Genomic DNA, 72,089 nt, shown 5'->3' with positions numbered 1-72,089 from the left:
CTGAAATGACATTAATGACATAGAGAATGTGAAGGAATTCTGAGTGGTGTACATTCTTATATGAATAAAATGCTTTTTTATAATTATTTTTATTTGATAACTGGTGAATCATTGTTCATAATTTGAATCCAGTCTTATTTGACCCAAATAAAATAAGTTCTCCCATTTTATGGATGAGGTAGACTGAGGTAGAGGAGTCAAGCAGTTCGCTAAAGTTCCCTGCTAGTCTGACTTTTGACACTGCACTCCATAGCACTCAATACAACAACATGAGGCATATCACAAACCTTCCAGGGCCTTGTAGATGTCAGGAGGTTCTCCTCCTACCCCTGTCTGTGAATCACTAAACCAGCCTGAGTTCTAAAACTAAGATGCCTATCTTACCTGCCTATCTCTTATCTACTTCCACTGCACGTACATATACAAGGGTTCACTTTCAAGGCAGTGTTCTTCTTAGCAAAGTGACTTGTCTACTGTCACTTTGGACCTGAACTACTCAACGACCAGCGACAGTGATTTTATTAGCTACAGACTAAATCTCCGGTGTTCACTTTCTCATTCTGGTAGTGGCAGAACACTGCTATAATCTGTCAATTTGTTTTTGATAGGGTATAGTTATGAAGGGTCAAAGTGGAACAAAGGAAAACACACTCTCTCATCATTCACACTGTCTTGTACAAGTCAGTCTCTCTGGAACTAATTTCCCTTCCCAAAGATAGAGAGGCTGATCAAATTGTGGGAGTTAAGTGCTTAAACTGTCCTGAGTCACAGACCCTTTGAAGGGCCATTCTGGGAAAAGTTATCTTGAGGAATTATCCAGAGACTGTGCAAACATACCCACACAGGCCCATGTACCTCAGAGGCTGTGTATTGTGGTAGACCAAATGTTGGCCTTCTGAACATGATCACATCCTAAGCCCTGGAATTTGTGAATCTTACTTGATACTTTGCATGGCAAAAGAGACACCACAGATGTCTTCAAGTTAAGGATCTTGAGACAGGGATATTGTACTGGAATATCCCGGTGGACTCACTGTAATCACAGGGGTTCTTGTAAGAGGAGGAACCAAAGTCAGAGAAAAGACCAAGTGGCAGTGAAACAGGAGTGTCGTGAGCACCAGAGTCATGTCTGAGAAATCAGCCACAGTTGGGTTAATTTAAAGATGACGGGGACCCTGAGCCAAGGGTGCAGGCAGCTTTTAGAAGCTGGGAAGGCTGGGAAATGGATTCTTCCCAGAACCCCTAGAAGGAACACAGTCCTGCTGATACCTTGACTGGAGCCCATTGAGACCTGTGTCTGACCTGTGTTTGACAGTAAGAAATATATACCGTTCTCACAGTTCTCATATTTGCATTGTTTTAAGCCACTAAGTTTGTGGTAATTGGCTACAGTGGAGATAGGAAACAAACACACATATCAATACATTTCAGGAGTTTATGACCCCACAAGCCTGTCATGAGTGACATGCTTTGGATAAGGCCTCTTCAAGGTACTTAATAGCATAAGTATTTATGCATTAATACTCTGCCCTAGAGAACCGCTGCTCTAGGAAAACAAATATATTTATAATATAAAAATATAAAATATTCTAAAGGTGTTCTAAAGTGCTGAAAGAACAGCTGAATATGCATTTTGTTTCTACAGATGTTTCAATCCAAACAAATAAAAATATTTAAATTACATTTGTCTTGTGTCTTTGCCAGTTAATGACATCGACAGAACCATATGTTATACTCTATGACACATTGTGGATATAATCCAGCATTTGAAATGTAGGAAAACAAATGCCAAAGGGAAAAAAACTAATCCTGATCCATGGGGTGTTTTATTTATTATTTAAATTTCATAAATTAAGAATAGTTGGCTAGTAAGTTCAAGCTTGCCATTCTTTCCCTTGGAGATAACTTGAATTTGAGAAAGCTGCTTTTGAGAAAGAGTATTACAGTTCTGATGATGTCAAGCATCTTTACTCCATTAATGATTTAATGGATCCTAAGAGTACTGTGAGAAAGGCCTTTATTTTTCAGGGAAGATAAAGCGAAAAGCAAAAACCATCCAAGTTATTACGGGCAGAGTTAGAATAATAAAACGGAGTAAGTAGGCAGTTCTGTGCTGCCTGTGGTCAGCAAGCTCTGCGTTTGAGCTCATTCTTGGAGATTTTCTGGGGCCCTACCGCTTGGTCTGGTTTCTTGATTTCTGTGCGCTCCCCGACCCTCTTCCCAGAGCTTGGGGTGCCGGGGGTATTTCGACCAGAGATGCCAGCTTCCGGCTACAGCGTCCGAGTTGGCCGTGAGGGCGGCCCCTCTGTTCGTGCGCAGCACCGCGGACGCTCAGGGTGGACTGCGTGCCGGCTGCCCGCCTCTGACCAGGCAGTGGGTGAGAGTGGGCGCGTGGTTGGGTGAGGGTGGGCGCCTGGGTCGATGGGTGGGGGCGGCTGCAACAAGTACTCAGACGCCCTTCCAATCGCTGTCCTCTCTGGCTGCTGACGGGGTGATGACGCTGTGCTCTGCTGGGTGGGTCAACTCCTTCCTTGCATGCAAAAGGGACCCTCGTTCTGGCTCCGCTGCAGTTTCTGGTCTGGTCCTCCCAGCTGGTGGCGATGTGTGGAAGACGGGGTGCATCCGACTCCAAAACAGATCCCAGGCTAGGAATGCAGTGATTATGGCCCAAAGAAATCAAGACATTTCTGGAAGATGGTAAATGTAACGTGACTAGAAAACAAATGGTCATTCACATTTTCCTGCATATCCTGAGTAAGAATTGTATTTGTGGATATCATCTAAAGGTACATTCTTCAAGAAAATCTTCGGAAGCCAGTGTTCAGGAGCAGCACCATGATGATGGAGTTAATGAGTAATGATGTCACCAGTGAAATGGTAATTGAATACTGCAGAGGCAAGAACGGTATTGTTTTGATAGAAATTACAAAGAGCCACGGTATTGACTATAGTAACAGCACTGCTATGTTTTAGAAAGTCATGTAGGAGATATAGAAATTAGATGGAACCAGTTTATCTGACAATAAAGAACAGGAAGAAATGGGTGTTCAACCTGAGCAGGAAGGGATGGTGCTTGGACACTGATTAAACAGTAAACTAATGCGTAGGTGTCTCTCTTTATTATTCTACATCAGTTAACCACTGGATCTTACATGAGCCCATGAATTTTTAAAATACATCTTTTAATATCATTACTTATTGTATCACCAAGGACCCCACAGAAATGTTTGCCCAGGACTTTGCGCAAACTTAGGGGCATCCCTGGCCCAACCTTCACTATATTTTCTTTCAGGAAGCCAAAAACATAATCTGACTTAAATTTTAGCTTCCCACTTTAACCTCCAAGTTTGTTTTCCCTCCATACATTTAAAAAATCATATTGCATCTCACTAACCCTATCTTCTTCCACACCCCCTTTGCTCCTTTATTTTCTCTCTTCCTTCTCCACTCAGTCCCTTTCAAATCCAGAGCAAAGTGCATGTACCCGTGAGTGCATATGTGCGTGTGGGCCAGAGAGAGAGAAGAGGGAGGAAGGGTAAGGGAAGGCGGAAAAAAGAGAACAAGTGATTGAAAGGGTCCTTACGAGGTGGAGAAAAGGAACATGTACAGATGCTGCTTCTTGGAAACAGCATACGTCATCCTTATGTGCAAGGTAATGTTGGAAGTGCAGCCCACTTAAAACTCACATTGTCCCCACTTTGTTGTTCTCCAGAATGGAGGCCCCCATCTTGTTATTTGGTTCAAGAATATTAGTGTCAAGGGTGTCAGGAGTGTAACAACTCCACCCACAGATACCACTCTTGCGGCCATGACACCTTGGGTCAGAGATGTTAAGCACTAACTTTGAAGTCTGATTTCACACAATTATCTTCAGTATATACATGACCTTGAGGAACCATAGATTCTTACACATAGAAAGCATCACAAAGATAATTTTTGGCCAACAGCCCCATTTCACAGATGGGGAAGCTGAGACCCAGAGAAGGATGGGTCTTATCCAAACACATATAGTAATTCAACTGTAAAGAAGGGCTATAGTTTTATAACTCCTTGGTCCAGTGCTTTTAGAACCATACCATGTTATCATTGCATAGGATTCACTCCTTCAGAGACTATATATGTTTTTTGAGTGCCTATTGTGTGTCAGGCACTACCCTATATCATAAAGTACAACAGTATCTAAAATCACTGACCCTAAGGAATTTACATTCTAATAGAGAGAATAAACATAATACATAGTGTAATTTTAAAGTGTCATGAGAAAAATAAAATAGGATAAAGGGAATCAATAGTGGCTGTAATTTTAAGTACACTGGTTGAGGCAGCCTCATTGAAAAGTTATATGTGAAGAAGATTCCAAGGAGATGAGGCAGTAGACCACGCGGGCATGGGAGGAAGAGCACTGCAGACAGAGCGAACAGCAGTCCCTCTGCAGGAGGACAGCCTGTCTCGCATATTTGAGGAACAGCAAGGAGGCTAGTGAGGCTGAAGCACAGAATGGGTGACAGAGTAATAGGAGGTAAGGTCAGAGAAATTGCGAGGTGCAGGTGATGGTCAGGGAGCCGCTTGTACTGTCAACACCCGGGCCTTTAATCTGAGATGGGGAGGGAGCAGTCAGGAGCAAAGAGTAACATGACCTGATTTACACTGTAACAGATCACTCTGGTCCCTTTATGTTAAGTCAGTCAGGAAGATTAATTAGGCTGGAAGTGATTCAGAGATTCACTACCATTCAGAGGAACTCTCAGAATCAGAATTTCATATGGTGTTTGCACTTATGAGGGTATCGAGTCTGAAACACCAGACTAAATGAAACATTAGCCACATGAACTGTTTGAGAATTAAGATTAACCTTTAAATAGGGAATTCTCAATTCTGCACCTCTGAGAAAAGGGAGATGGCCTAAAAAACTCATAAGCACAGAAAAGCAAAAATAAACTTCAAAACACATTTTGAAGACTGCTAATATTGGGAAGTAGCAACTGTGACTTTGCATTATTTGCAGAAAAAAACACAAATGATACAATGAATCTCTCACGGACATTTTTCTTTAGCAATAAAGATTAATAGAGAAGAGAAAAAACAGAACTGCTTCAGAGGAATATATACATATTTCTATATATTTCTAATTACTAATGCTGATAACCTATGTGAAAATTTGCAGTGTGCTTTCACATACACTGTTTCGTGTTATTCGAATGATCTTAAAAAGTTTATATAACCTGTAAAGATTAGTGCTAAGGCTGGGATTCCCACTTCTGGCTTCAGATCCCGTGATGCTTGGTTCCACTATATCGTTTACCTGTCTGCAGAGCTTGAAACACACTTATCCTGTAACATCTTTAACTACAAATTAAAAATGAGACACTGAAAGAAAGCCAGTTTGTCTCATAAAAATCACCCACTTTTAGGTGGGTGTTTTGTGAAGTGTCTGTGTCAAAAGGAAATTAGAAATCAACCAAAAATGCTTAATGATGCCCAAATAGGTGACACAAAGATTTGGAAGTGAGTTCTCTTGCTTACATTAGCATTGGAAGTTATCTTTAGTACTAAAAATTAAAGAATCACTCTTGAGCATCCTGAAATATGAAGGTTTTACAGTAAATATACAATAGATTTGAAAATGATGTTTTACCAAAAATTCTGTTAATGAAAAAGTAAAGGAGATGAAGGGGCGCTTCATTTACAAGATTAAAACTTGTAACCAACCTTCTTTTCCTAATATAAAGCTTAAATTGGTTGCTTCACTGCATCTATTTTGATAACCTGTGTTTTGATTATCATTTAGGAAATTAAAAAATTTTTTACTTGGTGTTTTTCTTTGATCCATGGATTAAAGCTGCTATCAACTTCCTTGCCAAACTCATTCTGTCTTCCTCATTTGTCATTTTGGTCAAAAGAACTTCATCTTTCCAGTTGTTCTTGCCAAATATCACCCCTTACTCATCATTTTCTTACAATCCATATCAAATCCTGATACCTTCAAAATATATCCAGAATCTGTTTGGTCCTATAGCTTTCGTCCAAATCATCATCTTTGTTTAGATTATTGCCATGGCCTAACTTGTCTTGCCTGGAAAATCCCATGGATGGAGGAGCCTGGTAGGCTGCAGTCCATGGGGTCGCTGAGAGTTGGACACGACTCAGTGACTTCACTTTCACTTTTCACTTTCATGCATTGGAGAAGGAAATGGCAACCCACTCCAGTGTTCTTGCTTGGAGAATCCCAGGAACAGTGGAGCCTGGTGGGCTGCCATCTATGGGGTCGCACAGAGTCATTCGCGACTGAAGCAACTTAGCAGCAGCAACTGGTCTCCACACTTTCAGACTTTGTCCCTCTTCCACCTAAATCCTCCAATGATCCTATGGGACCTGCAAACTCCCACACCAGTTCACCATGCACCAGCCACACTGGCTTCCAAAATAACAAGCAGGCTCTCACCTTAGGATCTTAGCACTGGCTCTCCCCTTTGCACAGAACCTTCTTCTCCAGTAACAAATCCCTGATTTCCCTAAACCGAGGATATCCAGAAGCACCCTGTATTTGCAAAGTTACTTCATGTATTTCATGTGATTCTTACCATCCTCAGAAAAGTTTCCATTTTTTTTCTTGAAAATTTAAAACAATGCCCTGCTGCAGGCTGCTAAGTCGCTTCAGTCGGGTCCGACCCTGTGTGACCCCATAGACAGCAGCCCACCAGGCTCCCGGGTCCCTGGGATTCTCCCCTAATAACTCTTAATACCGAAGACATGGAATCAGTACCAAAGTGAATATGTTCGTTTTCACATATCCTTCTGCTAAGTAAGCAGTGCGTATCTGTCGCTCAGTCATGTCCGACTCTTTCCTATCCCATGGACTCTTGTCCGCCAGGCTTCTCGGTCCATGGAATTCTCCAGGCAAGAATACTGGAGTGGGTTGCCAAGGAGGCAATAAGTCCCAACAGAATATCAAGATACCTTCTGGTCCATGGGACATCATCCTTTTAGCAAGAGAAAACTTCAGAGCCTTTATCTCTAAGCTTTAATACAAAAACAAAAAGAAAAATACAGACGAATATGAAAAATCTTTTAATGTTCTTATATTTTTCTGCATTAAAAAACTAAAAATCTTCCTTTATTATACACATAAATAGATCTTTAGCTTTCATTTCATAAAAGTACCATGTTTGGCCATTTTTTTAGTTTGTGCCATTACAGTTTTTTTTTCTTTTTTTTTTTTTAAACTCTCTTTGTAACTGCTGTGATGAACTGGAAGATAAGAGACGTATATGTATTAAGTACTATTACTTCTTCAGTTTCATCCTTCCAAATCAAAGGTTGTGAGTGTTCTTCGGAGGCAATACTTACCGAAACTGTTACCGAAACTTACCCCCCTTTCATCAGTTCAGAAATACGCGATCTCAGAATATTTAGATCTACATCTTGCCGCGTTCATTTTACAAATTCAGATGATCTCAGGACTTTCACTTGCTTTCTCCCCCAGATCCGCTCTGACTCGTTACTCGGAGGTTGGGCCGAGCTTTCTGGACCCGTCTGATGCACTACGAGAGCTGTTCCTCTGCCCACTGGATTCTACAGTCTTGTGGGATGCCGAGAACTTCGAGGTTCCAGAAACGTAGACATCTCCTGGGACACGCCACTAGTCAGCACTAGGACGTGGGCACCCGCCCTCTGGACGCTGCCACGGGGTCGCGACCCGGAGACCCGAAGCGATCAAGTGCAGGGACGCCCGCAGCGTCCCGCCTCCAGCTAGACAGTCCCTCCCGGGTACCCGAGGCTGGCCTTAAGACCAGACTAGTAGAGCGAGGATGCGGCGCTGAGGGCCTTCTCATGTTCTGGCTGGGCAAAACCCGGTAACCAATCCTTAGGTGTCTGTGGCAAATGCCAGACCAGGTGTTTTCCCCATCCCAGCAAGTCCCGAGCGGGCGTGGGACAGTCAGCCCAACGACCAGGCCCGACGAGTCGAACGTGGAACTAGGGAGCGGACGGAGGCCGGCGCGGGGCTGTTGATCAGCAGGCCCGCCTGGCTGTGGGCCCCAGGCCTTTCTGCCTGGGACTCTGCGCCTGCGCCCGCCCGGCCGCTGCCTGCTCTCCCGGCGCGGCCGAGGTCCAGGCTGCAGCACGCCGCCTGGGTCTCTGGGCGATCCATGGGCTGCAGCGAGGGCCGCGATGACAGATTACGGCGAGGAGCAGCGCAACGAGCTGGAGGCTCTGGAGTCCATCTACCCTGACTCCTTCACAGGTGACTTCCGCGGCCACGGGCCCGCAGCTCCCCGAGGTGGAGTGGGACGGGCCGCCGCCTCCACGGCCCTCGACATCCCCGGCCAGGATGGAGAAGGGAACAGCCAGGCCGCGTGGCCACCTCGCTCGCCACTCTCTCCTCTAGCTCTTCTCTTGCAGTGATCGGGCATTTACTAGTAACTCTACGGCTGTTCTCTCTTCTCCGCTAATTCCTTGAAATCTGAAAGTCCGGGCGAGGTCCCTGGAGTGGCAGGCCTGGAATTCAGTCGGGTGCACTTTGGTTCTGTGTCGCGGCAGTCCATGGGGTGGCAAAGAGTCGGACACGACTGAGCGACTGAAGGGACCTGAACTAACAGGAGCGCGAGGTTTAGTGAAATACACGAATGAAGGTGCTCCAAGTGGGAGTAGTCTTTCCAGAGCCGCAGAACTGTCAGTTTTCACATTTTCACCATTATTCAGGCGGTTTTTTCTCATATTTGGTGTTTTAAAATTTGTGGGATTCAGAATTCTCAAAATTACCCAGGATCAGTTTTGAGAGTAGTCTTGTCCCTGAAGTTTGTCGTTTTTCTTCTCTCTCTCTCTCTTTTTTTTTTTATGTTCTGACATTCTGCAGATTGCCCAATGAATGAGTTGGCTCAAATTTCAGGTCCACTGTAAGATCACAGGTAGTTAGACTTGTAGTAGGATATTAGACGTCATCTAGGAGAAGGAAATGGCAACCCACTCCAGTGTTCTTGCCTGGAGAATCCCAGGGACCGAGGAGCCTAGTGGGCTGCCATCTATGGGGTCGCACAGAGTCGGACACGGCTGAAGCGACTTAGCAGCAGCAGCAGCCTGGCTTCCTCTTGCTAGAAGCAAGGTAGTGGAAGCTCAAGAAAGGCAAGCGGTTGGCTCTGGGTTGGCCAGCAAGTTAGTAGCAGGACTGGTAATAAGAGTTCGGTTCCACTCCAGCTGGTATCACTGGGAGCAGAAGGTTACTTGGTAAGTTGGGCTAATGTAAAATGGTAATAAGTTCATTAGGTATATTTTCAAGGAAGAGAATTCTTCTGTAGTAAACCATCCTTCTGATGATTCTGAAAATGCTGCAAGATAAGCATATCAGTATGGCTTCTCTCACTTGACACTCAGGTTTTGAGAGGTGATCTAATAAAGCCAATATGAGCGAGTATAGCCTAGGTTTGTGGGACTTACCTTCTTTACCCCGTCCTTTGAGTGTCGTCCATCACTGACTGTCAGAATTCAGAGTGTAAGGTAATGTTATTTTAACTCATGAACCCCAACCCCTCTCCCTTGTCCTTGTTTAGCTTAGTTTTCTTAGCTCTACCCTTTGATCACTGCTTGCAATGGTAGCAAATTTTGTTCTGCTTTGCCAACAGGCTTATGTCTCTCAGCTATCCCTGTATAGTTCCAGTCCTGTTCATGTTCTCTCTCACCAGCAGTTCAGCTGTGCTGTGAGGATGTTAAGGGGATGAGTGAAGAGGGGTTTGAGAGTGTCATTAACTGGGTGAGTGTGTATGGAGTCTGGCTCCCTTCTCTATCCTTGCTTATGTATCAATGTCTAAATAAAACAGAATATAGGGTCAGTTGCTGGATATACTCTTAATCATGACATTTGGTCATTTCTGATACATTGGAAATGGGACAGGCATGAGCACAACATAGGCAGACTTAAGAAAGCACAAGATGTGCTCTTCTCATTTCTTTGAACATTAAGATTTACTCATTAAATATTGTGCTTATAAACATTTGTAAAAGTGATACATTTTAACCCTAAAATAATTGGATGGTTCTTTCAAATTGTACTAGGGTCTGATATAGTTGGGTATGTGAAATTCTTGTCAGATGCAAAAGTGCTTGAGAATTCTGAGCCAAGTTAATAAAAGAAAAATTTGTGGATCTTGGACGCCTCAAGTATTCTGCAGTATCAGCTGAGCCCTTCTGTCTCTTAATTCCTATCAGCACCCCTACAGTTGCATTAAATAAGTTAAAATGAGCTGTCCTGATTTATAGTTATTTAGGAACTTTGGTCAGCTTCTGTAAGAAATCTCAAGGCAAAGGCAAGCAGACTTTGGAGTCATTTATTTCTGTGTTTGGTCTTTTGGAATCTTTTGAGGATTTGCAAGGTGTACTATTTTTTATAGCTTTCTTATGTGTTGATGATTTCATACTTTAGTATTTTCATACCTGGTTTAAGAAAGAGAGCTTGTTTGTATTAGTTTGCCAAGGAACAATAATTGGTAGTTTTCAAATCTCATTTTGAATTTCATTGAATATTAGACTTGGTAAGTGCTCAATGCTGTTGATGAAGTAAGTGTGTACATATATATATAATTTTTAAAATAAACGATAGAGGGCTGACAGAGAAGCCTTTGTTAAGTACATCATGGCCCCCTTGTGGATGCTGAAGAGGCACTGTTCATCTAGCTGTAGACCTAGGCACATAGACCTAACCTGACTTGAGAACTGATTTCCTGGCTATTTGCAGAGAACTTTTGGCCCAGTGTTGCATTTGTGGTGAATTCTAACAGATCATAATACAGTTTCTTCTTTGTGTCCATTCTGTAACTTGATTGCACACTAACCCAATCCTCCTAACAACTAGTCTTCTAAAATATACAGGGAGGCTCCTGATGCCACATTCTCCTTCAGCAGTGCTTCACTTGATAAGATCCTGCTAAGATAGTTGAATTTGGTTATTTCCATTTCTGTATCAAAGTCCCTGGCTATATATGGTAAGTGTGGATCAAATTGGTTAGCTTCAGGCTAGCCAAAAGTCAGGTTCCCTTGATTCTGTTCGACCTTACAAAGAGGTGTACGTAATCCTGTATTTGCTTGTGTTAGTACCTCTGAGTTAACAGCCATGAGCTTAACAGTTAGACACGGGGCAGAAGTCATCTTGTGAAAGCAGTTTTTCTAGGACAGTTGCTCTCTAAGACCCACAGGGACTTCCTTTAATGTGGGCTGATCTGGTTTTTTGTCATTTGTGTGTCCCTGTGGTGTCCCTTTCAGCTACTGTCATTTGTGTGTCATTTGTGTGTCCCTGTGGTGTCCCTTTCAGCTACTACCTCCATTTTCTCTGCTTTTGACAAAATTCTTAGTTTTGTCTGGTTTACCATCATCTGCCCCTCTATCACCTAACACTTCTCCTGCCCCTCCACTGGTTCCTTGAACAGCGCCCAACAACTTTATTCTTTTTTTCAAAAGGGTTTTGATCCACTCGCAGTGGTGGATACCTGGTCTCTTTGTTGTTGTTTTTCAGTCGCTAAGTCATGTCTGACTCTTTGTGACTCTGGCTCTTTGTGGCCAGGCCTCCCTGTCCCTTGATGTCTCCCGGAGTTTGCCCAAGTTCAAGTCCATTGCATCGGTGATACCATTCAGCCTTCTCATCCTCTGTCACCCTCTTCTCCTCCTGCCGTCAATCTTTCCCAGCATCAAGGTCTTTTCCAATGAGTCAGCTCTTCACATCAGGTGGCCACAGTATTGGAACTTCAGCTTCCACATCAGTCCTTCCAATGAATATTTGGGGTTGATTTCCTTTAGGATTGACTGGTCTCTTTAGTGAAAGCTAATCTTTCCTCAGCTTGCCTCAGCTCACAGTATGGTAGTGATGCATTGGAATAGGATTATCACTTCATGAGAACTCAGGAATAATTCATCTTTGCAAGTCCAATCAAGTAAGTTTCCCTATTTTAGTAGCCTCCAAGCTTTGGAATATTATCCCTTTCCATTTTCTGTTTTTTTTTTAATTAGGTTTAGCTATGACAGAAAACCCCAAATAGCTGGTTTTAGAAAGGTAAAAATTTATTACTCTTGCACATAAATGAGACTTGTGTAGCTCTAGTTCAAGATCTCTTCAGGGACCCAGTCTTCTTCCTAGTTCTCTGTCATCCCTAAGATGTAGTCTCACCCTCATGGTGAGGATGGCAGCATTCCTTTTCCAGGCAGTAGGATAGATAAAGGAATGAGGGGAGGGGGGAAAAAGAAGTAAAAGACAGCAGTTCCTTAAGGAAATTTCCTCAAAAACTATCAAAGGACTTACTTCCTTCTATCCTATTGGCTCTAACTCAGTCATTTGGTGAGACCCAACTGGAGGGAGGCTGGCAATGCCAGTTTTTATTCTGGATGGGCAGTACACTCAGTTAAAAATGGTGTAACTGAAAGAAGGGGAGATTGGCTATTGCAGAAATTAGCATTGTTCTCCAAAATCTTTGTTCCTGATTCACCATTTTTTCTCTGTGGCAGTTTGGTGCAGTGGGTATCAGCTCTCTGTCCTTGGACAAATCATATAACCTCTCTAAGCCTTTGCTTCCTTATCTATTTAATAAGGAATAATGTAAGTGTGAAAGAGTTAGTCGCTCAGTTGTGTCCGTCTCTTTGCAACCCCATGGACTGTATCCCACCAGGCTCCTCTGTCTGTGGAATTCTCCAGGCAAAAATACTGGAGTGCGTAGCTCTTCTCTCCTCCAGGGGAGCTTCCACCAGGGGGCTTCCCAGATGGTGCAGTGGTAAAGAATCCATCTGCCAGTGTAGGAGATGAAGGAGACTCGGGTTTGCTCCCTGGATCGGAAAGATCCCTTGGAGGAGGAAATGTCAACCCACTCTAGTATTCTCGCAAGGAGAATCCCATAGACAGAGGAGCCTGGTGGGCTACAGTCCACTGGGTCGAAAAGCATTGGACACAACTGAACATGAACACTTGTACTAGTGTGGATACTTCATAACTGTTAAACAAATATAAGATACTGTTTCCTGGAAATTTGCCATCTTAGTTGCTGCTGCTTCTGATACTTTTGATGGCTTCATAACTCCTGTCTTTATCAACAGACAATTTTGATTTCTATTTCCTCCAACTGCATGGGGTGACAGTCACAGCTTGGAAATGCCATCTTTAAAATTTTCGCCTCTTTCCATCCCTAAACTTTGTAGCCCTGCAGTTCTTTCTTTTCCAGGCTTTTACTGGACATGGGTCTCATCACAAATTCTCATGGATAGGTAGTTTATCAGCTTTTATCTTGTTCATCTTGGTCAGGCAGTTCAGTGATGTTCTTGCTAGCATTCCCCTGCCTTCCTGTACCAAATGGTTTCCTCATTTACCAGATATTTACTGTAGGTACTGTTAGGAGCTCAGTCTCTTGGGCAAAGACATCATATAAGTAATTTATAACACAATGGGATGATTCTTTCGTGGAGGTGTGTACAGAATGCAGAGGGAACCGAGGGAGAGGGGACTGAGTTGTTCTGGAGAGCTGAGGGGTCATGTGGAGTTATGTAAACAAGACTGAGGAGGGGGCACACGTGCAGACTTGTGACTGTGAGAGCCGTGTGTGCAAAGGACAGGTAGTTGGGTCTAGCTAGAATGTAAAGAGAGAGACACAGAAAATGAGGCCCGACACGTATGCAGGGGCCAGATCACTAAGGGCCTTGTGAGGGATTTAGGTATGTGCTTACAGGCTCCTTCTCCACGACCCTCACCATAGCTCCTCAGACACACATGGCTCATGGGAGGCACTGCCTTGTCAGACCTGCATCCCTAGGCACTGAGGCGTCTCTTGAGGGTTGACCTGTCATGACTGCTTTCCTTTCAGTCTCTGGAACCATTTCCTCCTCTTGCTTTTGTTCCCCAAGTTTAGGACTCCTTACACAGCTAATCCTGGCCCTTATTTTTCTCCCTCTGTGTTCTCTCTGGTGATTTCATTTAGTCAAATGGCTTTCCCTGTTACCTCTCTGTGGATGATCCCAAATTAAATTCCAGCCCAACTTTCTTCAGCGTCATTTGCCCGTTTCTGATTACTTGATATCTCCAGCTGAAAGTACCCTGTGTCCTTCAAATATGTCTGGTCTTTCATTTCTTCCTTGTTTTTGTTCGTGGTCCTGCCTGCAAATTCAGGGTGTCACCCATCACCATCTTCGATTTCTTCCTGTTCCCTGTTTGCATTGCTACCAGCCTGGTTCAGAACCTCATTAACTTTGCTGAGACAGTTTCAGCGGCTGTCTAGTTTCATCCTGTCTCTAGTCTTGTTTTTCTCCTCTGTTTTATGCACCGTTGCTAGATTTATCTTCCGTGTTTAGAAATAGAATTCTGACCTTATTACTACCGCTAAAAAAAGCTATCACTATCTACACTAAACTTTCAGCTGTTTATTTTCAACCTGTTTTATTCACCACATACATCCACCAATGGAATAATTTCTAATTCCTTGTCTGTTCCTTAAGCTCTCTTACCATTATACCCTTGCTGCCACGTTACTCTAACCTGCATTCCTTTTTTCTATCTCTACTTACAGAGTATGCTTTAATCCACCACCTAGCTCCAATGACTTCCCTGGAATGTCTCAGCTGGAATTTTCTTTTTTTAGATGAAATTCTATACAGTTTATTTAGTCCTGCCAGTTAGTAGTTGTATAGCTTTGGGCACATTATTTAAAAGCTTTTTTATCCTTGTTTCCACATCTATAAAATGCCAATGATACTGTATTTAATTGATTCTAAGACATCTTAACATTTAAACATCTTTGAAGTCTGAATTTGTTGTACAGTTGACTACATATCATAGTTTAGTTGGCAGTTCCTTTTTTTCTTTCTTAGTGGTACGTAAAGTAGGGTGAATCATATACTTGATGGCATCTTAAATTTGGTAAAATATGATGATAGTATAAAATCACCATTTTGGTGTGAGAAATAAAGGATCTCTGTGTAAATGCATAGAAGAGCACAAGTGCAAAGTAATGCTCATTAAATGTTAGCTGTTATTGGGTATAGGTTCCCCTAAATTACAGCCTCACTGAACCCTTATTTCTGTAGTTGCAATTTTTATATTTCATGACATGTAAATGCTAAAAGTCAGTTATGAAAAAAATGGGAATGAAATACATCTAATATATTTTACACACATTTGTTAGGAAAAAGAGGTAGGGCCATCGTATTATAAAAGCTTTACTACTATAATTGCCTTTTAGGGACTTTTTCAACATAGGCTGGACAGCCTGAGACCTATTATAATGTGCGTCCAGTGAGTCTTTTTTCCTTTCTGACAAACCCTCTCTACTAGTTATAGGTGTTAATCTTTGCTTCAGGTCAATTAGAATGAGGGCATATGTCTTGAAAATTTTATTGATAGTGAATATTTATGAAGACTTCAGAAGTTACTGAGTAGGAAAAGCTGAGTCCTTTTCATGGTGACGTCTTCAGGGAGCCCCTTGTCAGAAAGAGGCTGCTGAGCTGTTACCAGCTTGGTAGGGTAGGGGTTAGTGCTTCCCAGGCCTGAAGTGAAGTGCAATAGTCAAGGGTGGCTTGAATTTTCCTTCTTTAGTTTTCTGATGGTTCCGAATATGAGTTTATTTGTTATTGTCTTTCTCCTTTTATTGTTTAGATCTTTCATTGAGCCAGAATTTATTGAGTTTCTAGATACTGCCTGGCACTGGTCCAACAGTTCTCCGAGTTCTTACAGTATTCTTGTGGGGGAATAGATCATAAACAGATAAATAGTATCAGATAGGCATCAGGCAGTAAAATAGCATATAAAGCTTTCTTACTTACGTAAATGCTGATTGACATGTCTTGCTTAACAAATTGGAAGTAATTTGATATTTGAATTCATGGATAATTTTGTAATTCCATGAAAGATGGTAGGTTTCAATAATTTGGGAAAGAACAAAGTTTTTAGAGACAATGTGGGAGAAAGATAGCTAGAAGATACAAACTCTTACAAATTGATATTTACTGACAGTCGTAGAGATTCTGAATTGTATTTCAAAATATATATGTAGAAAAATGAGTGATAATACTGAGTATTTATGACTGGGTAGGTTCTGATGAGAAACATCAAACTTTTCTTTTGCCATTTCATTTGGAAATTTTTTAGAATGTGACTTTCCATGTGTGGGTGGAAATTTTGAATTAAAACATAAATTACTTAATTGATAAAACTCCAAGAGAGTATCTGTTACAGGTATTTTTTTCTCAGATTAAAGAAAACCCTAGATTTAAATAGAAATTGATGGACGTTTTATCATCTGAACTGTTACTATTAAGTCTGTATTTGTGGAAGTGGAAATATAGGCTAGGGATCAGTTTCCAGAACTGGGAATTGGTATTTTGCTAATAAGGAAGAGCATGTGCCTAATGTTAATAACTTAACCTCTGTGTATATTTTCTTGCAGTATTATCAGAAAATCCACCCAGCTTCACCATTACTGTGACATCTGAGGCTGGAGAAAATGATGAAAGTAAGTCTAATTAAAAACACTTCTGGGTTTTCTGCACTTCTCTCAGGGATTTTATTCCTTCAGCAGCCATTTAGCAGGCCATTGCATGTGTGCAGGTGCTGAGGCTCTGTTAAGAATTTAGTATGATTGTTAACATGTTTCTAACCAGTATTTACTATGTAATAATGACTTCTGGAGAAACAGAGAGGAAGTCAAGGAGATTTTCTGGCAGAAAAAGCTTAATTTTTAAAAGTGAAACAGAAATGTTAACAATATAGTGGGTAGAGAAAGGGGAGGAAATTTTTGTCAATAAGACTTTCTACAAGCATAATGTAGTGGTTGTGTGGTTTTCCATGGCATGCCATCGACTTTTTCCTCACTGGATATTTAGATTGTTTACTAGACATTTGCTGTTATAAACTGGACTGGATAAATACCTACCTATATTTTACCTCTTTTTAGATTGGGTAGTATACTGTTATTTAAATATGTGTATACATAAAGCCAGATAAAAACCAATATTATATAACTGGTAAACTAAGACAAACGTACAAATTGAAATAAGGGAGCTATAAAACTAATAAGATTAAATTAATTTGGCACATGTTGGGAGAGGCCTATCTTAAGTTTATTTCTGCTTTGGTCAAGTTCAATTAATATTGTAATTTGATAAAAATGTTATATAAGGTGGCATTAACCCTGAGAATTTTTTTTTCCTGTTAAGCTAGTCAACTAAAATTCTGTCATGAGTAGTCAGTTAAACCAATTTTAGTGGTATCACTTGATAATTCTAAATCTGTCTTATAGAATTGAAAATGAGGTTAATACAGATATTACTGAAATCTGAAATAAAGAGATATTAGATACAGTTATTAACATTTATATAGATGGATTTTATTTATATGTATAAAGTCTCAATTACACATGAGGATCCTTTGACATTTTGTTTAAAAGACTGTATGCATAGAGAGATACTTTAAAGTATCCTTTTAATAGTACTTTTAAGATACTTTAAAGATACCAAAATGGTAACAGTGATCTCTTTCTGAGGATGAGATCATTATCAATTTTGTTTTTCCTTTAACATATTGCTAAATTTTATGTAATGAATTTCTGTTACATCATATAGTAGAATCAGTAAATTAAAAAGAAAACTTGTGCTAGCAATAAAATTTAGAAACATGTTAATTAAAAAAGCAAGAAAAATGCTAAAAGACACTATATATTTCTTACCTATCTTATATCTGTTGATTCATAAAATTCTTTGTTGACATCATACACCAAAATACCAAGCCAGCAGATTTTGAGGTGTTTGGTTTTTTTTTTTTTCCATTCCCATGGAGAGAAATCTAGATCTTAGTTTAAATCATCAAAAGCAGGAGGTTTTAATCATTAAAATATGAGTTACAGGAAAGGCAAAATGGAGACAAAGGGTCATGTTGACAAATAGGTTTTAACAAAAAATATTTAGCACTACTGCTCTGTATTAGATTGCCTGGCAAAACTGATATTTCATCAGACTAGGTAGCAGAGAGATACTTCCCACTTATGTCCCTTTAAGAATGTCACACCTGTACGGATGTCCTATCTGTGAACTGGCACAGGCCAAAGACTGGGGGAGAATGTCAGTGAGTCAGGTTAAAAGTTTCTCAGACAACCTCTCAAGCTCTCCAGTTTACACCCGTGTCCTTTAGCAGTCGCTCAGCAATGCTCTGCTGGCATTGCGCAGGTAGAAGTATGGACTCTGGAGCTAAAGTCAGATCTGCACTGGACGCCGGCTCTGGGAGAGGCCTGGAAATGAGCCTAAGTTGGTACCTTTTCTGTGTGTCGTATTCAGTGTCTTTCGTTCATCTTAAGGAGGGTTTTAAAAGGAGTGTCTTCATGCTCTTTCTCTGACATGCCGTAAGATGAAATACTCATAAGTAGCAGATGTATTTCATGTTAGATGTGATCTTTGGTATTCCTGTGATTTGTTTTTACCTATATTTGCGGTACATGTTATGTATGTTAATGATTATCTGGTCTCATAGTAACCTTTTTTTTCCTTTTGTAGGACAATCTTTTGTGCTACTTTTCATTGACACATTGTAAATTAATTACTAATTCAACAAAGATTTTGACCTCTTTCTACATTTTAAGGTATTTGCATTAATCTCTTCTCTTATGTCTTTAGCTGTCCAGACAACCCTCAAGTTTACATACAGTGAAAAATACCCAGATGAAGCTCCCCTTTATGAAATATTCGCCCAGTTAAATCTAGAAGATAGTGATGTAGCAGACATTTTAAAATTGTTAGCATTACAGGTAAGGAAATAACATGTTTTATAATGGTATTATTTTATTGGCCTTAAATAGTATACATTAATCTTGAGTTAGAAAATTAAATATGTATAATGAGTGTACTGAACAAGCAGAATTCATGATGTATGTGTATACACACACACACATTCACAAAGCATCTTTATTATTGTTCCCTCCTGTACCTTTAAAATTTGAATAAGAAAAGTTCTTCCTATACCCTTGTTTGAAACTCAGCTCTGTGACTTTTAGGTGATAAAAGTTCAATTAGGTACAGTAAGTTATAACACAATCATAATTTGGTTTTCAGAATATCTAGTCCCATGCACACTTAAAAATCCTAATTAAAAAAAAAGTAAAGCTCCTAAGCCCTCTGATCTGTTGCAGTCTAGTTACCTGCAATTTGGTGAGAGGAGTGGTGATTGATTTTTTTCTTTCCTATCTCTCCTGCTCTCTAAACTTATGAACAGCAATAATGGTTTATGACCCTTCCAAGAGCAGGTGTTTGCTTGGAAGAAAAAATGGGTATTGGAAAGTTCTTACCTGGCTAGTTCTCTGATGGGTCAGGCTAGTCACAGTCTAGGCGTGGTGGATATTTAAAGCTCTCCTTTACTTGGGTAGAGTTTTCATGGATTCTTCACAGTAGAGAGCAGGGAGGGCAAATAAAATCTTCCTCCACCATCGTAAAAGCAGAAGTCCTAGTTTTGTTTGTTTTTCTAAGGAGAACTGACAGAAAACGTCTCCACTGTAAATATGACTGGTATATTTCAAGAACTGTGGGTGCTCTCAGTGTTGACATTTTAAAAATATCTGGAACTGTTAGAGAATGAGGAGTGAAAGAAGATGTATCAAACATTAATTTATGCTGATTCTAGGTCCTGTTCACTTCATTACCCAGTATGAAGTCATATTATTTCTATATCATTTAGTTTAAAGTGCTTCATTTGGAAACACTGTAGAAAGCCTGGAACAATATACTGTATTCAGTCACTCATGTATTAATACAAGTTTCTTAATCTGAGTGATTTTTGTTAATATGCATTTTATATTTTATTTATATTCAAACTCCTTTCTTTTAAAAGTAAAGTTTTGATTTCTGATACTTACTGAGATCAGAGGTATTTAGGGCATATTTGTATCTTTTTTCTTAGTTGTATTAGTTTTTAGTTATCAAAATAATTTATATTACAAAAAAACTCAGAAAATACAGAAGACAATGAAGAAGAAAATAAAGGTTATTCTTAATCTTACCAGTTAGGTGTAACTGCTTATTAACACTTGCTGTTAATTCAGAAAACTTTTTCCTGCAGTAGCTAGCAGTGTCTAGCATGTTATCATCATTTTAGTTCTTTGGGGATATTTTGAGAGCTGTGACACGAACCTGAATTTTGAAGAAAAAAGGATTTCTAACATAATAACAATGTAGATACTTTTATGATTTATCTTTATGTATTTTTTTTTCTTTTTGTAATGATTTAAAGCTATAATGATGAATATATGCTGGAGAACTGAAGTTGTTAGCTACTGTAGAAAAAGGTTTTCTGAATTCTACCTACATATATGATTATTACATAGAATCTATTGAAACACCTGTTTTCAGTTGGATATAGCAAATTATAAGACTTTTAAGATTTAAGATGTCGTATATGGGCTTCCCTGCTGGCTTAGCTGGTAAAGAATCCGCCTGCAAAGTGGGAAACCTGGGTTGGAAAAATTCCCTGGGGAAGGAAAAGGCTACCCACTCTGGTATTCTTGCCTGGAGAATTCCAAGGACTGTATAGTCCATGGGGTCACAAAGAGTCGGACACAACTGAGCGACTTTCACTTCACTTCACTTTATATATAGACACACAAACACACACACACATCAGTTCAGTTCAGTTCAGTTGCTCAGTTATGTCCAACTCTTTGCGTCCCCAGGGGCTACAGCACGCCAGGCTTCCCTGTTCATCAGCAACTCCCAGAGCTTGCTCAGACTCATGCCCATTGAGTTGGTGATGCCATCCAACCATCTCATCCTCTGTTGTAAATGATCCAAGAGTCTGAACTTATGCTGTAACTGAATTAGTGATCATATTGTAAATGTATGAGTGTAGTGATTATACTAAAACACCTCCCGCCTACCACTGGTTAATTGTTTTTATTTTTCTGAGAATTATGTTTCTAACTACACGTTTTTTTCTTTTTTGGTTACATAGGCAGAAGAAAACCTTGGTATGGTGATGATCTTCACCTTAGTGACAGCTGTGCAAGAAAAATTAAATGAAATAGTAGATCAAATAAAAACTAGAAGAGAAGAAGAAAAGAAACAAAAAGAAAAAGAAGCAGAAGAAGCTGAAAAGGTATATTTAAAAGTCATATTTTCTTTCATTATTCTTTAAATTTGTCATTTGGGGTTTTTTTTGTTTTGGAAATTTCAGTAATTTGAGAGGAAATCACAAAAATAAGCACAAGTGAAATTTAATAAAGCTTTACTAAATAAAATTTTAGAAGGGCCCTCATTTACTTGGTGGGAATCACACAATAATGATCAGTCAGTTGGTTAAAGGTTAATAAAGTGCATGCAGGTAAAATCAAGAAATATAAATTATTTCACTTACAGTATAAAGTTTAGAAATATAAAGCTCCTGTCAGAATAATTTAAATATTTACTGAATTTAAAGAAAACCTTAGATTCTAAAATTAAGTAAAAAAAAGTAAGCAGGGATGTCAGTGTTATGAATTGATGTATATTTAAACATATTATATATTGACAGTAGCAACTTTCTTCTTAATTGTGAATAACAATGGGAACACCTCACATATTATCTTTGTTTTTTTGTAATAATATAAAAACAGACTTTTCTAGAGTAAATTGCCAAAACCAGTGAGAGTAGCCAGTGCAGATAGAAATCAGACTAAATATTATGGACTTGAAACCGTTTTTCTCTTTGATTCCTCTCAGGGGCTGCGGTCATTAGTCTAGAAGTTCATTAGGCTTTATTTTCTAACTGTTGTTTCATTTATCTGGTGATGTGTTTTTTTCTTTCCTAAGCAATTATTCCATGGTACTCCTGTTACAATTGAGAATTTCTTAAATTGGAAGGCCAAGTTTGATGCAGAACTCTTGGAAATTAAAAAGAAACGGATGAAGGAAGAAGAGCAAGCAGGAAAAAATAAATTAAGCGGTATGAGACCACCTCCCACCCAATATCCTGTTCCCTTTAAGCCCTCCTATATTACTTCTTGTATAGCAAGCGGATCATTTGGATAGATTTCTGTAAGAAAATAATATACTTAGGCATATAGGGCGAAAAGAGAGTGTTATCTCCATATGACGATGTTTCTTCGCACATAATTATCATTAATTTTTATGGCTTATCTTTCATCTATTGCAATGGATAGATCTTCAGATATAGCTGCAAGACTTTTAGGATCACAAGGCTTAAGAGTGGTGGAATCAAACCCATTCGTTTTTTCAAACTAGGCTTTCACTTGTTCCATTTTAATGCCAATACATTTCATATGCTTCTTAGCTGCTTACTGAGTTCATACATTTATTGAAATTCACAGAAAAATGGGTTTTCAGATTTTTTATATCTTTAACTTTTTAAAATTATTATGCCTTTTAAAGGGTTATAGGGAAGATGGAGAAAAACTATGCCATTCTAATTAAATATGTTTATTTCTTTTAGGGAGACAACTATTTGAAACAGATCATAATCTCGACACATCTGATATCCAGTTCTTGGAAGATGGTAAGATAATACTAGAATTCCATATGTACATAATGTGCTGTTTTTAATATTAAACCATGAAAATCATCAGTTCAGTTCAGTTCAGTCGCTCAGTCGTGTCTGACTCTTTGCGACCCCATGAATCGCAGCACCCAGGCCTCCCTGTCCATCACCATCTCCCGGAGTTCACTCAGACTCACGTCCATCGAGTCCGTGATGCCATCCAGCCAACTCATCCTCTGTCGTCCCCTTCTCCTCCTGCCCCTAATCCCTCACAGCATGAGTCTTTTCCAATGAGTCAGCTCTTCGCGTGAGGTGGCCAAAGTACTGGAGTTTCAGCTTTAGCATCATTCCTTACAAAGAAATCCAAGGGCTGATCTCCTTGAGAATGGACTGGTTGGATCTCCTTGCAGTCCAAGGGACTCTCAAGAGTCTTCTCCAACACCACAGTTCAAAAGCATCAATTCTTCAGCATAGGGATAACTTAATGTAAATTTTTCCTCCCAAGGCTCTAAAAAAACACACTTTGAAGAATAAATTCTAATGTTTGATTAGGTTATACATTAAACTATGGCAGTGTATTTTTTAAAAGTTTTGTGATAAGGAAAATCAAAGATAGCAGTAGGTAAACAATATGATCACCTTTGCCTCTAACACTTGGTAAACCAGGTCACTGTGACTCAGATCACCTGTTTTCCTCAAAGTTATAGTATCACGAATCTATGGGAACTGTAATCCACGGTCTGTCATGGAGCTTTATAAAAACTGCAAACCTGGAATTAACCAAGAGTCTTATATTTCACACCACTCTTACTGTCTTTGGAGCATCTAGTCCCTTGTGCTTTCCTTCTCTTTTTTGTCCTAACCCTTATCCTCTTGCTGTCTTCATCTGTTCATTTCCATCCACCAACAAATATGGCGGCTCAGACGGTAAAGCGTCTGCCTAAAATGCTGGAGACCCGGGTTCGATTCCTGGGTTGGGAAGATCCCCTGGAGAAGGAAATGGCAACCCACGCCAGTATTCTTGCTTAGAAAATCCCATGGATGGAGGAGCCTGGTGGGCTGCAGTCCATGGGGTTGCGAAGAGTCGGACACGACTGAGCGACTTCACTTCACTCCACTTTCACTATAAGCCTGGCAGTGTCCTGGGCACTGAGGATAGAGCAGAGAACACTGCAGATAAGTCCCTTGCCCTCATGGAGCTGGGGGCCAGTGAGTGTCTCTTAAATGTAGAGCTCCTTAGGCAGTCACCCTCCCGTAGCTCCCCGAGTTCTGTACTCCACCATCCTGTGTCATGCCCATCGTGCCTGTGGGATCCTCTAGCCTCAGGCCTTTTGACCTTATTCCTGGACTACCTTTTGGAGAAGGGAAGAAGGTTAAGTATCAAATGTCTTTTTTAAAAAAGTTTCACTGTCTTTACTCATTTTTGACTCCTTTTCCTGTTTGGTGGATTGAGTATCTCTTTACAGCCAATAACTTATCAAAAGCGCTCTGTTGATTCTGCCGCTGCGATGTCTTTTCGACTCTTTCCTCGTGATTTGAAGATTTGTTATTTTTCAGGTGGACTTTAGCAGTAGCTTCATTCTTTCCCTGCCTCAGTCTCTTCCTCTAGTGCCCTTACCTGCCTTGTAGCTACCACCTCTGAGGCAGGATTTCTAAAACCCTTGTTTAATCGTGCCGTTTCTTCCCTTAAAATCCTCTGGTGGTTCTCTGCTGCTTAGAGGAAGGGGTTGACCTACTTTGGTCCTTCGATTTGGCCTTCATCTGTGTTATTTTCAGATGTTTTTCTTCATGAATCTTGTGTTCCAATTAGAAGGATTCAAGGTCTTAACTTTTTTTCTCTGCTTTTGCATAATGTTCTACCTAGAATCGCTTCATCCTGGCTCCTTTTCTTCTGGGTAGTTTCAAATTTATCATGAAGATATTTCAGTTGTCCTCTGCTCTGTGAAGGCTTCACTACTTCCTCTCCCAGGCCTAGTCAATTACTCTTTGGCCTGAGCATACCAAATTGTATTTTATTACTGAACTGCTCTTAGGTTTCATGAAGCAGGGTTTCTTCTCACTGAGTTGAATGTCAGTGGACTAGAGTCTGAGAGGGAAAGAAAGTGAACAATTAAGAGTACTGTAATATCCTACTTCTGTGTACTGCAGACAGACTGAAGAATGAAGCCATTTCATGCAAAGCCTGAGTATTGCTTCCTGTAGGGCTTAGACGTTTGGAATCTTGGAAAGGCATACCACTAGTTACAGGGGAGCTGGATGAGAGTGAAGAGCAAAATAAATTTATCAGCTGATTATATGTATAGTTGAGCTTTAATGATGTACATACATGCCTCCAGTACGGAAAGAGATGAACTCTTGGTACAGGTCTCCTGGTCAGTGATCATCAACTTTGTGTCATCGTTGTCTCCAGCTTACAACATGCCACATCATAAGTAATTCATTCTAGGAAGGGCTTTTTGGTAGTTGGGTCTTTTTAGACTGAACTGGAAGCCTGAAGATGCTCTTAAGAAGTGTGTGTTTCTGTTGACCAGTGCAGATCATTGCTGGTGTGACTTGCAGTAGGAGTTCAGGATTTCGTCACGTGTGCTACAGCTGCATGTTTAGGAAGACTGTTTGGCCCTGCCAGTGGGTTGTATCTTTTATTTCTGAGTATAGGACTAAAGGGGAAATCTTCTGTCTTTTGCAGCTGGAAACAACGTGGAGGTAGATGAGTCTTTGTTCCAGGAAATGGATGACTTGGAGCTGGAGGACGATGACGACGATCCAGACTACAGTCCTGCTGACCGGGAGAGTGACTTGACCGACTGATGGACTCTTCCCGTCTGCAGAGAGGCTTGACTGCCACAGCATCTGTGGCTATGCTGAGAGGGTGTTGACTTTCCTTTCTTTTTTCTAAGAAAAAAATAATTTTCAGGAGAATATTCTTCTGATGGCTTTCATCATTGAACTTAATAAATTGATCTTAAAAATTTCAAATATTAAAATGTTCACTTCCTCTTATTGATGGGAAGAAGGTCATATGTTTATAAAGCCATTTAGTGTTGGAAAGCGATCCTGCCGAAAACACCCAGGCTGGAAGATGTGCCATTGCTGAACACAAGTGTGGGTTTATGTACAAGGAGTTGGAGTAGGAATTTCTATGTGGAGACAGTGGTGACTTTCAAACTCTAAGGGTTTTCAGTCATATAAAATATTAGAAGACTGAGTGAGCAGGGCATTAAAACTGAATTCTAGCCTTCAGACATGATAAATTTGTCTTAAAAACAGAAGCCCATATAACAGTCAGGAGTAAAATGGACTTTAGTCCTATAATAATAACTGAGTCAGAATCATCTTTGGAGTTGTGGAAAAGTACACTCCTAGACCATTCTCAGCGAAGCTTAATAAGCACTGAGCCTCAATCTGAGCCTTGTGAGTGAGAGCTCATGCCAGAGATACAACGACGGTGACGCACACTCCCGATGAAGCACCACTGTCAGTTGTCAGGTCTATGAATTGAGACGTTCCCAACTTTTCTAGCTGACCAGTCTGAAGGGGTCTGAATTCATGGGATTGTTCACTACACACATTCACATTGATGCGCATGAGACCTTCATGATAATATGGAATGACTGACTTGGGGGCTCTAGGTAGGAGAGCCAGGCTTCATGCAAGTTATCCAGTCTCTGCAGTTTGGGAGTATTGAATCTTAACCCCAACAGGAAAGCTCTTGTGCTATTACAGGCAGCTGTCTGTGTTCAAAAGTACAAGAGCTGTATACCCACAGAGCAGCAGTATCCATGTTTATTTTTAAAGTCAGGCTTTATGATTGAAGACAAAACCATCATTGAAGAATTTAATACTCATCACCCACCTTGATCTTGAACAATAAAAAGAAATAGAAGTAATATTCAGTATTTCTATGCAAAGAGAAGTCCAAAAGTTTGTTACGCGAGATTTTGCTTTTCCTAAGGTGAAATCCTTTCTGTAGCTAATCAATTGCTCAAGAACCTGAAAGAGTGGTTCAATTAAGGTTAAGAAAAGCAGTGGTGAGCTGTGTAGCGTGAGGTCAATAAAGACTTGACCTTAAAGTACAAAGAATGATTACACTTGCCCCTCATTTAAGTCTATGTCTTGTACATTTTCTACAGGTATCGAATATCCACCTTTGTAATTTCAAATGTAGGCAGAACCCAATGAAATGGAAATGGAAATGAAACTAACCTGGTTAGTTCTAATGATACTCCCACATATATTCATCTGTATAAAAGTTTACAGTTGACTTTGTATTCTGGGAATTAAGCAAAGACTGCTTCTCAAACTGAAGCACACATAATTGCAAGATGTGTAACAGCGTGTGTGCATGCTAAGCTGCTTCAGTGGTGTCTGACTTTGTGAGACCCTAAGGACTGCAGTCCACCAGAATCCTCTGTCCATAGGACTCTCCAGGCAAGAATACTGGAGTGGGTTGCCATGCCCTCCTCCAGGGGATCTTCCCCACCCAGGGACTGAACCCTTAGGTCTCTGAGGTCTTAGGTCTCCTGCCTGGGTAGGCGGGTTCTTTATCATTAGTGCTACCTGGGAAGCCCCACCCAGTAACAGCATGACTGGCTGGTATTTGAAGTAGTAATTGGCTCATCTTGAATTACCAGTTTTGCTCTTGAATCAGGGAAAATTGTTTCCATTTTTTAACTCGTGTAAAATGGTATACAGTATTACTAGGTGAAACACCCACACAAAAATTTGTGTTTGTTGCTGTATCCCTGGAACAATGGCACTGAGTAGGCCCTGATTATTGAGTGAATGAACTATGGAATAGAATGCACGATGATTATGCATTTTAAAGAGAAAATATGAGATTTCAAAGAAATGTTCTGTTTGCTGTTTGCAGCTTTGAATAATGCTTCTAGTTTCCACTTCACATTCTTTGATGCCTTAGGAAAAACAGTGGGTAAATACTAATTAAACACATCTAAAAGATTACATGAACATTTCCTAGTTGAGGTAAATCTAAGAGAGATGTCAATAACATCTCTTCTGAGTGAAGAGGATGAGGTCATTGACTGTAGTGGGACAAACTCCCAAGATACATGTGCCAAGAAGTACAGCAATGCATTCTTGGATTCCAGAAGAAAGGAAATTGTGGGTTTTCAATATTTATGTGCTAGCCAGTTAAGTGTTACGAAGCTAGAAACAGTAGGTAAACTAGTACAAGTGGATCCCAGCGCTTGTCTTTCAGAGAACACAGGACAGGCAGCAAAGTTAGGGATTGAATGATTATAATTGAGTCACACAGTTCAAGAACTAGGGAGTAATTTCAGACCATTGATCTCTAAAGAGACAGGGAAAGTCTTCCACAAATGACACATGAAGTGTGAATTCCTATGAACAGGTAAGTGTGAAGGACACTTGCTGCTTTAGGACCTGTGTCAGGGTAACAGAGATGACAGAATGTTGCCCAAAGGTCTTTCTCGTGACACCTTTGTTGGGCAAACTCATCAAAGGACTTGGAGAGAAAGGGGGTGGGTTGGATTCCAAATGTACTAAATCTCTTCCACTGATTAAGATGGGAAAATACTGGGGAAGGTTCAAGAATATTATGAAGGGTTATCAAAAATGTGACAGCACTGTGCAGAGCCGTAATGGCACCTGAGATAAAAGGAAAAATCCACTACCCATTTAACATCAATGCATTTTACAGCACGCATTATAAATCACAGCTCTTAAACAAGTATTATGGAAAAAGACACCCCCACCCCCCCCACCCCCCGAGGATATGGGGGATGATAGGGCTGAAAACATTTTGTCTAGGACATAAATTCCCCCTTGCTCTTATATAAAGGATGAAGAAGGGATAATAGAGCCTACTGGCAAGAAGAGGCCTGGAGCAGGGGGGTAAGGAGGCTCCTGAGGAGAAGGAGCTCGAGACCTCAGGCAAAGCAGACCCGTGGTCACCATCAGCAGCTGCGCTTCACACAACACGCGACTGTGCTGGAGGCCCTGGCGGAGGCAGAGACGTCTCCCTAGGGTCTGCAGAGCTCGAGAAGACAGAACACAGGCCAGACCAGCTGAGCCTACCTGCCCAACCCCCCAAATGCAGACACTCAGCTTCTTCTGTGTCACATTCCCTTTTGAGGAGGAGAAACAGGATGCAAGATATGTTAGGAGGGGAGAAACAGCCCTGATGGAGAATTTTAATTGTTTTAATTAAATTTACCTCAAGTCCACGTTCAACACTCGAGGAGATATAATCTTAATCTATAGTTTTATTATTAATTTTGTTGGCAGGAAGGAGGATTTGAGAATAAGATGAATTGTTACAGAAAACAGAAAATATTTATTACTTTTTCACAAAGTACTTAGGCATGGAGTGTAATTCAATTTTGTTAGAGGAGAATTAAATTGAGGTAATATAATTAAAGCCTTGTATTTGACTCACTACTAGCAGGCAGTTTCAAGGTAGCAAGTAGCTTAGCTAATAAATAAGCATGGATTATACTCTATTAAAAGTCCCCGTGGGTATGGAAATCATGCAAGTCTTGCAGTTAGGCTTCAAGAACATTAAGTTCTAGCAATATAACAAGACAGCACCGATTATGTTGTAGCAAGTGAGAGGAGTTTCTTTTTTTATTCATATTTTTATGATAAAAAATAAACAAGGATACTGCTGCTGCTGCTGCTGCTAAGTCGCTTCAGTCGTGTCCGACTCTGTGCGACCCCATAGATGGCAGCCCACCAGGCTCCCCCGTCCCTGGGATTCTCCAGGCAAGAATACTGGAGTGGGGTGCCATTTCCTTCTCCAATGCATGAAAGTGAAGAGTGAAAGTGAAGTCGCTCGGTCGTGTCTGACTCTTAGCGACTCCATGGACTGCAGCCCACCAGGCTCCTGCGTCCATGGGATTTTCCAGGCAAGAGTACCGGAGTGGGGTGCCATTGCCTTCTGTGAAACAAGGATAAGCATATGCCAAAGCTTGGTTATGAACAGAGGAGTGAAATTTTTGTGAATTTTACTCTGGGTTACCATATGATACAAATACATTATTACCATTTCATAAGAAATTTTTGTTCATAATAGAGTCCTAATTGTTAAGCACACTGTATTACTGAGATTGCTTGTTCACTCTGTAAATTGTATTAAATTTAAATACTTATTTTGATTGTGAAAAGGCCTGTATCCTATCTATAAACCAAATTGAGTAAATTGTCTTGAAAATTCTGGGTTAACTGGTGCCATCTAGTGGTGAAGGAATCTATTGCTTTTTAGGAAAGTGAAGTCGCTCAGTCGTGTCCGACTCTTTGCGACCCCGTGGACTGTAGCTCACCAGGCTCCTCCGTCCATGGGATTCTCCAGGCAAGAATACTGGAGTGGGTTGCCATTTCCTTCTCCAGGGGATCTTCCCGACCCAGGGATCGAACTCAGGTCTCCCGCATTGCAGGCAGACGCTTTAACCTCTGAGCCACCAGGGAAGCCCCTATTGCTTTTTAATCACCAGTATTTTGGGACCGTAGTGGCTGGCTCCAGGGACAAAGCAGGCAAAAATAAAAAACTAAACAAACAAAAAATAGGCAATCATCCCCGATGCATGACCAATTGTTCAAGTTTTGTGTCCCCTCCACAAAATTTCTGCCTTTGTTTACTCCTTGGTATTTTCGTCGAGTTGTGGGTTTTTAAATTCACTTGTCCAGAGAGTTTATAGATATTTGAAAGATGGGCGAAGGGAATTATGCCACCATCCTGCAACCAGAACTTGAGTGATAGGGTTTTGAGTCTAGAATTTTATGGTCCTTTGAGCGAACCTGATGGGCTTTAAACCTCTCTAGATTGGGTTGATATCACACAAAATTCTGTCTCCCAGATACACTTCTCTCTCTCTCCTTGCATGAATAATATTTTTATACAGTAAAAAAGGCACCTATAGTTCTTCCTTGAAATGTGGCCTGTCTTAGGTTCCCTGCCTAAATTTTCCTGCATCCCCGTTTTTCCCAGGAAATGACTGTACTGCATTTAAACCTTAAATCAGCTCCCACTTGGAAAAAAACAACAAAAAGATTTTTTTTTTCCAACTCTCAATCACACCCATTGAAATAAAGAACCCAGAGAATGACATCAGCATCTTCGTGGCATAAGATATTCACTTTCTCCTCTCCTTTGATTGAAAACTAATTGGATACATATAACCAAACACAAGTGCCTCTGTGCAGTGCAGTGCAGTAGGACATCTGGGAGACACATCCATTGTCTGAATCTGAAAGGGGATGGACTGGGCCTCAAATGAGACTAGGGGGCCATGAGTATCACAGCTGCTGTGGAGGCAAAGGGGCAGTCGTGGCCTCTCTAGCAGAGGAGGTGGAAAGGGAAGTATTTAGTGAAAATCTGTCTGCCCGCTCAGGTATAGCTGGAGAGCCCTGCTGCTCTCCAGGAGCACCTGGATCTGTGAAGCAAACTCTGATGCAGGAGGGAAAGGAAAGGGAAGAAAGCAGACAAAGAGAATAAGAGGATCACATTTCCTGCTCTCCACTGTATGATTTCAGCAGGAAGACAACTCACAGTCCCCTGGGATTCCCTACTGGGCTGCGGACACAGCTGAAGCCCCAGGTGCCATGCACATACCTCCCCACTCTGCTACCAGCTTCTTTTTAGGCCACAATTTTTAGGGTCACTCCCAACTTTCTTGCAAGTCAGATCCACTCAGAGAAACCAAAAATTTGTGCTAAGAGCCATCTTCTGGAAAACAAAAGAAAGGTTTCTGTCAATCTGTTGAACTGTTGAATCAAGGTAAACAAAACCTTCCCTAAATAAGAAAGGCATTTGCCCTTTCAAATGAGATTTTTATCACATGCTATGAAATAGCACAGTAATACAGTATCGCAGGAAGAAAATGGCAATTCGTAAGCAAAGGAACTGAAAGACACATAATATTGCAATATAACTGATAAAGAATTCAAATGGCTGTTATGAAGAAATTCAACAAGGTATAAGATAACTCAGAAAGACATTTCAAAGAACTTAGGAATAAAATTAATTCTATGGAGTCTGTTTCTCTAGTTTTGTCACTAGCCTTGACTAATTCTGCAGGCTTCTTCCTCGCAATGATCACTAATGTCTCTACTTTTGTGCATGCATGTGTATTTTATTCCCATTTTACAAAAATCTTGGCTTCTTAGGTGTCAATCCTGTGTCAGCAGGTAAGGAATCCGCTGCTGTGCAGGAGACCCCGGTTTGATTCCTGCGTCAGGAAGTTCCCCTGGAAAAGGGAAAGGCTACCCACTCCAGTATTCTTGGGCTTCCCTGGTGGCTCAGATGGCAAAGAATACACCTGCAGTGCGGGAGACCTGAGTTTGATCCCTGGTTGGGAAGATCCCCTGGAAGAGAGAGTAGCAATCCACTCCAGTATTCTTGCCTGGAGAATCCCCAAGGACAGAGGAACCTGGTGGGCTACAGTCCATGGGGTCACAAAGAGTCGGACACGACTGAGTGACTAAGCACACTGGGTCACTGTGCCTTAATAATTAGCTAGTGATTGTCCTAAGTCGTGTGTGAACACCTTTACTCCACCTTCTTGCTGAGGTATATGGGTGTGAGTTGGTGTGCACATTCAAAAGTTCAGGCAGTTAACAAATATTTCATGATTTTTGCCTTTTTTTGCATACAGGACATCATATTTAGCTCTGGAATGATGATGGGAGGAGAGCAATATAGTGTCTCCTGTGTGTGCATGCATCCTTGTGCATATGTTCAAGACTGCCAGAGCCCCTGAAATATACAGTCTATTATCAAAGTCCAATCATGACTCTCACATCCTCTGGATGTCTCTGTTAACATTTCTGGTTTTTCTGTTCATTATACAAACCAGTATCACATCTGCAATACTGACCTTTCATGAAGGCTTCCCACCATGATTATGATTATTTTCAACAATGTCCCTTGGCCTGGGGCTTTTCCAGGTTCTAGCCCAAATCAAATTTTCAAATCAAATTTTCAAATCAAATGCAACATCCAAAAAACAAAGATCATAACATCTGGTTCCATCACTTCATGACAAATAGATGGGGAAACAATGGAGACCATGGGACTGACTTTATTTTCTTGGGCTTCAAAATCACTGCAGATGGTGACTGCAGCCATGAAATTAAAAGACTCCTTGGAAGAAAAGCTATGACCAACCCAGACAGCATATAAAAAAGCAGATATGTTACTTTGCCAACAAAGATCCGTCTAGCCAAAGCTATGGTTTTTCCAATAGTCATGTATGGATGTGAGAGTTGGACCATAAAGAAAGCTGTGCACCGAAGAATTGACACTTTTGAACTGTGGTGTTAGAGAAGACTCTTGAGAGTCCCTTGGACTGCAAGGAGATCCAACCAGTCCATCCTAAAGGAAATCAATCCTAAATATTAATTGGATGGACTGATGCTTTAGCTGAAGCTCCAATATTTTGGCCACCTGATGGAAAAGATCCTGATGCTGGGAAAGGTTGAAGGCGGGAGGAGAAGGGGACGACAGAGGATAAAATGATTGGATGGCATCACCGACTCGGTGGACATGAGTTTGAGCAAGCTCTGGGAGTTGGTGAAGGACACAGAGGCCTGTTGTGCTATAGTCCATGAGGGTGCAAAGAGTCAGACATGACTGAGTGACTGAACTGAACTGAGTTTTCAGTTTTAAATCTGTCTCTCCTGAATCAAGATCCAGTGCATAGAAAAGGTGCAAGAATCTGGGCTGGGAGGACTTCAAAACCCTCCCCAGAGGAATGGATAAAGATGTGGTACACATAGACAATGGACTAGTACTCAGCTATAAAAAGGAATGAAATAATGTCATTTGCAGCAGCATGGATGCGCCTAAAGATTGTCGTACTGGAGCTTCGCTGGTGGCTCGGCGCTAAAGAATCCATCTGCCAGTGGAGGAGACATGGATTCAATCCCTTGTCCAGGAGCATCCCAAATGCTGCAGAGCAACACATGCCTGTGTGCCAGAACTATCGAGCCTGTGCTTTGGAGCCTGGGATCCACATATACTGCCTCAACGATTGCAGCCCAGGAACCCTAGAGCCCCTGCTCTGCAACAAGAGAAGTCACCGCAATGAGAAGCATGCACAGCACAGAGAGAAGCCCCAGCTCGCCACACTAGAGGAAAGCCCCCACGGCAACGAAGACCCAGCACAGCCAAAAATAAATCAATAAAATTTAAAAAATATTGTCACACTGAGTGAAGCAAGTCAAACAGAGAAAGACAAACATATGATACTGCTTACATGTGGTATCTAAGAAAAGGGTACAAACGAACTTACTTACAAAACAGAAATAGAATTACAGACGTAGAAGAAAAGTGTATGGTTACCAGAAGTAATGGAGCAATAAACTGGAAGATTGGGGTTGACATGCACACACTAGTACATATAAAATAGATAAATAATAAGCACTTACTGTGTAGCATAGGGAACCCTACTCAACGCTCTGTAATGGCCTATATGGGACAAGAATCTAGAAATGAGTGGATGTTTGTATAACTGATTCACTGATTCACACCTGAAGCTAACACAAAATAGTGTCAATAAATCAGCTCTACTCCAACAACAGTAAAAAAATAAATAAATAAAGGTGAAGAAATTACAAAAACTAAAAGAGGAAAAATATTTTGTGCCACGTGTAAATTATATGATATTCCAATTTCAATGTAATGGATGAGGTTTTGTTGGCACACATGCTTGTTTGTGTCCATATGTCTATGGCTGCTTTTGCACTGCAACAGCCAGGTAGAGTAAGAGTGACAGAGACAATTTACAGTGCTCAACAAACTCTTTGCTTCCCACTACTGCTCATCTCACTGCAAAGCACGATGATGTCTTCATAATCTGGCTACTGTCAATAATGCCATGATTAGCATGGAGTGCACATATTTTCTTGAATTATTTCTTGTATTCTTCAGATAAATACCCAGAAGCGGGATGGCTAGATATACGGTGGTTTTATTCTTAAATTTTGAGCAGTCTCTATACTGTTCTCCAATAGGGCATGCATGCCCGGTCGTTCTGTCGTTTCCGACTCCTTGAGACCCCATGGAATGTTGCCCATCAGGCTTGTTTGTCCATAGAATTTCCCAGGCAAGAATACTGGAGTGGGTTGCCATTTCCTACCGCAGGGGATCTTCCCAATCCAGGGTTCACACCCACGTCTCTTGCTTCTCCTGCGTTGGCAGGTGGACTCTGTACCACTGAGCCACCTGGGAAGCTGGTTTTCCATAGTAACTACACCAATTTACGTTCCCTTCAACAGTGTACAAGGGTTCCCTTTTCTCCACATCCCTGCCAACGCTCATTTTTTCTTGCCTTATTTGGTAAAGGCATTCTAACAGATGTGAAGTGATATCTCGTTGTGGCTTTTATTTGTATCCCCCTGATAATTAGTTTTGTTGAACATCTTTTCATGTGCTTGCTTGTTGGCCGGTTGTTCTTGTTGTTGTTGAGTCATATGACTTGTTTATGTTCATTTTGGCTCCAAAATAAGGAAACAAACTTGGTGTTCAACAACTGATGAATGGAGATGTTTTACATGTATATGAAATGGAATATTTCTCAGCCATAAAAACATGAAATCTTCCCCTTTATGACAACATGGATGGAACCTGAAAATACTATGTTAAGTGAAGTAAATCAGACAAAGAAAAACATACTGTATTATTTCACTCATAAGAGGAATATAATAAACAAACAAAAAATCCAAAATAAATGAACAAACAAAACCAAACAAAAACCAAGCACGTAGGTACAGAGAACAGAATAGTGATTATCAGAGGGTAAGGGGCTGGGGGTGGGGTGAGGTGGCGGTGCAGTAGGAAATACATAAAGGGGGAAGAACTGTATGGGGATAGATGGAATGAAAACTAAATTTTCGGAGTGAGCAGGCTGTGAGTTCTTCAGAAACAGAAATACAATGTTGTTCATTTGAAACTTACATAATCTTATAAACTACCTCAATAAAAAATTAAGAAAAATCACAGTGATGTCATTATTAGTAAATGGCACTTCATATGCCATTGTATGGCCACACTCTGATATGGTATTATTTTATTACCAATACATACTCATCAAGTAAAAGCAAGAAAAGGAGATTTGAGGGTATTGTTTTTAAGGTACAATGAACTGTGGATTACTTTGATTGAAGAATTGGTGAACAATGACACTTAAAGCTATGCTGAAAGAATACAATATGCCTCAACATAACCAGACTAAGCAGTTACAACATTCCCAAATCACAGGAAAGAAATGAACAGAAAAATATAAAAAATTTTAAACAGAATACCTCATCACAACAGAATTGTTTCAGAAAAATAAAAATAAAAGTGAGGCTACAATCCAAATAAGTTTGAAGTGACTCATTTGTTAGTCAAGCATGATAAGCTATTTATTAATGCAGAGTTATCTAAAGTGAGTTTGAGTAAAGCATCTAAACAAATGTGTTCAAAGAATCTAAACAAACGTGCCAAAGACTCTCAACTTCTCCCCCGATTCCTCCTACTCTGGCCTCTGTGAGACAACACTTAGAAAACTAAGACTTCGCTAAGCTTTGGAAAATTCCAAGGAACAGGGAGGTTGGTGTCATTTCTTAGTTGCTAGGTGTACCATATCACTTTTTTTGGCATAGATATAAGGAAACTAAAAGAATGCCTTTGGTCACAGGCATGGTACCTACTGTCTTTTCCACTCTGATGTTATTACAGACTTATCTAGAAAAAAAGAAGGGGGAGGAGACCTTAAGGGTCTCAAAAAGTTCCTAAATGATTCAGATAAATGAGAATTCACGATATGAAATCAGAGCTTCTTTGCTGAGCAGCTCATTTTAATAAGTGTTCTAATGTCATTGATTCCTAATTTTCAAGTTTTGCCACACTCACAAAATGAACTATTAGCTTAATTAACAAATGTTGGTTGAAATAAGACAGAAGCTGAACAAGCTTAAATTACCCTCAGATTAAGTCCCATTTTCTTATCACTACTAGTTTTTTGGCTAAAAGAAGTAAATATCTTCCCCAGAATCAAATTCAAATTTGAATCAAATCAAGTCAAAGAGAAGCTTATGTAGGGCAGATGACTGAGGAATGAGAGAAATGTGCAAGGGAGATATTAGGGCAGGTATGAGATATATTTCAATTATTGTAGAATACAGAAAACATAGGCTGGGAGTGTGATAATTTCAGCTATGTTTTTATTTTTCAAAATTGTTTTGGTTATTCAAAATCTTTTGTGGTTCCATACAAACTTTAGGATTAACTGTTCTGCTGCTGCTGCTAAGTTGCTTCAGTCGTGTCCGACTCTGTGCGATCCCAGAGATGGCAGCCCACCAGGCTCCCCCATCCCTGGGATTCTCCAGGCAAGAACACTGAAGTGGGTTGCCATTTCCTTCTCCAATGCAGGAAAGTGAAAAGTGAAAGTGAAGCTGCTTAGTCATGTCCGACTGTTTGCGACCCCATGAATTGCAGCACACCAGGCCTTCCTGTCCGTCACCAACTCCCGGAGTTCACTCAAACTCATGTCCATCGAGTTGGTGATGCCATCCAGCCATCTCATCCTCTGTCGTCCCCTTTTCCTCCATTCCCCAATCCCTCCCAGCATCAGGGTCTTTTCCAATGAGTCAGTTCTTCACATCAGGTGGCCAGAGTATTGGAGTTTCAGCTTTAGCATCATTCCTTCCAATGAACACCCAGGACTGATCTCCTTTAGGATGGACTGGTTGGATATCCTTGCAGTCCAAGGGACTCTCAAGAGTCTTCTCCAATACCACAGCTCAAAAGCATCAATTCTTCGGTGCTCAGCTTTCTTCACAGTCCAACTCTCACATCCATACATGACCACTGGAAAAACCATAAACTTGACTAGACGGACCTTTGTTGGCAAAGTAATGTCTCTGCTTTTGAATATGCTATCTAAGTTGGTCATAACTTTGCTTCCAAGGAGTAAGTGTCTTTTAATTTCATGGCTGCAATCACCATCTGCAGTGATTTTGGAGCCCCCCAAAATAAAGTCTGACACTGTTTCCACTCTTTCCCCATCTATTTTCCTAGCCCTGGCTATATTGTTATTTTTCTGTTCACTTGCACCATCATCTGGAACAGTTTGACATGTAGTAGGTACTTTCAAAATATTTGCTGAGTGAACACAGATAAAATGAAATGTCAGTTTAGTCACCCAGTCATGTCCGACTCTATGTGACCCCATGGACTGCAGCATGCCAGGCCTCCCTGTCCATCTCCAACTCCCGGAGTTCACTCAGACTTATGTCCATCAAGTTGGTGATGCCATCCAGCCATCTCATCTTCTATTGTCCCCTTCTCCTCCTGCCTTCAATCTTTCTCATCATCAGTTTTTTCCAGTGAGTCAGTTCTTCACATCGGGTGGCCAAAATGAAATGTAAGAACTCCTAAAATGCAACCATATAAGCACTCTAACAGTAGAAAAGTCAAGACTAATTTACCAAGAAGGGATAAGTAACCTCTCATGGTCCAAATCAAAATTAATACACAGCTTAAGCACTTACATTTTTCATCCCCATAATGATATTTAGCTGTGACATTTGTATAAGTCTTCTTTCTTATAATTTGCATAATTTTCATACCCTTAGGATCTCAGAAGTTCTGTGTTAAAATTCTGTGAACTTCTGGGGAAAGAACTGAATCAGGAAGCTGTGGGTGATGTCCTTAGGCCGCATTTGAGAACATGAAGTATGACCCAGTAGCAAGTTATGAAACTATAATAAGCCAACGTCGTTTGCAAGAAAAGAAGGCCATTTCCTTCGAAAAGGTGACGATTAGCCATGAATGGTTGTCTGGGACTCTGGCGCAAGTGAACCACAGTGTGGTCTTTGGGTTTCCTTCCAGAGCTTCCAAAAATGGTGGCCCTTTGGCCTTCTTCTCTTGCCCAGTTAGTTGCATTCCCTGATTTCTGCCTCTCGTCTTACAAGAAACTACATCGTGTTTTCCTGGAAGGTATCTGATAAATATCCTAACATTGTAAGTTCTTGCTGCCTGACACTTGAAAATCTACCAATGCCTAGCACAGTGCCTGGCACAAAGTGGTTGTTCATTTAGTGTTCGTTTAATGTGAAACTCTTTCGCCTCATTAACAAGACCACAGAACTGATGATGTGGTGATGACTGTACTGTTGTCCATCACAGGCTGCTTTTACATCTCCATAATTTGTCCTGAACCTCCCCCTAGGGAGATTTAATAACACAAATGACTTTCTTTCACTATTGAGAGGGGCTATTAGATATCTTTTATTATACCAACATCTCATATGATAAAACTTATAAAAACATCTCATTTATTTGACCTTTGGTGATTTGAGTTTGCAGAGTAAATGAATTCTTCATATGACAAATAAATTGGAACACATGAAAGGTTATATGCGTTTATGTCCAGTAGCAATAAACACTGGCTTTGTATTTCTCTAAGTTAGTATTTCTTTCACTTAATCTGAGGTACAAGTTTCCCCTTTCTCTTGAAAAATAAGAACTGGTACCAGTCTTCACTAAGTTTTTGTTTGTGTTTTCAGTTTATTTGGAGTTTCATTTGTTTATATTTCCACGTATTTTTAAAATCATTTTCTTTTATTGCTATTCCTCCTATCAGCGGCTGTTTGTCATCAGAAATCAGTATCTCTGTAAGATTAGTTTAAGGCTGTCTCACATCTAAACTGGGTAAAGGTGTAATAATTTTAGCTTTGCATTATAAATGTATAACCTTGGACTACTTATGAAAATCTCCATGTGAAAATTCATGTCCTCATTGCTAAATATTAGCTGACTGATCTTATTGGAATTTTTAAGTACTTCTGTAATGTACAATAACCAGTGTTAGCCTGGAACAACACAGTCATCAATTTATAGTAACTTTCTTTTTTTCCCAGGTAGTTGAAGGCACATTGTCTATATGTAATTATAATATAAATACAATGGTAAGTTTGTTCGCATGCTTCCATAAAGTGGGTGAGTCATGGCTTTGTGGAGCCATAACTGGGAACTTGGCAAAGAAAAAAGTAAAAGAGGAAAAATAATGTTTTTTCCGACACTAAGTTATGATGTTTCCCCATCCTTAAAACTTCACTGAAGCAACTTCTTTGCTGTCCGTCCCAGGTACTGTTAGAGACTGGAAAAATCACGTTGTCTGTGGCTCCAAGTGAAAGGTTTCACAAGATTTTCCAAAAAAAGATGAAAGGTTTCCCCTTGAAGTTCATCTGGGAAATAAATGAAGAATAAAATTCTCAGCCAAATACAAATAATCCCAAGAGATCAAATCCCAAAGACAATTTTTTTAAACGTTGTAATCCTTGACTGCCTTTGGCTCATTATTGAAAAACCTCAGGGATTAATAAATATTAATGTAGTAGCTTTATATCATGCGCATTTGTGACCTGTTTCTATTTCCAGGGATTCCTCAGTTTCTGATCAAAAGAAGATTCCCTTAATATTGTGGCAAACAATTACAGGATATCTCTAAATTTTTCATTCAGTAATTTCTGAAGTTCTTGAGCAAAAGGGGTGGTCATAACATGTGATCAATCTGTGATCCTTAGGCACTGTCAATTTAAAATAAACTGCTTGTGGACTATTTTCACTTTTAAGATTTTAATTTTAAAGTAATCAAATGACTCAACTGTGTTTTATGACTTATACATCCTGTGTTTTACTTATGAGCATTTGTATCTCACAGAGGAGCCTGGCGGGCTATAGTCCATGGGGTCGCAAAAGAGTGGGACATAACTTAGCAACTAAACAACAATTACAACATCTGTATCTCAAGTGTTACCACATATTCATGAATTATGTCTTATTTCATCTGGATATTATTTTTATGTTTAAGAATACTCTGTATGGGAATAGAATCTAAAAAAGAGTAGAAATATGTATATGAATAACTGATTCACTGTGCTATACAGCAGAAACTAGCACAACTTTGTAAATCAACTATGGTTGTTGTTGTTGTTGCTGTTCAGCGGTCCGGTTGTGTCTGACTATTTGCGACCCCATGGACTGCAGCACGCTAGGCCTCCCTGTCCCTCACCGTCTCCTGAAGTTTGCCCAAGCTCATGTCCATGGCACTGGGGATGCCATCAAGCCACCTCATCCTCTGTTCCTTCTGCCCTCAATCTTTCCCAGCATCAGGGACTTTCTAGTGAGTCGTCTGTTCACATCAAATGACCAAAATACTGGAGCTTCAGCTTCAGCATCAGTCCTTTCAATGAGTATTCAGGGTTGATTTGTCTTAAAATTAACTATACTTCTATATAAATTTATTTTAAAAAATTAAAAAATAAAATTTAAAAAAAATGTATTTTTTTCAAATAAAGCAAACTTACCCAGCATTATTTATTGAATATTGTATCATTTTCTTACAAACTATAATAGACTTCATTATCTTATAAATAATTTTATGTATATGATTTGATTCTTGTATAATGACACATTGGCTCATAAACTTTTTACAGAAAATTGACATTTTAACTTATAAATTTATCACTCTCATAAAGAATCCTATTGGAATTTTGTTATTGGTTTAGATTATAATTTAATAAGTGACACCTTTACAAATTGAGTATTTCCATTCAGAAATATTGCACTTACATTTATTTCTGTTTTCTTTCAGGTTACGTGGTAAAGAACACTGCTCATATAAAAGCCTTGCTCCTTTCTTGTTAAATTTATTGCTAAACCTGTATAGATACTTTTTGTAGCTACTGTGAGTGCACCCGACTCCAGTACTCTTGCCTGGAAAATCCCATGGACAGAAGAGCCTGGTAGGCTGCGGTCCATGGGGTCCCGAAGAGTCAAACACGACTGAGCGACTTCCCTTTCACTTTTCACTTTCATGCATTGGAGAGGGAAATGGCAACCCACTCGGGTGTTCTTGCCTGGAGAATCCCAAGGACGGGGGAGCCTGGTGGGCTGACATCTATGGGGTCTCACAGTCGGACACGACTGAAGCGACTTAGCAGCAGCAGCAGCAGTGAGTAGAAAACTGTTTTGGCTACATTTTCTAACTGCTTTCTGTTGCTCCTGATTTTTGCTGGCTCCTTGAGAGTCTGGGTTCCTGGAAGTTAATCAGGCTGAGGCGGAAGCGATGCGGCTTGTGTGAGGTCCACAGTAGAGCTGTGCTGCACCTCCAGCCTCAGATTCTGCATCCGCTGATGCTGGGCTTAGTCACTCAGTCACGTCTGACTCTGCGACTCCGTGGATTGTAGCCCACCTGCCTCCTCTGTCCCTGGGGATTCTCCAGGCAAGAATACTGGAGTGGGTTGCCATGCCCTCCTCCAGGGGATCTTCCCAACTCAGGGACTGAACCCAGATCTCCTGCATTGCAGGCGGGTTCTTTACCATCTGAGCCACCGGGGAAGCCTGCATCCACTGGTACTTCTCTGCTAATTTGTGCTCAACTTAGGGTTCCTGGCTGCTTCACTTGCTTTGACTTCAATTTGCTCATAACTCTGTTTATCTTTCCCAAGTAACGTATAATTTTCTTTCCTAAGTTCTTACTTTAAACAAGGATGGAAGGAGTCCTGATCCTCGCATCAGAAGGTTTCTCATTTTCCGGGGCTCCTCCTGGTTTGTCCTCCTGCCTTTCTGAACTTCTCTGTTGGAAGGACTCAGAGCTACCACACGTGGACTGAGTAAAGGACATATGTCTCCAGAGAAATATTGTATTTTTTCTCCTTTATATTTTTCCAACAAAGGTTTGGGTTAGTAGTTACAAAGTTTATATAATACAACCCATGTTACCTCAAAAAATGATCACAATAATGTCGTTATAAATAAACTGCCTTTCAGAGTACGTATGGCCATAACTTTAATAGTTTACTCGTTATTACCAGGACATTCTTATCATGGAAAAATAAGAGAAATAGATTTGAATGCCATGCTTTGAAGGCACAGTGGTGGACGGATTTCTTTTACTGATGAACAGATAAAGCAGTGTTTTTACTGCACAATGATGCTATATTGCTGTTTTAGCTGCTCAGTCATGCCTGACTCCTTTGCGACCCAATGGACTATAGCCCGCCAGGCACCTCTGTCCATGGGATTTTTCAGACAAGAATACTGGAGTGGGTAGCCATTTTCTTCTCTGGGGGATCTTCCTGACCCAGGGATCGAACCCACATCTCTTGCACTGGCAGGTGGCTTCTTTACCACTAAGCCATCAGGGAAACCCTAATAACACTATAGCTGAGCTAAAAGGATACAACGTGCATTCATCTAAGCAGACTAAGCAGTTGTCACAGTATTCCTAAGTTACATGAAAGAAGTGGACAGAAAAAATACAAAATTTTAAACAGAATTTCTCGTCTCAACAAAATGGCTTCACAAAAATTTAAAAAAAAATTGATGCTGCACTCAAAATAAATTTGCAGTGATTCATTTGTTAACCAAGCAAGATAAGCTGTTTATCTATTTTGGGTCTAATAGTTTGAGTCAAGTATCTATCACAGGGTCAGGAAGAACCCCCGCCCCCCGCCCCCCCCCCCGCCCCGGAAAAGGAAATGACAACCCACTCCAGTATTCTTGCCTGGGAAATTCTGTGGACAGAGGAGACTGACAGGCTACAGTCCATGGTGTTGAGAAGATTTGGACACCGTTTAGTGACTAAACAATAAAAGCATCTAAAGAAACATGTCCATAGAAAATATACGACTGTAAACTATCTCCTAACATCTGTGAAGCTGACCTTGTCTTTAGTACATGTGTATTACAAAGAGTTAAAGTATAAGCTTGAATGAATCCCAGAAAGAACTGCGGATTTTTGTTTCTTGTTATATAAATACTTACATAACATTTGTGCTGTAAAACTAAAACCTTTCCTGGCCGATTACCAAAAAGCTTGCCAATATGTCTCATTAGGCTCATATCTTCTTTCTTATTTAAAGGGTATAATCTGTATTGTCATTATTTATTTTAGTGTTTCAGATCTCCCAGAATTTCTCAGAAGCCTTGAAGCCAGGTGGGCTCTTGTGTGCTTCTGACACGTCTCCAGTGTTCTTTGTGCTCCCTCTGGTGTGGGAGATGTCCTAGGCTCATTTGAACTTTCCCTGCACCACCACTGCGAACAGTCACTAACGATGATTCCTCTAAATAGAAAATGGTATTTAGAAATCAGGAGCTAGGCTTTAGGTATGCTCATTGCTCTGACTTCTCATCGCTTCCAGGTCCCCCAGCAGACAGAACTAGGTAATACAAAATGGTATAATTTTATGTGATGATATGATGGGCTCCCAATTACTTCTACTTTTTGGGCTCCAAAATGACAAAATGAAAAGATTACTGGATTACTTAGAGTGAAGAAGAGAACGAACTGCAGCACAACATCAAAATTATATAGGCCTTTCCAAAACATTTTCTCCATTTCACCTTTAGTTAATATTTTGGGCAGACCTTTATTGGAACAGGGCATCCCCTCCAACATTTCAGAAACCAATACTTCAGTAATCATTAAAAAGTGCTGAGGAAACAAAAAGTTACTAACATTCTTAGTTGCAAGCTGTACTGTACCTTTTTTGTTGTTGTTATGGAAATGACAAAATTAAACCAATTTTTAAAATTGTAGATGTGGCACTGTCATTTCCACTCTTATGTTATTAAGGACTTGTCTAAAGAGAGACATCAAGCATCTCTAAAGGCCCCTGAAGAATTCAGTTCAATGAAAATTCCTGCCATAAAATCAGAAATTGTTGGGGGAGCTATTCACCTTTGTAAGTGTTCTAATCTCTTTGATTCCTACTTTTAAGGTTCTCAAAATGTATTAGAGTCTTAATTCATGAACATTAGGTGAAACGAGAGAAGATGAACATTTCCGAGCATAAATTACCCTCAGATTAAACCCTATTTCCTTATCACTGCCGATTTGGACATTGAAGGGATTAAAAATCTCCCCTGGAATCAAATTCTGTGTTTCGTGGAAAGCTGAGAATCACTATCAAAGAGAAGCTTATGCAAGCATGATGACTGCTGCTGCTGCTAAGTTGCTTCAGTCGTGTCCCATTCTGTGCAACCCCATAAGTGGCAGCCTACTAGGCTCCTCTGTCCATGGGATTTTCCAGGCAAGAGTACTGGAGTGGAGTGCCATTGCCTTCTCCAATGCATGAAAGTGAAAAGTGAAAGTGAAGTTGCTCAGTCGTGTCCGACTCTTAGCGACCCCAAGAACTGCAGCCTACCAGGCTCCTCTGTCCATGGGATTTTCCAGGCAAGAGTACTGGAGTGGGGTGCCATTGCCTTCTCCCATGAGGAAATGTCCAAAAGATATGTGAGAACAGATCTGAGACAAATTTCAATTATTGTTGAGTTCAGGAAAGATGAGCTGGGATGTGATAATTCCTGCCGTTATTCCTGCTGTTATGTTATAATTCTCAATATTGCGTTAGCTATTTGAGGACTTTTGCTGTTGCATGCAAATCTTAAGATTATCTGTTCTAGTTTTCTGAAAAATGCCATTGGTTGTTTGACAAGCACTGCATTGCATTTGTAGATTGCTTTAGGTAGTATGGACATTTAAAAACTACTGATTCTTGTAATCTATGAGCACGGTATATTGCTCCCTTTCTTCACTTGTCTTCAGTGTCTTCCCTGAATGTCTTATAGTTTTCAGAGTACAGTTTTTTTTAACCTTCTTGGTTAAATTTGTTCCTAGTTATTTTTTTATTTTTGATGAAATTGCAAATGAGATTGCTTTTCTTCACTTCTCTCTTGGTTATTCAATATTAGTATATAAAAATGCAATAGGTTTCTGTATTTTAATTTTGTATTATGCAGCATTACTGAATTTATTAGTCTAATAATTTTATATTCTCTGCAGCCAAAGATGGAGAAGCTTGATACAGTCAGCAAAACCAAGACCGGGAACTGACTGTGGCTCAGATCATGAACTCGTTATTGCAAAATTCAGACTAATATTGAAGAAAGTAGGGAAAACCATTAGACCATTCAGGTATGACCTAAATCAAGCCCCTTATGATTATACAGTGAAAGTGAGAAATAGATTCAAGGGATTACATTTGATGGACAGAGTGCCTGAAGAACTATGGACAGAGGTTTGTGACACTGTACAGGAGGCAGTGATCAAGACCATTCCCAAGAAAAACAAATGCAAAAAGGCAAAATGGTTGTCTGAGGAGGTCTTACAAATGGCTGGGAAAAGAAGAGAAGCAAAAGGCAAAGGAGAAAGGGAAAGATATACCCATCTGAATGCAGAGTTCCAAAGAATAGCAAGGGGAGATAAGAAAGCCGCAATCAGTGATCAGTGCAAAGAAATAGAGTAAAGCAAAAGAATGGGGAAGACTAGAGATCTCTCCAAGAAAACTACAGATACCAAGGGAACATTTCATATAAAGATGGGCACAATAAAGGACAGAAATGGTATGGACCTAACAGAAGCAGAGGATATTATGAAGAGGTGGCAAGAATACACAGAAGAACTATACAAAAAAGATCTTCATGACCCAGATAACCACTCTCATTTACCTCTATTGAAATGATAATTTATGGCTTATCAGCCAGTCTATTCTAACTCAGTTCTCATGAGTAGAGATTCCCTGGATTTCAGCTTCAGTGAGGAAACCTCTAGCAGGTTCAGTTCAGTCAGTTCAGTCACTCAGTCGTGTCCGACTCTTTGCGACCCCATGATCTACAGCACGCCAGGCCTCCCTGTCCATCACCAACTCCTGGAGTTCACCCAAACTCATGTGCATCGAGTCGGTGATGCCATCCAGCCATCTCATCCTCTGTTGTCCCCTTCTCCTCCTATCCCTAATCTCTCCCAGCATCAGGGTCTTTTCCAAAGAGTCAACTCTTCACATGAGTCCTAGCAGGTTAGTAAGGTCTTATCTTGAAATTTTAACTGGGTGTCAAATAACATTTCACAAAGGCTTCTCTGGAGGTCGAGAGAAAACATTCATCAAAACCAAGGCAATGCTTTATCACTTATTATTTTGATTCTGAATTTTTAGTGTGAATGTTTGGATTGCTAAAATGCAGATTTTTTATAACAATCTGCCAAAATTCTGATTCTTCCAGTCTGGTGTAGGACCTATAACCAGGAACATTTGTGCAGAAACCCAGGGACTCTCTGAAACTGGTTTTCTACTCTTATACTCTGTAAAATTCTAAACTTTGACTCTCTTTATTAATCAAGTGAGTTAGTGAGTTACATTGGATTAAAAAAATTACAGTTTTTTTTCTGTGTAATTTAGAAAAGTCCATATTTGCAACTTTCTAACAAATTTATTTTCTTGGTGTACGTGTGAGTAATGAGTGAAGTCCCTCAGTTATGTCGGACTCCTTGCGACCCCGTAGACTGTAGCCTGCCAGGCTCCTCCATCCCTGGAATTTCCTGACAAGGATACAGTAGTGGATTGCCGTTTCCTTCTCCAGGGGATCTTTCCAACCCAGGAATCGAAACTGAGTCTCCTGCACAGAAGGCGGACTCTACCATCTGAGCTACCAGGGAAACCTTGGTGTGCACAGAAATTTCAACAATACAAAATGGAATTTTGGGGCTTCCCAGGTGGCACAGTGGTAAAGAATATGCCTGCAAATGCAGGAGACACAAGAGACATGGGTTCGATGCCTGGATCAGGAAGATCCCCTGGAGGAGGAAATGGCACCCTGCTCCAGTATTCTTGCCTGGGGAATCCCATGGACAGAGGAACCTGGAGGGCTACAGTCCATGGGGCCACAAAGAGTCAGACATGGCTGAGTGACTGAGCACACACACACACAATGGAACTACATGTTGGTTCTAACAATGTTATTACAACTTCCAGGATTTCCTCATCTGTTTAACACTCAAAAATAGATATTCTAGGTAGAGCTAATAAAGAAATACTTGTCTAGTTTGTGTTTTGGACATATATATCAAAATGCTTGCTTTTCATTTTTATTTTGACTTTCTTATTTTGATTTCTTTAAGATTCCTGGTTAAAAAAATTTTATTTTCAAAAACGCGATAATTATCATACCTTATCTTGAAATTTCCTCAGTGGCTCAGCAGGTAAAGAACCTGTCTGCCCATACAGGAGAAGTAAGAGATGGGGTTTGATCCCTGATTTGGAAGATCCCCTGGAAGAGGAAAAGGGAACCTACTCCAATATTCTTGCCAGGAGAATCCCATAGAGGAGTTTGGTGAGCTATAGTCCATAGGGTAACAAAGAGCTGGACACGACTGTGCATCTGAGCATGCATGCACATCTTGAAACTGTATGAGGGCAATATTTCTATTTAGGTATTGCTCTTATAAAGGAAAAGGCCATGAGCTTTTTCTCTATTACATTTCACTGTATGAGTGGTTAATGTGCCTCAAAGATACACTGGAATCTAAGTAATAGGAAAAAAAAAATTCCTGAGTTTCATGAAAATATTCTCAGTTCAGTTCAATTCAGTCACGTCCGACTCTTTGCGACCCCGTGAATTGCAGCACACCAGGCCTCCCTGTCCATCACCAGCTCCTGGAGTTCACCCAAACTCATGTGCATCGAGTTGGTGATGCCATCCAGCCATCTCATCCTCTGTTGTCCCCTTCTTCTCCTGCCCACAATCCCTGCCAGCATCAGAGTCTTTTCCAATGAGTCAACTTTTCTCATGAGGTGGCCAAAGTACTGGAGTTTCCACTTTAGCATCAGTCCTTCCAAAGAACACCCAGGGCTGATCTCCTTTAGAATGGACTGGTTGGATCTCCTTGCAGTCCAAGGGACCCTCAAGAGTCTTCTCCAGCACCACAGTTCAAAAGCATCAATTCTTTGGTGCTCAGCTTTCTTCACAGTCCAACTCACATCCATACATGACCACTGGAAAAACCATAGCCTTGACTAGATGGACCTTTGTTTGCAAAGTAATGTCTCTGCTTTTGAATATGCTATCTAGGTTGGTCATAACTTTCCTTCCAAGGAGTAAGCGTCTTTTAATTTCATGACTGAAATCACCATCTGCAGTGATTTTGGAGCCCCCAAAAATAAAGTCTGACACTGTTTCCCCATCTATTTGCCATGAAGTGATGGGACCAGATGCCATGATCTTCGTTTTCTGAATGTTGGGAGCTTTAAGCCAACTTTTTCACTCTCCTCTTTCACTTTCATCAAGAGGCTTTTTAGTTCCTCTTCACTTTCTGCCATAAGGGTGGTGTCATCTGCATATCTGAGGTTATTGATATTTCTCCTGGCAATCTTGATTCCAGCTTATACTTCATCCAGCCCAAAATATCCTAGTGTCTCTCTTTTGCTGCCTAATTTGAAATTTAATACTTTGTTTAATTTTAAAAAAGGACCTTATTTGTACTACAGGAAATGGAGAAGGAGCCAAAGGATGAATATGAATCACTGCTATCATGGAATCAAAACAATCATAGTGCTTCAGAGTGATGAAAGAACTAAGAGCTTTTGATTTTACAATGTGCTTACTAATTTTATTGTAAAGTACAACTAAACAGAAAAATTTTGAACAAGTTCACGGAGGTCATTAGAAGGATTAAAAGAAAAAACTCCAAATAATTTTGAGACAGACACATGGGATTCCTATTGAACTTTTATTAAATATTCAGTCAGAATTAAAAACAGGATTATTTATTTTTACAGGTACCATCTAGACCCAGCAGGTGCTAAGCTAAATTTATTTTGAGGGACATCTTAACAGAACTGAACATATGTAAACACTTGACAGTGTCCTTCCTGGAATACAATCTGCACCAATTGGACCCTGCCAAGAGACCACCATGCCAAGGGACCATCCTCCTGCCTCTTTGCTTCCTGCATGCCATATTATTTAGCACCAAAAGACCTCAAGAACAAAAAAGCTAAAATACATCATATAAATAGCTAATAGTCCTTTTTATAAATAAAAATACTTTTTTCAAATATTGCTCCCTAGCACCAATCATCCACATTTCTTCAGGATTACTATACCTTTCATTATTCTATATATCTAAAAAATATATGGAACTATAAACATATAAATAAATTAGGTTGCAATATACATTGTTTGCTGAATAGTTATACAAAATATTGAAAAAGTTCTTTCATGTCAGGCCATAAAATTCTATCCTTTTTAATAGTGTAGTAGAATTATATTGTATAGCCATGCAATATCAAATGTATATTGATGGACTGGTAGGTCGTAGCAAATGTATACATCACATAAACATTCTTAAAGATATTTGCACTCTTTTGACCTGGTCAAATGTTTGCCTAAAAGAGAATTTTTCAGTTTAAATTTTCCAAATATTTTAAGACTTGGTAGGCATTATATTAAACCAATTCTGAAAATATTTGGAAAATTTAAACTGAAAAATTCTCTTTTAGGCAAACATTTGACCAGGTCAAAAGAGCATTATATGTTACCTGCTGCGGCCAGTGCAGCAGGTAGGGATTAAAAGTGGTTGACACAAAGTTTTGGGAAAAAAAACTAGAGACAGAATGAAAGTTTTAAAGATGGGACCGGGGAACTGAAGACTTCTTGGATCAAGAGCCCTGTTCCCCAGAGCCACATCACTTTTACTTAGTGTCTTGGCAAGCAGAAAGTATCTGTTGTGCTACGATGAAGTCAGCCTCCTGTGTCCCTGGTAACGTCTTCCATTTATTGATGACTTTGAACTATCTTTGTTATTTTCTTGTACAAGGGGCATCACTGAGCTGGAGGTCATAGACCTGCATATGCCTTGGGAAAACATCTTAGTGTGTGCATAAGCAGTGTTCTGAACTTGCGCTGACCTGGCATTCCAAGGTCTGCATTATGTTTTTCCTTAGCTTAGCAGGGCATGGCGACTCCCAACTAATCAACCCCATATACTTTTATTTGGGTTATGCTGTATTGCTATATTTTGCTTTTATTCTTTTCCCATGGTGATTTTCTCATGGCTTAGCCAGAGTAACAGGCAGCTGACCATTAACCCCTGCAACTGCCTTCTATAGTATATCAACATATTTCATCTCATAGCATATAAGAATGCCTTTTTAGTCATGTATTCAGCATTGATTAGAATTATCAATCTTTGCTGATGTGCTAGGTATTATCAATCTCATTTTTGAATACTATTTCCATAATTTCTCCCTCTGAGATTTGGATATATGCAAAAATGGGTATATGTTTAACCATGTGGCAGTTCTTCACTGTTTTAAACTTTACAACTGATAAGATAAATCCTTATCAACATTATTTTTAAAATATTAATTCCCCCAGTAATTTTTAGGTATTGATTGGAATTGATGAAATATATAGATTAATGGGGGAATAAAGGGCCAGGCATTATCTCTGCGGTACTCCACCATACCACACAGCATTATGCTGTCACTCTTGCATCGGGCCATCCTCCTGTCTACCAAGTGTACCAGGCTGTTCTGTGTGTGTACATGCTCAGGTGTTCAGTCATGTTCAGCTTTGCAATCTTTATGGATTGTGGCGAGCCAGGCTCCTCTGTCCATGGGATTTTCTAGGCAAGAATGTTGGAGTGAGCTGCCATTTCCTCCTCCAGGGCATCCTCCCAACCCAAGGACTGAACCCATGTCTCCTGTGTCTCCTGCTTTGTAGGCAGATTCTTTATCACTGGGGCTTGTGGGAAGCCCACTATGTCGTTCTATGCATTTTACAGATTTCCTCCTCAGTTTCAACTTCAAAAAATTTCCTGAGGCTAGTATGAACTAGAAATATTTGGCAATGTCTATTCTATCAGGATTTTGCTGCTATAAAGGCAAAGGCCATGATTTCTTTTTCTACCACGTTTGGCTGCCTTACTCGCGACTATTATTTTTATTAATTTTCCTTTTATTCTCTGGAGAACATTTCATCTTAAATTAGAAACACATTTTATTTTCCTGTACAATATTTACACTTAAAAACTTTAGTAGTTAAAATCTGCAGAAAAGTCAGAACGATAGGGTGACTTACAGACCAATGGAAGAGTTATCCAAATTTTGAGTGTCACGCTTCTCACATTGTTCGTTGAACACAGGGAAGACAAGGTGTGAGCAGGGAAGCTGGAAGAAAACTCTAGGAGCCATTGGGGCTGCAGACACGTTTAATCTCCTCAGGCAACAGCAAAAGGGGGCTGGTCAGGTAGGGGTTAGATACTCTTACAGAACAAAGGTGGACGCGCATCTTCAATGCACAGATCTCGACTGTTACATAACCATGCAAAATCCTTGTTTACAGAACATGGGGCCTGAGGGCACCATCTTGTTTATTTCCCCACAATGAGTAGCTCCTTTTATGTTTACATTAAAATTTTTTTTAATAGTTTATTTGAGCAAAATTCCGTTTGAGTCAGGCAGCACCCAATCTAGCAGAGAGAAAGTCTCCAAAGATGTACAAAATGAGATTTTTATAGGCAGAGAGGAGAGAGAACAAGGAAGTTGTACCTTGCAAAAAGGGCAGGTTGGTTATTACAATTTTACTTTCCATTAGGGGATCCACTGGGGTGTCTCAGGCAGGTTACCTAGCTAGTGTTCATTAGGTGACTCCTGACTGACTGACTGGTTTAAGATTTCATTTCCTAGAGAGTCAGACTGTAACTGCTTGTTTTACTTTGGATATTTGTGGCTTAGCATAATCTCTATTTTGGGCCTGTTGTTTTATATTTAATACTTTCTATTAATTTGCCTCACTAACTCAGTGATCACCCCTTACAATTTGTTACCATGAAGAATTAGGTTGATCATTATAGCTGGCTTGAGTGCTTTTCCTTTCCTCCACCTTTGTAGCAGTTTTTTCCTAAAAATTCTTTTCTTTTACTGGAAAGACCAATGGGGTAGTTTTGTGAGGTGGGCTTGAGTGAGGCTGGAACAGAGAGGGAGCCAGGCTGCAAATCCCCTCAAATGCCAAAATAAAGGCTCCTAATCTCCAGGGAGAACACTTGCCTTTTTTTCCCGGGTAAAGCTGCCTTTGATATTTTTGTTATATGTGTATTTTTTTTCCTCCAGCATCTGATAACAAAGTCCAGAGTTTCCTTGAGCTCTTCTCTCTCCCTTGGGTTTTACAACCCACTGGTTACCTAGACAAACCACTCTCTGAAAGAGTGGTTCTCAAGATTTATTCAAGTTAAAGCTTTTCTCTACAGAACCTAGAAATCGGGAGAGGCAGCACCCACGCAACCAGCTGTCTGGAATTGAGGTTGTTAGTAGTTACCCTGCCCCAGGGCTCGATGTCCACACCTGATCCTTAATCTGGTTGCTTCTCCCTGCAGTTTGCTCTGAACTCTTCAGGGGAAGAACCACCCTTTTCTCTGCTCTCTTGGTGGAGTGTTTCTCCTTTTTCCTTCAGTCTGTTTTTCACTATCTGGGAATGTAGTGTTTCCATGTCATGTTTTCCAACCTTATTATGGTTTTCTGCGACCCTTTATGTTTTCTTTCTGCCCTTTCGTCAAAATCGTGGGAGATAACAGAAGGTAAGCAAACATATTGATTGTTTCCCTTGGTTCACAGTGTTTGTAAGCGAGCCTCTTGAGGTGGAAAAACCAAACCAATGCAAGAGAAAAATCTCACTAGGCTGACACAGCTTTGCAAAGTGCTGACAAAATGTTGTAGGCCTTTCAAGAAATACTTAGCTACTAGAACCTTGTGAAATAAGTGTCCTTATCTCAAGTTTAGAGATGAGGAAATTAAAACTTAAAATAGTCTAGGTACATGGCCTCAACTTGTAAGTGAACAAGTTGGGATTTGGTTCAAGTTTCACCCTTTTATATTTACATTTGTGCCTATTTCTGGTTATATTTGCGGACGGATCAACAACCCTGCTGATAATTTGATCTGCCTGACTGAAGTGAAAAATCATTCACCCATCCCAGAAATATGTTCCCCGTTTCCCCCGTGTATATTTGTAATGTTCTTCTCTTGTCCTTGATACTAGTATTTTTAGTACCTTTTCTTGTCTTTGTGTTTTGGTATGTTTTGAAATTGTTTTCTGTGGAACATGATGTTGAAGATTTTTTTGTATTCTTGGTTTATTGGAGTTTTACATTCTCTTTTGCTTTTGCTCTCTTCAGAAAAGATCTAATGACATAAAAGGCCTTTTTGGGCAATTCTGAAGATGTCATGCTTTTTCTTGCCCTTTAATCCACAATGAAATAAAATTGAGTAATAATGATATTTTATTCCTGGAATAAATTTTACTTACTTATAATACTTGTTTTAACATAGTGCTTTTGAGTGCAGGAATTATGTGTAATTATTTAGAAAATAGACTTTAATTTTCTATGATTATTTTATCATTATTTGATTTTATCACAATAAGTTTAGTCTTGTCAAATAAATTTCAAGCCTCTTTGTAGTTTGTAGTCTAGCTATGTTATCAGGTAGATTAAAAATAGAAATAAACTGAAAAATAAAATATTTGATTAAAGTATATTATAAATATGTATACGATCCTGTCAGGTATTTATAATCCTATCAGATTTATTTATAATCTTACCACATTTTTGTTTTCTCATCAGTTTAATCAGCTGTCTTTTCCTAAACTGATATTATATATATTTACAAAGCTAATTGTGCCCATAACATCTAGATTTCAAAACATCAAAAATCTTTATCCCATACTTTTTCAGAAATATATCCTTTATTTTCTTAGGTGTCAAAGTTTTGCTTTCATACTTAAATCATTAATCCAACTGTAAACGCATTTTAGTGTAAGGAATGAGATAGAAATGCATTTCCTTTCTCTTTTTCTATATGGATACTTATTCCAAAATCATCTATTAAGTAGTTTTCCCTTTTTTCACTCATGTCCAGTGTTAACTGTGTATCAAGTATCACTTAATACTCACCAAAAGTAAACTGAATATCTCTGCAAGGTAATTTGTGATGTTAATCATATGTACAAATAAATAACTTCACTTTAAGAAGTTAATCCTACGTGATAGCACATGTAAAATGTCTTGGAAATGAAGTTATTTATTCCATCAGTCTTTGAAATAGCAGATACTGGGAACAACCTACATGTCCATGAGTAGCAAGCTGATGAAATGAATTATTCTGCATTCCTGTAATTAAATACTATGTAGAATTGGTATAGAATTTAAAGGCTCAAGACAGTTTTCTATGACAGGTTAACCTGGGATATCCTCTAATGCACAGTAATGAAATCTCCTTTATGAATGGTTGGTAAAGTCCCTTGGAGGAGAAAATAGCAACCCACTCCAGTATTCTTGCCTAGAGAATCCCATGGACAGAGGAGCCTGGTAGGCTACAGTCCACGGGGTTACAAAAAGTTGGACACGACTGAGCGACTAATACTTAGTGTGTTAAAATCCAAACCTGTAAGGCTAACCAAGAATTGTAGAATTGTTTCATTATTTCCTCTGCAGGTTATTTATATCTACAGAAACCCTAAGGATGTTTTGATCTCACTTTTTCATTTTTCAAATTTGATAGCTACATTTGAATCTTCAGATAACAAAGAACATTGGATGAAAAGGTTTCTGAAAAGAAAGTTCAGTTCAGTCACTCAGTCGTGTCTGACTCTTTGCAACCCCATGAATCGCAGCATACCAGGCCTCCCTGTCCATCACCAACTCCTGGAGTTTACCCAAACTCACGTCCATCGAGTCAGTGATGCCATCCAGCCATCTCATCCTCTGTCGTCCCCTTCTCCTCCTGCCCCCAATACCTCCCAGCATCAGAGTCTTTTCCAATGAGTCAACTCTTCGCATGAGGTGGCCAAAGTACTGGAGTTTCAGCTTTAGCACTATTCCTTCTAAAGAAATCTCAGGGCTGATCTTCAGAATGGACTGGTTGGATTTCCTTGCAGTCCAGGGACTCTCCAACACCACAGTTCAAAAGCATCAATTCTTTGGCACTCAGTTTTCTTCACAGTCCAACTCTCACATCCATATCTGACCACAGGAAAAACCATAGCCTTGACTAGATGGACCTTTGTTGGCAAAGTAATACCTCTGCTTTTCAACATGCTATCTAGGTTGGTCATAACTTTTCTTCCAAGGAGTAAGCATCTTTTAATTTCATGGCTGCAATCACCATCTGCAGTGATTTTGGAGCCCCCCAAAATAAAGTCTGCCACTGTTTCCACTGTTTCCCCATCTATTTGCCATGAAGTGATGGGACCAGATGTCACGATCGTTGTTTTCTGAATGTTGAGCTCTAAGCCAACTTTTTCACTTTCCTCCTTCACTTTCATCAAGAGGCTTTTTAGTTCCTCTTCACTTTCTGCCATAAGGGTGGTGTCATGTGCATATCTGAGGTTATTGATATTTCTCCCAATAATCTTGATTCCAGCTTGTGCTTCTTCCAGCCCAGTGTTTCTCATGATGTACTCTGCATAGAGTTAAATAAGCAGGGTGACAATATACAGCATTGACATTCTCCTTTTCCTATTTGGAACCAGTCTGTTGTTCTATGTCCAGTTTTATCTGCTGCTTCCTGACCTGCATATAGGTTTCTCAAGAGACAGGTCAGGTGGTCTGGTATTCCCATCTCTCTCAGAATTTTCCACAGTTTATTGTGATCCACACAGTCAAAGGCTTTGGCATAGTCAATAAAGCAGAAATAGATGTGTTTCTGGAACTCTCTTGCTTTTTCGATGATTCATCGGGCGTTGGCAATTTGATCTCTGGTTCCTCTGCCTTTTCTAAAACCAGCTTGAACATCTGGAAGTTCATGGTTCACGTATTGCTGAAGCCTGGCTTGGAGAACTTTGAGCATTACTTCTGAAAAGAAAAGGTAACTCTAAATTTATCAAGAAACATGTTATGTTGCTATTTAGTCAAATTCTCAAATATAAGGAATAGATTTAGGGAGAAGGCGAATGGTAATCATGAGTGAGTGTTAGTTGCTCAGCTCTGTTCTACTTTTTGCAGTCTTGTAGACTGTAGCCTGCCAGGCTCCTCTGTCCCTGGAATTCTCTAGGCAAGAATACTGGAATGGGTTGCTATTCCCTTCTCAGAGCATCTTCACGACCGAAGGATTGAGCCCAGGTCTTCTCCATTGCAGGCAGGTTCTTTACTGTCTGAACCACCAGGAAATGCATAGAAAGTAGAATGCACCTAAGCGGTCACTATTGTCTGTTCACTTAATCTGTCACTCAGTGACTTTTCTAATTTCAGCAGGACCACTTGGGGATTGTCAAGGTTGTGAAGGCACATTGTTCAAGAAACCATTTTGACTAGATCATAAGAGAATCAAGAGTAATATATCAATTCATCTAACTAGACCCAAAGCATGTGTTCTAAAATAGCCAATGTTTGGAGTAGGATTTATAAGGCACCTGTAGAATGTTCATTACAACTCTGAGGAGGATAGAATGAGGCAAGAGACTTTTGTAAGGTGAAATTGGGGCTCTCAGTCATTTGGAAGATTTCATTATGTTCCTGACCCATTGTAGGTAGCTGCTACCCAAGGATCTTAAAATAGACAACAAGACAGAAAAATGAAAATTTATTTTCAGATAGTGTATGCTAAGTCGTTTGAGTTGTGTCCGACTCTGCGACGCTATGGACTGTAGCCCTCCAGGCTCCTCTGTCCGTGGGATTCTCCAGGCAAGAATACTGACTAGAGTGGATTGCCTTGTCCTCCTCCAGGTTTCAGGTAGAGCAAGTAGGAAAAGGAAGAGGTTTACCTTAGATATTAGGGATCCTTCTACAGTCCCACTTTCCTACAGACAGAGTACCTTGGGAAGGCAAATTTCTATTAAAATCATGTCATTGTTTCCCAGAGAACTGTTTTTCAAAGGGAACACACTAGTGGTAGTAGCAACTTTGTAATTCTGAAGAGTCCAGAACAGAAAAGAAAGGCTGTCAATCACTCTTTAATAGGTGCAACATCTTTACTTTGTTACTTATTAATTTCTCCTCTGTTAGGAAGCCTCTGGTTTGATCCCCACAGAGGCTGGTATGAACATGGGCATGACTTCAATATTTCAACATGGTGATACATGAGGAGATGAACAAGGTAAGAGAGGAAGGCTTTTTTTTTTTTTCTTTATTAAAATTATTTCTTGGAAACCTTTCCTTACCCTTGTTTCCATGAACCACATTCTCCTAGTTATCTCTGTACCTAATTGCTCCTCAAAAGCCTCATTTGGTGCTCCTCTCTTCATTACAGGTCTTCCTTAGTTCTCTTTTCTCCCTGTCCATGAACATCAATTATAATTCCTTTTCATGTAAGCATCTGCAATAACAAAGGCAAACTCAAGTGTGTGGAGCACCCACAGTTTTAAAAGAAAGAAAGGGCACAGGGACGCGCTGAAGTTAGAAACCACTAAGATAAGGCTAATTAGCGAGAAAAGAATGTGGACCTATTCTACAAGTTGTTCTCTTTTTTTTAAAATGAGAATCTTGAAATGTGGCTTTCTTGTGATACCAATAATGCTTACATTTGATTTCCATTCAATGCTGTTTTAAAACATTGCATAAACCAAACAAGAAGCATTTGAATGTAACTATTTTGTGATCTCTGATTCATATGTTGATTCACTAATATAGTTTTACTGCTTGAATTGTTAAAGTGAGTTAATTTATTTTTCAATTTAAAATGAAATTTTATTAAAAGACTTCAGTCATGAAATTCAATATATTGCATTTTATTCAAAAATAGAGAAATTGATTAGAATTGTTCTGAAGTATATAAGGGAAAATATATTAATAAAATACTATACAAATTATGGGTTCTTTTGCTAAGAAGTATGCTATTACATTTCATGGAATCAGGCATTTATCTATGACTTAAATTCTATGACGCTTTTAGTAATAACGCTTATGCTTTTCTTATGCAAAGCACATAGCAGAATAAAGTGGAACTATGAGTCAAAATGATAGAAATACAGGTTTTTATATTTGTCCATGTGTTTACCTTTACTGGAGTTTATTGTATTTTGGTAAGGATTTGAGCTACTGTGCTGTGGTTTTTTGTTCCAACTTAAAGGACTCCCTTCAGCATTTCTTGTAAGGGCATCTTGTTGGTAATGGATATCTTAAAATTTTGCTTATCTCAGATTGCCTTAATTTCTCTCAATTTTTCAAAAGGAGAGTTTTGGTGCACACAGAATTCTTGGTTGATAGTTTTTCTCTTTCAGCATTTTTCATGCATCATCCCACTTCCTGACCTGCAAAGCAACCATACTTTAAGTTACATTGTTTTGCTACTCAAGATTCTTTGACATTCAACAATTTGAATGTAATATGTAGTACTGTGGTTTCTGTGGGTTTCTTCTACTTGTTTGTTGAGCTTCTTCTTTAGGTAGACCTGTCCTTCCTCAAATTTAGAGATATTTCAGTCATTATTTCTTCGAATACATTCTCTACCCCTTTCTCTTTCTCTCCTATTTTTGAAATTCATGCAATAGATTTATGCATATTAATTCTCTTTGATAATATTCCCAAAGTCCATTTAGGTTGTGTTTACTTTTTGTCATTCTATTTCTTCTGACTCCTCACATTCCGTAATTTCAAATGACTGGTCTTCAAATTTTCAGATTCTTTCTCTGACTATTCAAGTCTTCTGTTGAACCTGTCTAATGAATTTATCAGTTGAAGCACATAATTTGTTTGGTTCTTTTTTTAAAAAATGAATGCTTTGTCTCTTTGTTAATATTCTCATTTTGTTAACCATTTTCCTAATACCATTTATTCGTATCTCTGTTCTCCTTTATCTTATTGATTTATTTCAGATAATTATTTGGCTTGTTTTGATATTTTAGTCAAATAAATTTATTTTTAATGTTTTTTCAGGGTTGGTTTCTGGAGATTAATTTGTTCCTTGGATTATGGCTAATTTTCCTGTTTCTTTGTATAACTCTTGAATTTTTGTTAAAAATTGGGTATTTGAAAAAAGAAATACATCTCTCAGTCTTTGTAAACTGGCTCCAGGGCTTCCCCTGTGGTTCAACTGGTAAAGAATCTGCCTGCAATGTGGGAGACCTTGGTTTGATCCCTGGGTTGAGAAGATACCCTGGTGAAGGGAACGGCTTCCCATTCCAATATTCTGGCTTGGAGAATTCCATGGACTGTATAGTCCATGGGGTCGCCAAGAGTCGGGACACAACTGAGTGACTTTCACTTCACTTCCATCCAGAGGAAGGCATTCACTAATCAGCCCAGTGTGATTAGAAGGTTTGGGTGCTTTTTAAACATGTGTCTTCCCAGACCTGGGCATGTTCATTTTCCCCAGTTCCCATGTATACATTTTAAATGTTACATTTCTTAATTTCCCAGAGTCTCTTGCCTACTTCTTCTCAGCACTATACGTGTTTTACTGTATTCAGTTGCCTATAAATATCTGGTCCCGATACCCATGGGGTTATAATCCAGCTGTGGCTCCCTCAAACTCTGGCACCTGCCATAGCTTTCATCAAACTCCAACTCTTTTGTATCAATTATGTAAGAGGAAAGCAAGTTTTTGTAAATTATTCAGACTATTGAACAATTTTCCTTTCTCCTCCTTCCATTCTAAGTGAGGAAATGGGAATCTGGCAGCTCCTGCCCATTAGTTAGTCTTATTCTAGGGAAAGTTGAGGAAAACTGAGCAGAATTATTACATATTTTCCTACCATCATGACTAAGCTTTTTTTTTTCTCAGTTGAGAGTTTGTTTGGTGACTGCACTTTCTTAACTGGTTTCTAATGTTCCCTCAGAGGTAGTTTGGTCAATGTTATTTACTCAGTGATTTAGTAAAGTCAGATACAAAATCTAGATATAAAAATGTGCTGCTTTTCTAATTACAACTAATAGCACTACTGTTAACACTAATAACAACCTATCAGAAAGAGAAACTAAGAAAACAATCCCATTTGCAAATGCCTCCATGGATGGAGGAGCCTGGTAGGCTGCAGTCCATGGGGTTGCTAAGACTCGGACACAACTGCGCGACTTCCCTTTCACTTTTCACTTCCATGCATTGGAGAAGGAAATGGCAACCCACTCCAGTGTTCTTGCCTGGAAAATCCCGGGGTCGGGGGAGCCTGGTGGGCTGCCGTCTATGGGGTCGCACAGAGTCAGACACGACTGAAGCGACTTAGCAGCAGCGGCAGCAAAATGAATAAAACGTCTCAGAATGAATTTAACCAGAGTTGAAAGATTGTGTACATTGAAAACAATGATACTGATAAATTAAAGAAGACACAAAGAAGTGGAAAGATAATCCATGCTCGTCAACTGAAAGAGTTAATAGTCAAAAATATCTTATACTCCAAGCTATCTTCAGATTCCATGCATCCTATTAAAGTTCCAATGGCAATTTTTCACAGAAATAAAACAGATAATCCTTCTAAAATTTGTATGGAACCACAAAAGACACTGGGTAGCCTAAGAAATCTTAAGAAGAACATAGCTGAAGAAATCACACTTCTTATATTCCAACCATATTAGAAAGCTATAGGAACAAAACAGTATATCAGCATAAAAACAGACACAGAACAACGGAACAGAATATACAGCTCAAAAACAACCCACAGATATACGGTTAATTAACTTACAGCAAAGGAACCGATAGTATAAAAGAGGAAAGCCTTATATCTTCCATAAATGGTGTTGGGAAAACTGACTGGAGGCTTCTCTGTGTTTCAGTGCCAAAATGGGTCATGTGACAGCCCTGGGACAATCTCTTGGAAAAGGAGAAAGGCTTTCTATGGGGAGCTTTGGCCAGTCAAGGTCATTTCTGGAATGAGCCCGGGCACTGTTGTCAGAACACAGTCCAGGACCTTTGGCTGAGAGAGAAGAGAGAGCTGAATCGTAGGCAACAGCAAACAACTGCTGCAGTCAGGAGGCCAGGCCGTGGATGAGTTAAGCAGGCCACATTTTGAGAACATGAATTATGAAATAGTAGCAAATTATGATAGCATGGAAACACCCAACTTTTGCCCCAACGAGAAAGAGGTGAAGTTTAGCATCTCACGGCTGTCTTGGAATGTGGTGCAAGTACATCACTGTGTAGCCTTTGCGTTTCCTTCTAGAGTTCCCCAAAATGGAGTCTGGTTTGCCCTCTTCTCTCATTAGTTGTATTTCCATGATTTCTGCTTCTTGTCTCACAAGAAACTACATTATTTTGGAAGATAGCCAACCCAATATTTTTGACTAGAATCTAAATCTCACCAAATTCTTCATTCTATTCATGTGTCGGGATCTCTTGTACATTTTCTGTATTATTTTTGTAGTTTCCAGTTTTCTGTCAAATTTTAATTTAAATTTTATCTTTGATATCTTAAATACCATAGTCATTTAATTATTTCAGATATTGCAATATGTGTAATATTGTCATTCTATTTCTGTTAGTTTCTGCTGTTTTTGGCTACATATTCTTATCTCTTCCTATTCTTGGGTATCTTGATTTTATATTAGTTATCTTATACAAATATTATTTAAAGAAATAATTTGATAACTAAGGTTCTAGTATTTTAGTCACTCCATCACACTCAACCTCTGCCATTGACTAAAAGGGAAATACAATCTATCTGAAATATAAAGGTACTAAGGTGCTCATCAGGCTTAGAAGGTCCTTCATCTTTTATCCAGTTCACCAGTGAATCTCTCTAGTCCTGCGCTTTTCTTTTTCGTGCCCGCTGTATTTAATTATACTGTTTTCCTCTTGAAATTGTGAACTCTTAACAAGCAAGCTGTCAGACTGTTGTTGTCTTAACCTCCAGGACCCAGTACAGTCTGAAACATATAAGATCCTAAAAGTGTTATATGAATATAGGAAGGTGATCTATCCTTATAAAATTAAACAGTAGGATACTCTCACAGAGGTGACAACCAGAGTACTGATTTTCATAGAAGGAATTAGAAAGTCAAACTCTGGATGTGGAATAAGCCCAAGACCTTCAGTTTTTCAAAATACAATGAAGATGTTGAGTTGCAACTCATAGATTCCTTATTGGTTAAGTACTCTCTGATACTCACAATTCTTTCAGAATCTCAAAAATTCCAGCTGAAAATCAGCAGTTTTCTTGAGAAAGAACTGAACGAGGAGAATGTGAATATTAGTGTCAACCAGGCTTCCTTTCAAAACATGAAGTTTAATTGCAAGGCAATTGTGATGCAATTCTAAAATATGAATTTGGGCCAAGAGGGAATGAGGTGTATTTCCTGCACAAAGGTGATGCTCAGGGATTTATAAAAATGGTAAGAGTCCTTGGCCCCTAGAGTAGTTAAGAAAAGCCAGCAACAGATTACCTCATTAACCTAATCTTCTATCAATTCAATTACTCACCAATATGCAATGAATTTTATTGTGCTCCTATAACATGCCAGGAATTGTTAAGAATAAATTTTCCTCTTGATTATCTTTAAGTTCAAAAATTTTTAATTTAAACTTTTTAAAGCACATTGTTCTAAAACATAATTTTTGCTGTTTTATTTTCTTCATATTTTATTCTCTAACATACTAATAGTTAAGCATTATGATAATGGATAGTAGAACATTAACTACTTATGTGTAAATCTACTCTAGATACTAATTTTATTACCATTATTATTCTATTTTTTCTTATTTATTAACAACTTTCAACTTCATTGCTCAAGTAGATCATATATGAAGCATTCTCCATTCCAATAGTAGCTTGCTAACTTTTCCAAATGCCAATCATAATGTCTGCACTAGAAAATCCAATAGCTTGAGATGGTAAATTATTTATTAAAAAATTGTCTTAATGGTGGTTTCCAGCTCCTATCAAGTACCCTGCAGCAACGGCAGCTCTGGGAACCCTCTGTCATCCTGACTTTATGACTTGAAAATTTCCCAATCTAATTCATTTCAGTTTTATGAATAATAAATACTTACCTTTTAAGGATTGTTTTAAGAATTAATATTATACAACAGATGTAGTTTTCCAAGAATGGTACCTGTCATTTAGTAAAATATATTTAAGTTTTCAAATCTCTTCATGTATTTTAGTTTTTTTTTTTTTCACCCCAAAGAAATGTTATAATTTAATGGTAATGGTTGTTAGAAGTCTAACTGAAAATGTAGTGGACTAAATCCTACTTTCAGTCTTACTACACCTTAAATTTGTTTCTTAGCTGATAACTGTAAAAGAAATGTGAAAGAGCATACCCCGTGGAGAACTGACATATATGTAACTGACTTGAGAACAGGTTGGAATAAGGCAGAGAACAGATTAAAGTGGGGTGGAGGGAGTTTTCACTGTCATAGTGCTACCTTTTTACCCAGATGTTGATGTTCTTGTCCCACTAGGTAGCGTTGGAAACTGGAAACATCACTTGACCACAGAGCAAAAATGAAACATTTGACAGGGTATTCCAAAGGACCCATGAAAGATTTTTCCCTTGAATTTCATCTGGGACATAAATGAGGAATAGAATCAATGCAAAATAATCATAACAGTCTACTAAACTAGTGGGCATATTTTAATAAACATTTTAATATGTACTTCTCAAGCTAATGTTGATGATAAAACTATACTATTAAATAAAATTAGTGAAGAGTGCTTACATTCATTCCCAAGAGTTTGATGAACATTTTGAAATTTGAAACATTAAAATGATTTGGGAGATAACCTGCTTTGGTAACCTGTGTGATAAAGGGAAAAACAGAAATTATGCAACATTAATTGTAAATGCCTCAAGAGAGTTTTCTGTTCTGTGTACTTTATCTACAATTAGATTTTGGATCAAAGATTAAAAATCCTTTCAACTTTCTGAGTGTACTTTATACTTCAGTTCTAACCAATGTGAATGTCAAACTAGAGAATTCACATGAGAGACAGGCATCATGCTTTCTGAATCCTGGCAAAACCATTGCATCTGAGAACTAGGCTCAGCAGATCAATGAGATACACCAAAAACTGCAATGCCTGCAGCCCTCATTAGTCAACAGAAAGGGCCCAGTTCTTCCCCACGACAATGCCTGGCTGCACATCGCACAACCGACGCTTCAAAAATTGAATGAGTTGGACGACAAAAATTTGCCTCATCTGCCGTATTTACCTGACCTCTTCACAACTGATTACCACATCTTTGCATCTTGACAACTTTTGACAGGGAATACACTTCCACAACCAGCAGGAAGCAGAAAATGCTTTCCAAGAGTTCACCAAATCCCGAAGCACAGATTTTTATGCTACAGGAATAAACCAACGTATTTCTCATTGGCAAAAATCTGTTGATTGTAATGGTTCCAGTTTTGGTTAATAAAGATGTGTTTGAGCCTACTATAGTGATTTAAATGTCACAGTCTGAAACCACAATTATGTTTGCACCAACCTAACATTTTTGTGGAAATTGAGATCGGTTCACAAATCTTCTTTAAAACTCTTTTGAAACAGAATCAAAATAATCATATTCTATGATTTCTAGGAAACTTCTAAATTCCTATTCAACTAAATTAATTTTACACAATTTAAATGTTATCTTCATTATGTTTACTTGTTAACTAACATGCTTCCATGAAATTGCCTTACTTTTATTGCACAAATGAAACATCTTTTTACGTATTGTGGAGAACATAAAGCTACAGATCTGTCTCATTTTAGAATCTTTCTGACGGCATCTGGGTCAAGCAATTTTTTTTTTAAAGAGTAACTTACTTATAACTAACTTATGCAAAATAAGCTGATTCATCAAAATGATTCAAAGAACAACACCAGAAAAAAAGAATTGTCATAAACTTCCTGAAGAACTAGAACCAAGAAGTATGAGACCATCAGGGATATGTATATGTTTTCATCTTTTTTTTCTCCCTCTCTTTCCTCATCTTAACATTTTATGTCTCTCACCTCTGTGAGCTTCAAGTGCAGGATTCATTTTTCCTTCCTTAGTCTCTGAAAACTGGATTTGCTTTAACACTATGCCAGTCATACACTTGCAGAAGGCGATGGCATCCCACTCCAGTACTCTTGCCTGGAAAATCCCATGGTTGAAAAATCCTGGTAGGCTACAGTCCATGGGGTTGCGAAGAGTCAGACATGACAGAGCGACCTCACTTTCACTTTTCATTTTCATGCATTGGAGAAGGAAATGGCAACCCACTCCAGTGTTCTTGCCTGGAGAATCCCAGGGACGGGGGAGCCTGCTGGGCTGCCGTCTATGGGGTTGCACAGAGTTGGACACGACTGAAGTGACTTAGCAGCAGCAGCAGCAGTCATACACTATGTCCAAGTGACCTCACTTCATACAACAAACAGAGAGAGGCTGGTGTTGTGGAATTCAAATTTAAACTGTGAAAACAAAACCTTAATGGTGTGGGTTAGGTCACTTTGCTTCCTGGAGCCATCTACCTATTGTCAAGGCAAAAGAGTCATGGAGTACAAACATATTACCAGAACCTGGAGCATCCTTGAAATAATGGGATAAGCAGTGAAAAAAAATCTATTATTCTTGGTTTTGCTTCAATTAACCCCAAAGGATATGTTGAACTGTAATTCTCATTACCCCAAAATGGGACAGTGTTTGGAAATAGAGTCAATGCAGATGTAATTAGTTAGATTCAGGTACTGGACTAGCATGGGTCCTTAATCCAATAAAATTGGTGTCCTTGAAAAAGAGGAAAGACGTACAGAAAGAAAGTGGCCATGTGACAATAGAGCCTGAGTTTGGAGTGATGCATTGATAAGCCGAAGAAAACCAAAGATAGTTGTGAAGGAGGAAACAGAACAGGCTCCATCTTGAAAGCAGGACTCCATCTTGGGCAGGACTGTGAACTTTGAGCTATGTGCCCAGTATCTATGGAAACTACACACCAACTGGAAAACCTGGTCCCCGGTAGGAAGAGCCCCAGGGCTCGTACCTAGACACTCCATCACCTAAAAGAATACCCTCATTATCTGTGCAACTGAATAGAATCATACATTCTATTATGCTTGTTGGGGTATGACCACAGGCCTATTGATAATTGTCCACTGTTAACTACCTAGGATTAAGGCATATGAATCACAGGTTAACTTTGACTGTATGTTTCTTTTCCTTTGTTCAGATTAGTTTCAGGGAATTTGGGGAGGTGGGTTTGGGCACGAACACTTAGGGTATATAAGGTTTTCACAAAAATTGGTTGGGGTCCTTGGCTGAGAGGAGACTCTGCCTTGGGCCCTCTGATGTAATAAACTGCACTCACTATCTGCATGGTCCTTTTAAGTAAGTTTGTTTCCCTAGAACGTGTGGCTACAACAGTTGGAAAACACCAGACCCTATAATACGCAAGTAAGGGCTCTCTCCTACAGGTTTCAGAATCAGTATGGCCCTCCTGACATCTTGATTTTGAAATTCTAGCCTCCAAATGGTGAGACAATAAGTTTCTATTGCTTTCAGCAGCCTGTATATCAGTATTTTATTACAGCAACCACAGGAATTGAATACAGTACTCTCCAACTCAATTGAAGAATTGCTATTCTAAATCACAACCATTAAGGCAGGTTCTGGAGCCAAACCAAAGAGGTCAGTAAAGAAGCATAATGCTGATTAGCTCTGCCTGCATGACATAAATATATATAAAAAAAAAAAACAGCAAAACTGTAATAGTAACTGAAGATTTAGCTCTGTTCTCATCTCTCTCATCAAGCATAGTACTGAAGAAAGGTCACCTGGGACAATATGTCAAGAGGAAAGAAAAGCCATATAGTTAAGAAACAAAACCATTCCTGTTTGCAAACAACTTGATATAGCTATACAGACTATTTCAAGGGATAAGCAAAGCAAAAATTACTAAAACTAGTGAGTTTGCAAAGTTGTAAAATACAAATTAGCGACACAAAAAACTCAGTTGTATCTCTGTACGCTAGCAATGAGCAACTGGAAAAAATTAAAAATATAATACCACTTACAATTGCTCTAAAAATAATAAAATATTTAGGTGCACATCTAAAAAATATGTACAGGGTCTGCATGCTGAAGAACAACAAAAAAAATGTTAATGACAAAAATCAAGAAAAACTAAATGAAACAATGTATGATGCTCAGTGATTATAAGATTTATCATCCTAAAGATGCTAGTTTTACCCATTTTAAACTTTGGGTTTTGAAGGAAAGCTACCCGGCTCAAAATAGCCTGGAGTTAAAACTTCCCTCCAGGTCCTCCCCCATCATTCTATAAAAAGTTCTATAAGGAACTTTCTCCCCCAAAGAAAAGAATGGACATTAAGACTGATTACGTTCAGCTCCCAGCCGATCCCAGTCTCTGGCTGGTCCCAGGAATTCCTTGCCGCAGTTGTTGAAAGCTAACTATTCAAAAATAATCATGAGGAAAAACAAACCCCCTCAAAACGATGTATCTCTGCATATATATGTTTTCTATATATAGCTATTCTCTTCTTGATTTAGCGCAGCAGCTCGCTAATCTGACTGCTGCCCCTTCTCGCCTCATTAAAGGTGATCTGTTCCTGTAAAGTGCTGGTCTCGTTTTTGTTTTTTTCTCGAACCTCGCCTTCTCTAACTCCCTTACCTTACAGGTTTAGTTAAATTACTATCAATATCCAAATATGATTCTTTGTAGCTACAGAAAAGCTAATTATCAATTTTACAGCTTACTAAAGATCAGCAGCTAATGAAGACAGCATGGTGTTGCAGAAAACCAGAATAGAGGTTCCACACATAGAGCTACACAGTACACCGGCTAAATTTTGATAATGGTTCAGAAGCAGTCCCACGGAGAAGGAGAAAGTACGGCAAAACATGTTGAAATAATTGGACATTACTATACAAAAACATTGACAGTTGACCTAAATATCATGTCTTTACAAAGGAACTCAAAATACTTTTTGGTTCTAAATATGAAACAGCAATCTGTAATACATTTAGAAGAAAACGTAGGAGGAAATATTCATGACCCTGGTGTTGACAAGGAACTCCTAGACATAATGCAAAAGGCATTAAAGAAGATATCACAAATTAAACTTTATCAGCAGTAAAAAAAATTTATCAAAATGTAAAAACAGTCAAAATTGTTTTAAAAAATAACCACATAGTCCTTGTTTGGAGATTAAAAAGGAAATCTACAAAATGGGAGGTAATATTTGCAAATCCTATATTTGATAAAGGAATGACATCCAGAATTCGCTAAACTCAATAGTACGTAAAGTAGTAGTCCAATTAGAAAAAGGAAAAAAAAAAGACACTTTACCAAAGAGGATTAAAGGAATGGCAAATAAGCACTTGAAAAAATGTGCACTGCCATTAATCATCACAGATGTGGAAATTAAACATGCTGTAAGATACCTCTGGATATTTATTACAATAGATGACCAACTATTAGTAACATGATGTATGACAAAGATGTGAGGCAAGTGGGTCTCTCCTACATTGCTGGTGACCATGTAAAATGGCATAGCTAGTTTGGAAGGGAGTTTGTCAACTTCTTAAAAAATTAAACATGTATTTAACATAGGATTCAGTAACCCCTCTGGTGGGATTTATCCTAGAGAATGAAAACTTATATTCACACAGAAACTTGTACATGAAATTTCAAAGTATCTCTTGTACCATCCCCAAATATGCATCTCCAGTGAATAAAAAACAAAACAAAACTATAGGATATCAATATGGTGGAATTCTACCCAGGAATTAATTGCAATGGCATTAAACTAAGTGAGGAAAACCAAACACAAAATATCACAGTGTGTGTGATCCTATTTTTATGAAATTCTCAATGCGACCTTGTAGTGATGAAGACCAGATTCATGGTAGCTAAGTGTTAAAGTTGAGGGTTGCAGTGATGACTAAGATGAAACACAAGAAGTTTCCTTGCAGTGCTGGGACAGTTTTGTGTCCCAGTTGTCCTGATGGTTACATAAATCTGCATGTGGCAAAGTTTCAGTGAAGTATAATCAACTCATGCCTTCAACATGCACGTGTGTAAAAACTAGCGAACTGAAATGTCTGTGTCTGTGTTAATAGTATTGTGCAATGTCAACTTCCTGCTTTTGATAAAGTATTCTGATTATGTAAGATGCATATTAAATATCATCCTCAGGGTAATGGGAACATCAGGATTCTGTATTATTTTGCATTTCTTGTGGCTCTTAAACTATTTTCAAACAAATATCATAAAATAGAGTGTTCAATGTAATCTTGAAGAAGAACAAAGCTGGGGAATTCATCCTAGAGAGTCATCAAAACATATTTTAATAATGTTTATTATTAAATAAGAGATTACAGAAGACTTCCAAAGGTAGTAAAAAGACTTTCAACATTCCTTCTATCTCTTACAGTAAGAAACTAGTACCTAAAATAAACTTGCTTATTTGTTCAGCCCAAGTGTGAAAGTGAAAGTGTTAGTCACTTGGTCATTCGTGTCCAACTCTTTGTGACCCCACAGACTGAAGCCCACCAGGCTCCTCTGTCCATGGAATTCTCCAGGCAAAAATACTGGGGTGGGTTGCCATTCCCTCCTCCAGGGAATCTTCTTGACTCAGGGATCAAACCTGGGTCTACTGCATTGCAAGCTGATTCTTTACTGTCTGAGCCCAAGAATACATGTAAAGTAACTTGCTGCTTCTGCTGCTAAATTGCTTCAGTCGTGTCCAACTCTATGCGACCCCATAGATGGCAGCCCACCAGGTTCCCCTGTCCCTGGGATTCTCCAGGCAAGAACACTGGAGTGGGTTGCCATTTCCTTCTCCAATGCATGAAAGTGAAAAGTGAAAGTGAAGTCGCTCAGTCATGTCTGACTCTTAGCGACCCCATGGACTGCAGCCTACCAGGCTCCTCTGTCCATGGGATTTTCCAGGCAAGAGTACTGGAGTGGGTTGCCATTGCCTTCTCCGGTAAAGTAACTTAAGAATTACTAAATCATCAGTTCAGTTCAGTTGCTCAGTCGTGTCCGACTCTTTGCGATCCCATGAATCGCAGCACGCCAGGCCTCCCTGTCCATCATCATCTCCCGGAGCTCACTCAGACTCATGTCCATCGAGTCCGTGATGCCATCCAGCCATCCTTGGTCGTCCCTTTCTCCTACTGCCCCCAATCCCTCTCAGCATCAGAGTCTTTTCCAATGAGTCCACTCTTCACATGAGGTGGCCAAAGTACTGGAGTTTCAGCTTCAGCATCATTCCCTCCAAAGAATTCCCAGGGTTGATCTCCTTCAGAATGGACTGGTTGGATCTCCTTGCAGTCCAAGGGACTCTCAAGAGTCTTCTCCAACACCACAGTTCAAAAGCATCAATTCTTCGGGTCTCAGCCTTCTTCACAGTCCAACTCTCACATCCATACATGACCACAGGAAAAACCATAGGCTTGACTAGACAGACCTTAGTCGGCAAAGTAATGTCTCTGCTTTTGAATATGCTGTCTAGGTTGGTCATAACTTTTCTTCCAAGGAGTAAGCGTCTTTTAATTTCATGGCTGCAATCACCATCTGCAGTGATTTTGGAGCCCCCAAAAAGAAAGTCTGACACTGTTTCCACTGTTTCCCTATCTATTTCCCATGAAGTGATGGGACTGGATGCCATGATCTTCGTTTTCTGAATGTTGAGCTTTAAGCCAACTTTTTCACTCTCCTCTTTCACTTTCATCAAGAGGTTTTTTTAGCTCCTCTTCACTTTCTGCCATAAGGGTGGTGTCATGTGCATATCTGAGGTTATTGATATTTCTCCCAACTGGATACAGAGTTGGTATTCAGTTTTGTCTTTAGCCTAAGAGTACCTAGACAAAATGTTGGTATCTAAAGTTCTTTAGATCAGATATTTTTCCTCCATCCAATTCATTAAGGCTATATTATACATCTGAAATACAGTTAGATTTATTTTTTACAAGTTGAAATTCATTCTGCATTCCTCTGGCAACATGGTAGCTTTTAAAATTTACATTTGGGAATATTTAAATTTACCCAAGTAAAAGCCTTTTTTTTTTTTTATTGGTATGAAATGATAGATGAAGTCATGTAACCTCCACTTCAGTATTTCTAATGGACTGAATGATGTGTTCCCCAAAATTCACTCTTTTTTTGTTATTGGGAGGGACTATTACATAGCTTTTATTAAACCAGAATTCCACATTATAAAAATTTGGAGTAACATCCCATATATCTGGCATCTAGTGATTGAGATTTTGGAATAAACAAATTCTTCACACCTGGCTGCCCTTTCCCAGTAAAATCTCTTGCTTTGTCAGCGCAATTCATTTTTGAATGAATTCAAATGAATTTGGACATTTCTGAGTGTTAGACAAGAGCCCAGTTTCAGGCCCTGGAAGGTGTCCCTCTTCCTGCAACAAATGATGACTCCAGTGTGAACTTTTCTTTGCTGCAACTGACATCCTGACCACTTGGGGTACTCAAGGATCAGCTTGCCTGCTGATGGACCAGACCCAGCAGCCACAACTGGGACCCTTTTGTCCCTGGTCTCCTCCTGATGAGGACAACTGGCCAGTCTGCCCTGACCGGGTAAAACTTTATTAACCTCTCTACCCTTCCTTCTCTGTTTCCTCTCCTTAACCCTTCCTATCCTTCCCTTTTTTTCTAGTTCCCCAGTCCTGGACACAGGAATCTGGTAGAAGGGCCTAAGTGTGAGCTGAGGATGGGAGACCGATCACCTCCTCTTGGCAGAAAACTCTAATTCTAGGCTTCCCTGATAGTTCAGTTGGTAAAGAATCAGCCTGCAATGTGGGAGACCTGGGTTCGATCCCTGGGTTGGGAAGATCCCTTGGAGAAGGGAAAGGCTACCCACTCCAGTATTCTGGCCAGGAGAATTCCATGGCCTGTATAGTCCATGGAGTCGCAAAGTGTTGGACACGACTGAGCGACT

General features: G+C 39.5%; 1 protein-coding gene and 1 pseudogene across 1 annotated transcript; both read left to right on the top strand.

Moving 5' to 3' along the window:
- The first annotated feature begins 8,032 nt into the window (after positions 1–8,032).
- RWDD1 (RWD domain containing 1) lies at positions 8,033–25,430 on the top strand. The gene is made up of 7 exons (XM_052645816.1): positions 8,033–8,242; positions 16,401–16,466; positions 18,619–18,749; positions 20,942–21,085; positions 21,778–21,910; positions 22,418–22,480; positions 25,149–25,430. The coding sequence occupies exons 1-7, from the start codon at positions 8,170–8,172 to the stop codon at positions 25,268–25,270; spliced, it is 732 nt and encodes a 243-aa protein (XP_052501776.1). The 5' UTR covers positions 8,033–8,169; the 3' UTR covers positions 25,271–25,430.
- A 12,724-nt stretch (positions 25,431–38,154) lies between these two features.
- Positions 38,155–63,625, top strand: LOC128053584 (amine sulfotransferase-like; annotated as a pseudogene).
- The last annotated feature ends 8,464 nt before the right edge of the window (positions 63,626–72,089 follow it).

Source organism: Budorcas taxicolor, chromosome 9, assembly GCF_023091745.1.
Source record: "Budorcas taxicolor isolate Tak-1 chromosome 9, Takin1.1, whole genome shotgun sequence".
In the NCBI taxonomy this organism is placed as follows: Eukaryota; Metazoa; Chordata; class Mammalia; order Artiodactyla; family Bovidae; genus Budorcas; species Budorcas taxicolor.
This window is presented reverse-complemented; position numbering and strand designations above follow the sequence as displayed.

Excerpts from the sequence above, each read along its gene's own strand:
- RWDD1 (XM_052645816.1), top strand. The coding sequence starts at position 8,170 with ATGACAGATTACGGCGAGGAGCAGCGCAACGAGCTGGAGGCTCTGGAG. Across the intron at positions 18,750-20,941 it reads TAAAATTGTTAGCATTACAG|GCAGAAGAAAACCTTGGTAT; the intron begins GTAAGGAAATAA and ends TTGGTTACATAG. Across the intron at positions 21,911-22,417 it reads AGGAAAAAATAAATTAAGCG|GGAGACAACTATTTGAAACA; the intron begins GTATGAGACCAC and ends TATTTCTTTTAG.